We start from the raw sequence: 72,089 nt of genomic DNA, 5'->3' as shown, positions 1-72,089 counted from the left end.
GAAGACATCAATGAACAAGGCCTCGGTGATCAAAAGACTCGCAAAGCTTGAGTACCGAGATGGCACAAGTGTGGTTGATCACTTAAATGTCTTCCAATGCCATATAAATCAACTTTCAGCCATGAAGATCAACTTTGAGGATGAGGTGCAAGCATTGTTGCTGCTGAGTTCCATGCCTGATAGTTGGCACACGCTTGTTGTGTCACTTAGCAATTCAGCTCCGGATGGGAAGCTGACTTTGGAGATGGTGAAGAACAGTATGCTGAATGAAGAAGCCAGAAAGAAGGAAAAGGGTGATGCCTCTTCTTCTGATGCGTATGTGGCTGAAACCCATGGGAAGAATGAGAACCGTGGATGCAGCAATACAAGATTTCAGCAAGGCAAAAGCAAATCCAGGGGGAGATCAAAGTCAAAACAGAGAAAAGATATCACTTGCTTTCATTGTGGAAATCCGGGACACATAAAGAGCGAGTGCAGGAAGTACAAAAGAGAGCTTGCAGAGGGGAAACTCACAAAGAAAACCGAGCAAAAGGCTGAGAGCAGTTCAGCCATGACCGCAACAGATGAGGACTATCTAGTCATTGAAGATGAAGATTGCTATAGTGCTGTTCGTGATGATGCCATGAGTTGGGTTGTGGATTCAGGTGCGTCCTTCCACATCACATCACACAAGGAGTATTTCACATCTTACACTAGTGGTGTTACTGGCCAAGTGAGGATGGGAAATAGTGGTTTGTCAGCAATTGTTGGCAAGGGCTCTATATGCATTGAAACAAACACAGGTTGCAGACTAGTGCTCGATGATGTGAGGCATGTTCCCGACATAAGGCTGAATTTGTTGTCAGTGGGCAAGCTTGATGATATCAAACATCCTAGTTATTTTGGTGAAGGAAAGTGGAAGCTTACCAAAGGCTCTTTGATTGTGGCTCGAGGAAGTAAGCAAGGTAGTCTCTACGTGGCTTAAACCAAGTTGTGCAATGAGGTGTTGAATGTTGCTGAAAAAGACACTTCGGTTGAATTGTGGCACAAGAGGCTTGGACATATGAGTGAGAAGGGCATGCATGCTCTTGCTCACATGGAGTACCTCCCTGAGTTGAAAGGTATATCCTTAAAACCCTGTGCACATTGTTTTGCTGGCAAACAACATAGGGTCGCATTTCGTACACTCCCTCCACATCGTGCAGAAAATGTTCTTGATATTGTGCACACTGATGTTTGCTCCATGATTGAAAAATCTCGGTGGAGCATTATACTTTGTGACTTTTATTGATGACCATTCCAGAAAGGTTTTTGTGTATGTGCTGAAACACAAATACCAGACGTTTGAAGCCTTCAAGGAGTTCCATGCCAAAGTTGAAAGAGAAACTGGCAGGAAATTGAAGTGCGTGAGATCAGACAATGGTGGCGAATACAGAGGTCCTTTTGAAAGGTATTGCAGAAATGTTGGCATCATCAGGCTTGAGAAGAGTCCACCAAAGACACCTCAGCTCAATGGTCTTGCAGAGAGAATGAACAGGACACTCAGAGAGAGCGTCACAGTTATGCTCTCTCATGCTCATTTACCTAATTCATTTTGGGCTGAAGCATTGATGAATGCTATGTATGTTGTTAACCTATCTCCCTCAGTTCCTCTTGCAGGTGATATTCCTCAGAGAGTTTGGTCAGGGAAGGAGGTTGAAGGAAATATGCCCTAGAGGCAATAATAAAGTTATTATTTATTTCCTTATAATCATGATAAATGTTTATTATTCATGCTAGAATTGTATTTTCCGGAAACATAATACATGTGTGAATACATAGACAAACAGAGTGTCACTAGTATGCCTCTACTTGACTAGCTCGTTAATCAAAGATGGTTATGTTTCCTAACCATGAACAATGAGTTGTTATTTGATTAACGAGGTCACATCATTAGTAGAATGATCTGATTGACATGACCCATTCCATTAGCTTAGCACCTGATCGTTTAGTATGTTGCTATTGCTTTCTTCATGACTTATACATGTTCCTATGACTATGAGATTATGCAACTCCCGTTTACCGGAGGAACACTTTGGGTACTACCAAACGTCACAACGTAAATGGGTGATTATAAAGGAGTACTACAGGTGTCTCCAATGGTCGATGTTGGGTTGGCGTATTTCGAGATTAGGATTTGTCACTCCGATTGTCGGAGAGGTATCTCTGGGCCCTCTCGGTAATACACATCACATAAGCCTTGCAAGCATTACAACTAATATGTTAGTTGTGAGATGATGTATTACGGAACGAGTAAAGAGACTTACCGGTAACGAGATTGAACTAGGTATTGGATACCGACGATCGAATCTCGGGCAAGTAACATACCGATGACAAAGGGAACAACGTATGTTGTTATGCGGTCTGACCGATAAAGATCTTCGTAGAATATGTAGGAGCCAATATGGGCATCCAGGTCCCGCTATTGGTTATTGACCAGAGACATGTCTCGGTCATGTCTACATTGTTCTCGAACCCGTAGGGTCCGCACGCTTAAGGTTACGATGACAGTTATATTATGAGTTTATGCATTTGATGTACCGAAGGTTGTTCGGAGTCCCGGATGTGATCACGGACATGACGAGGAGTCTCGAAATGGTCGAGACGTAAAGATTGATATATTGGAAGCCTATGTTTGGACATCGGAAGTGTTCCGGGTGAAATCGGGATTTTACCGGGTTACCGGGAGGTTACCGGCACCCCCCGGGATCCATATGGGCCTTCATGGGCCTTAGTGGAAAGGAGAAAGGGGCAGCCCAAGGTGGCTGCGCCTCTTTCCCTTCTCCTAGTCCTATTAGGACTAGGAGAGGTGGCCGGCCACCCCTCTCCCTCTTTCCCCCTTGGGAATCCTAGTTGGAATAGGATTGGAGGGGAGTCCTACTCCCGGTAGGAGTAGGACTCCTCCTGCGCCTCCTCCTCCTGGCCGGCGCACCCTCCCCCCTTGGCTCCTTTATATACTGAGGCAGGGGCACCTCTAAACACACAAGTTGACACAAGTTGATCCACGTGATCGATTCCTTAGCCGTGTGCGGTGCCCCCTGCCACCATATTCCTCGATAATACTGTAGCGGAGTTTAGGTGAAGCCCTGCTGCTGTAGTTCATCAAGATCGTCACCACGCCGTCGTGCTGACGAAACTCTTCCCCGACACTTTGCTGGATCAGAGTCCGGGGATCGTCATCGAGCTGAACGTGTGCTCGAACTCGGAGGTGCCGTAGTTTCGGTGCTTGATCGGTTGGATCGTGAAGACGTACGACTACTTCCTCTACGTCGTGTCATCGCTTCCGCAGTCGGTCTGCGTTGGGTACGTAGACAACACTCTCCTCTCGTTGCTATGCATCACATGATCCTGTGTGCGCGTAGGAAATTTTTTGAAATTACTACGAAACCCAACAGTGGCATCCGAGCCTAGGTTAATGATGTTGATGTTATATGCACGAGTAGAACACAAGTGAGTTGTGGACGATACAAGTCATACTGCCTACCAGCATGTCATATTTTGGTTCAGCGGTATTGTTGGACGAGACGACCCGGACCAACCTTACGCGTACGCTTACGCGAGACCGGTTCCCTCGACGTGCTTTGCACAGAGATGGCTTGCGGGCGACTGCCTCTCCAACTTTAGTTGAACCAAGTATGGCTACGCCCGGTCCTTGCGAAGGTTAAAACGGAGTCTATTTGACAAACTATCGTTGTGGTTTTGATGCGTAGGTGAGATTGGTTCTTACTTAAGCCCGTAGCAGCCACGTAAAACATGCAACAACAAAGTAGAGGACGTCTAACTTGTTTTTGCAGGGCATGTTGTGATGTGATATGGTCAAGGCATGATGCTGAATTTTATTGTATGAGATGATCATGTTTTGTAACCAAGTTATCGGCAACTGGCAGGAGCCATATGGTTGTCGCTTTATTGTATGCAATGCAATCGCGATGTAATGCTTTACTTTATTACTAAACGGTAGTGATAGTCGTGGAAGCATAAGATTGGCGAGACGACAACGATGCTACGATGGAGATCAAGGTGTCGCGCCGGTGACGATGGTGATCATGACGGTGCTTCGGAGATGGAGATCACAAGCACAAGATGATGATGGCCATATCATATCACTTATATTGATTGCATGTGATGTTTATCTTTTTATGCATCTTATCTTGCTTTGATTGACGGTAGCATTATAAGATGATCTCTCACTAAATTATCAAGAAGTGTTCTCCCTGAGTATGCACCGTTGCAAAAGTTCTTCGTGCTGAGACACCACGTGATGATCGGGTGTGATAGGCTCTACGTTCAAATACAACGGGTGCAAAACAGTTGCGCACGCAGAATACTCAGGTTAAACTTGACGAGCCTAGCATATGCAGATATGGCCTCGGAACACGGAGACCGAAAGGTCGAGCGTGAATCATATAGTAGATATGATCAACATAATGATGTTCACCGATGAAACTACTCCATCTCACGTGATGATCGGATATGGTTTAGTTGATTTGGATCACGTGATCACTTAGAGGATTAGAGGGATGTCTATCTAAGTGGGAGTTCTTTAATAATATGATTAATTGAACTTAAAATTTATCATGAACTTAGTCCCTGATAGTATCTTGCTTGTTTATGTTGATTGTAGATAGATGGCTCGTGCTGTTGTTCCGTTAAATTTTAATGCGTTCCTTGAGAAAGCAAAGTTGAAAGATGATGGTAGCAATTACACGGACTGGGTCAGTAACTTGAGGATTATCCTCATTGCTGCACAGAAGAATTACGTCCTGGAAGCACCGCTGGGTGCCAGGCCTGCTGCTGGAGCAACGCCAGATGTTATGAACGTCTGGCAGAGCAAAGCTGATGACTACTCGATAGTTCAGTGTGCCATGCTTTACGGCTTAGAATCGGGACTTCAACGACGTTTTGAACGTCATGGAGCATATGAGATGTTCCAGGAGTTGAAGTTAATATTTCAAGCAAATGCCCGGATTGAGAGATATGAAGTCTCCAATAAGTTCTATAGCTGCAAGATGGAAGAGAACAGTTCTGTCAGTGAGCATATACTCAAAATGTCTGAGTATAATAATCACTTGATTCAATTGGGAGTTAATCTTCCGGATGATTGCGTCATTGACAGAATTCTCCAATCACTGCCACCAAGCTACAAGAGCTTCGTGATGAACTATAATATGCAAGGGATGAACAAGACTATTCCCGAGCTCTTCGCAATGCTGAAAGCTGCGGAGGTAGAAATCAAGAAGGAGCATCAAGTGTTGATGGTTAACAAGACCACTAGTTTCAAGAAAAAGGGCAAAGGGAAGAAAAAGGGGAACTTCAAAAAGAACGGCAAGCAAGTTGCTGCTCAAGAGAAGAAACCCAAGTCTAAACCTAAGCCTGAAACTGAGTGCTTCTACTGCAAGCAGACTGGTCACTGGAAGCGGAACTGCCCCAAGTATTTGGCGGATAAGAAGGATGGCAAGGTGAACAAAGGTATATGTGATATACATGTTATTGATGTGTACCTTACCAATGCTCGCAGTAGCACCTGGGTATTTGATACTGGTTCTGTTGCTAATATTTGCAAATCGAAACAGGGACTACAGAATAAGCGGGCACTGGCAAAGGACGAGGTGACGATGCGCGTGGGAAACGGTTCCAAAGTCGATGTGATCGCGGTCGGCACGCTACCTCTACATCTACCTTCGGGATTAGTATTAGACCTAAATAATTGTTATTTGGTGCCAGCGTTGAGCATGAACATTATATCTGGATCTTGTTTAATGCGAGACGGTTATTCATTTAAATCAGAGAATAATGGTTGTTCTATTTATATGAATAATATCTTTTATGGTTATGCACCCTTGAAGAGTGGTCTATTCTTACTAAATCTCGATAGTAGTAATACACATATTCATAATGTTGAAACCAAAAGATGCAGAGTTGATAATGAAAGTGCAACTTATTTGTGGCACTGTCGTTTAGGTCATATCGGTGTAAAACGCATGAAGAAACTCCATACTAATGGACTTTTGGAACCACTTGATTATGAATCACTTGGTACTTGCGAACCGTGCCTCATGGGCAAGATGACTAAAACACCGTTCTCCGGTACTATGGAGAGAGCAACAGATTTGTTGGAAATCATACATACCGATGTATGTGGCCCGATGAATATTGAGGCTCGTGGCGGATATCGTTATTTTCTCACCTTCACAGATGATTTGAGCAGATATGGATATATCTACTTAATGAAGCATAAGTCTGAAACATTTGAAAAGTTCAAAGAATTTCAGAGTGAAGTTGAAAAACATCGTAACAAGAAAATAAAGTTTCTACGATCTGATCGTGGAGGAGAATATTTGAGTTACGAGTTTGGTGTACATTTGAAAAACTGTGGAATAGTTTCGCAACTCACGCCACCCGGAACACCACAGCGTAATGGTGTGTCCGAACGTCGTAATCGTACTTTACTAGATATGGTGCGATCTATGATGTCTCTTACTGATTTACCGCTATCATTTTGGGGATATGCTTTAGAGACGGCCGCATTCACGTTAAATAGGGCACCATCAAAATCCGTTGAGACAACGCCTTATGAACTGTGGTTTGGCAAGAAACCAAAGTTGTCGTTTCTTAAAGTTTGGGGCTGCGATGCTTATGTGAAAAAGCTTCAACCTGATAAGCTCGAACCCAAATCGGAGAAATGTGTATTCATAGGATACCCAAAGGAAACTGTTGGGTACACCTTCTATCACAGATCCGAAGGCAAAACATTCGTTGCTAAGAATGGATCATTTCTAGAGAAGGAGTTTCTCTCGAAAGAAGTGAGTGGGAGGAAAGTAGAACTTGACGAGGTAACTGTACCTGCTCCCTTACTGGAGAGTAGTTCATCACAGAAAACTGTTTCAGTGACACCTACACCGGTTAGTGAGGAAGCCAATGATAATGATCATGAAACTTCAGATCAAGATACTACTGAACTTCGTAGATCAACCAGAGTAAGATCCGCACCAGAGTGGTACGGTAATCCTGTTCTGGAGGTCATGCTACTAGATCATGATGAACCTACGAACTATGAAGAAGCGATGGTGAGCCCAGATTCCGCAAAGTGGCTAGAAGCCATGAAATCTGAGATGGGATCCATGTATGAGAACAAAGTATGGACTTTGGTTGACTTGCCCGATGATCGGCAAGCGATTGAGAATAAATGGATCTTTAAAAAGAAGACTGACGATGATGGTAATGTTACTGTCTACAAAGCTCGACTTGTCGCAAAAGGTTTTCGGCAAGTTCAAGAGATTGACTACGATGAGACCTTCTCACCCGTAGCGATGCTTAAGTCCGTCCGAATCATGTTAGCAATTGCCGCATTTTATGATTATGAAATTTGGCAAATGGATGTCAAAACTGCATTCCTGAATGGATTCCTGGAAGAAGAGTTGTATATGATGCAACCAGAAGGTTTTGTCGATCCAAAGGGAGCTAACAAAGTGTGCAAGCTCCAGCGATCCATTTATGGACTGGTGCAAGCCTCTCGGAGTTGGAATAAACGTTTTGATAGTGTGATCAAAGCATTTGGTTTTATACAGACTTTTGGAGAAGCCTGTATTTACAAGAAAGTGAGTGGGAGCTCTGTAGCATTTCTGATATTATATGTGGATGACATATTACTGATTGGAAATGATATAGAATTTCTGGATAGCATAAAGGGATACTTGAATAAAAGTTTTTCAATGAAAGACCTCGGTGAAGCTGCTTACATATTAGGCATTAAGATCTATAGAGACAGATCAAGACGCTTAATTGGATTTTCACAAAGCACATACCTTGACAAAATTTTGAAGAAATTCAAAATGGATCAAGCAAAGAAAGGGTTCTTGCCTGTGTTACAAGGTGTGAAATTGAGTAAGACTCAATGCCCGACCACTGCAGAAGATAGAGAGAATATGAAAGATGTTCCCTATGCATCAGCCATAGGCTCTATCATGTATGCAATGCTGTGTACCAGACCTGATGTGTGCCTTGCTATAAGTTTAGCAGGGAGGTACCAAAGTAATCCAGGAATGGATCACTGGACAGCGGTCAAGAACATCCTGAAATACCTGAAAAGGACTAAGGATATGTTTCTCGTATATGGAATTGACAAAGAGCTCATCGTAAAAGGTTACGTTGATGCAAGCTTTGACACTGATCCGGACGATTCAAAATCGCAAACCGGATACGTGTTTACATTAAACGGTGGAGCTGTCAGTTGGTGCAGTTCTAAACAAAGCGTCGTAGCGGGATCTACATGTGAAGCGGAATACATAGCTGCTTCGGAAGCAGCAAATGAAGGAGTCTGGATGAAGGAGTTCATATCCGATCTAGGTGTCATACCTAGTGCATCGGGTCCAATGAAAATCTTTTGTGACAATACTGGTGCAATTGCCTTGGCAAAGGAATCCAGATTTCACAAAAGGACCAAACACATCAAGAGACGCTTCAACTCCATCCGGGATCTAGTCCAGGTGGGAGACATAGAGATTTGCAAGATACATACGGATCTGAATGTTGCAGACCCGTTGACTAAGCCTCTTCCACGAGCAAAACATGATTAGCACCAAAGCTCCATGGGTGTTAGATTCATTACAGTGTAATCTAGATTATTGACTCTAGTGCAAGTGGGAGACTGAAGGAAATATGCCCTAGAGGCAATAATAAAGTTATTATTTATTTCCTTATAATCATGATAAATGTTTATTATTCATGCTAGAATTGTATTTTCCGGAAACATAATACATGTGTGAATACATAGACAAACAGAGTGTCACTAGTATGCATCTACTTGACTAGCTCGTTAATCAAAGATGGTTATGTTTCCTAACCATGAACAATGAGTTGTTATTTGATTAACGAGGTCACATCATTAGTAGAATGATCTGATTGACATGACCCATTCCATTAGCTTAGCACCTGATCGTTTAGTATGTTGCTATTGCTTTCTTCATGACTTATACATGTTCCTATGACTATGAGATTATGCAACTCCCGTTTACCGGAGGAACACTTTGGGTACTACCAAACGTCACAACGTAAATGGGTGATTATAAAGGAGTACTACAGGTGTCTCCAATGGTCGATGTTGGGTTGGCGTATTTCGAGATTAGGATTTGTCACTCCGATTGTCGGAGAGGTATCTCTGGGCCCTCTCGGTAATACACATCACATAAGCCTTGCAAGCATTACAACTAATATGTTAGTTGTGAGATGATGTATTACGGAACGAGTAAAGAGACTTACCGGTAACGAGATTGAACTAGGTATTGGATACCGACGATCGAATCTCGGGCAAGTAACATACCGATGACAAAGGGAACAACGTATGTTGTTATGCGGTCTGACCGATAAAGATCTTCGTAGAATATGTAGGAGCCAATATGGGCATCCAGGTCCCGCTATTGGTTATTGACCAGAGACATGTCTCGGTCATGTCTACATTGTTCTCGAACCCGTAGGGTCCGCACGCTTAAGGTTACGATGACAGTTATATTATGAGTTTATGCATTTGATGTACCGAAGGTTGTTCGGAGTCCCGGATGTGATCACGGACCTGACGAGGAGTCTCGAAATGGTCGAGACGTAAAGATTGATATATTGGAAGCCTATGTTTGGACATCGGAAGTGTTCCGGGTGAAATCGGGATTTTACCGGGTTACCGGGAGGTTACCGGCACCCCCCGGGATCCATATGGGCCTTCATGGGCCTTAGTGGAAAGGAGAAAGGGGCAGCCCAAGGTGGCTGCGCCTCTTTCCCTTCTCCTAGTCCTATTAGGACTAGGAGAGGTGGCCGGCCACCCCTCTCCCTCTTTCCCCCTTGGGAATCCTAGTTGGAATAGGATTGGAGGGGAGTCCTACTCCCGGTAGGAGTAGGACTCCTCCTGCGCCTCCTCCTCCTGGCCGGCGCACCCTCCCCCCTTGGCTCCTTTATATACTGAGGCAGGGGCACCTCTAAACACACAAGTTGACACAAGTTGATCCACGTGATCGATTCCTTAGCCGTGTGCGGTGCCCCCTGCCACCATATTCCTCGATAATACTGTAGCGGAGTTTAGGCGAAGCCCTGCTGCTGTAGTTCATCAAGATCGTCACCACGCCGTCGTGCTGACGAAACTCTTCCCCGACACTTTGCTGGATCGGAGTCCGGGGATCGTCATCGAGCTGAACGTGTGCTCGAACTCGGAGGTGCCGTAGTTTCGGTGCTTGATCGGTTGGATCGTGAAGACGTACGACTACTTCCTCTACGTCGTGTCATCGCTTCCGCAGTCGGTCTGCGTTGGGTACGTAGACAACACTCTCCTCTCGTTGCTATGCATCACATGATCCTGTGTGCGCGTAGGAAAATTTTTGAAATTACTACGAAACCCAACAGAGGTATCATACAAGCACTTGAAGGTCTTTGGTTGCAGGGCATTTGTACATGTTCCAAGGGACGAGAGATCCAAGCTTGGTAGCAAGGCAAAGCAATGCATCTACCTCAGCCAACCAAGTGAAGAGTTTGGCTACAGGTTGTGGGATCCAGTAAATAGGAAGATTGTGAGAAGCCGAGATGTGGTGCTCATTGAAGAGGAAACAATAAAAGATATTGGAAAACCAGAGAAGCCAATGACCAGCACACCTCATGTTGATATGGATCCAATCCGTCCTCCTCTCGTGCATGACAATCATGGGGGAGATGATGACACTGAAGACAGTGGAGATGCAACTGATCAAGGCAGTACAAGTCAAAGTGGCGAGCGGCCATCAAGTGATGATGATGATGAAGTTGGTAATGATGATGCCAACGAAAATCCACCTGATTCACCACCAGTGCAACAGCAAAGAAGAAGTGAAAGAGGTCGCATTCTTTCTTCTAAGTATCCACCACATCAATATGTGTTGATGACAGATGCAGGTGAGCCCTCATGCTATGAGGAGGCAATGTCTGATGAGAACAAAGAAGAATGGTCAGAAGCCATGCAAGATGAGATGAATTCCTTGTATGAGAATGATACTTTTGAGTTGGTGAAACTACCAAAGGGCAAGAAAGCACTCAAGAACAAGTGGGTGTACAGAGTGAAGACTGAAGAAAACACCTCACATCCAAGGTACAAGGCCAGATTGGTTGTGAAAGGATTCAGTCAGAAAAAGGGCATTGATTATAGTGAGATATTCTCTCCAGTGGTCAAGATGTCTTCGATCCGAGTTGTGCTTGGCATGGCTGCCACCATGGACTTGGAAATTGAACAACTTGATGTGAAGACAACTTTCTTGCATGGTGACCTAGAGGAGGAGATATACATGGAGCAGCCAGAGGGATTCATGGTTGCAGGCAAGGAGCACTTAGTTTGCAAATTGAAGAAGAGCTTGTATGGCTTGAAGCAAGCTCCTCGGCAGTGGTACAAGAAGTTTGAGTCTTTTATGACTGGGCTTGGTTACCATAAAGCACAACCTGACCATTGTGTCTTTATGAAGAGGTACGCCGAGGGTGACTTCATTATTCTCTTGTTGTATGTTGATGATATGCTGATTGTTGGAAATGACACAAAGAGGATTGCTCTCCTCAAGAAGGCATTGAGTAAATCATTTGCCATGAAGGATTTAGGACCAGCTAAGAAAATACTTGGCATGAAGATCTCCCGTGATAGATCAAAGAAGTTGCTTTGGCTCTCACAGGAAAGATACATTGAGAAGGTACTTGAAAGGTTCAATACGAAAGATGCAAAATCTGTTATCTCTCCGCTTGCAGGCCATCACAAACTGAATTCTAAACAATGTCCTACAAGCAAGAAGGAGAAATAAGAAATAAGGAAAGTACCTTACCAATCTGCTGTGGGCAGTTTGATGAATGCCATGGTATGCACTAGGCCTGACATTGCCTATGCAGTTGGAGTTGTTAGCCGGTTCATGACAAATCCAGGTAAAGCTCACTGGGAAGCAGTGAAGTGGATTCTCAGGTATCTCAAGGGTACTCCTACATCTTGTCTATGCTTTGGAAGTGGTGATCCTGTATTGCAGGGCTATACAGATGCAGATTACGCAGGTGACAAGGATCGTAGGAAGTCCACATCCGGATACCTGATGACTTATGCAGGGGGAGCAGTGTCATGGCAATCAAGATTGCAGAAATGTGTTTCTACATCAACTATAGAAGCTGAGTATATTGCAGCAGTTGATGCTGGCAAGGAAGTTTTGTGGATGAAGAACTTCTTGCAACAGCTCGGCATGAAGCAAGAGAAGTATGTTCTGTTTTGTGACAGTCAGAGTGATATTCATCTTGCCAAGAATTCAAGCTATCACTCTCGAACCAAGCACATTGATGTGAGGTACCATTGGATTCGAGATGTTGTGAGTTCCAAGTTGCTGAAACTTGAGAAGCTCCATACCGATGACAATGGTTCGGATATGACGACCAAGATATTACCAAATGAGAAGCTACAAGCATGTTGCAAGGTAGCGGGCATGGCGCTGCCCCCCTCATGAGTCGGAGGGGGAGATTTGTTGGGATATCCTCCTCATGTGGGCTGTGAGGAGATGACCATTTGAGGCCTTTTAGGCAGCCCAAAGAGGTGCAAAAGCCCACTACCCATTAGGGTTATGACCTAGGGTCATTTTGGACTTTGCACATGAGTGGATGGGGATGCTTTTACCCTCCATCCAGCAGCCACCACCAAGAGTGACGAAAATCAGTTCATCCTCCAAGAGAGAAGAAGAGAGAAAACCAAGAGAGCAAGGGAAGAAGAGGAAGATTGAAGGAAGAAGAAAGGGAGCTCCACCCCAAGGTTGTGATGGTCCAGATCCACTACCTTGCCTCCTTCAAGCTTCGGTTCCACCATCCTTGGTGAGATTGTTCCAATCCCTAGTTCTTGAGCTCCAAATCCTGTTGTGTTCATCCAAGATTCAGAAATCTTGATGTATGAGATCCTCTAGTGCTGTCTAGAGAAGAACTTGTTGTATCCCACGTTTGATAATAGTGGAAGAGGATTTGGGTGGCTTCGGCCCGTGGTTTTTCCCCTAAAGTTGGGGGGTTTTCCACGTAAAAATCTGGTGTCTCTTTGTTGATGCTTGATGCTGTCAGGAAAACTTACTCCTACCACAAGACACTAGGCTGAGGAGTGTCTTGCCTGCTGAGTAACATTTTCTGCCTCCATATATGCTGCTGCATATGTTTCCTTCCGTGCTAAGCAACGATCCTTGAATTAGTACATGATGTGGTGCTGAGATTACTTGTTTCCGCTGCAGTTTTCAGTTAACCACAAGTGCATTTGTGTGCTAATTCTCAACACACTTGTCTTTGGTTCAGCAATGTACAAACCTGAATAAACAAAGACCCGCCCATGTTGCTAAAATTGATGGACACAAACGCATGAAATTTACAAATCATAGGCACATATACTGATATACATGGATATTAAGACAATAAGATGAGATACGAGAGTACACGTACAACATGGCTGATAGCCATTGCAAATCATGAGCTAGGAATTAGGAATTCCCCAACCCAACCTACCACTAACATCAGCGGTAATCCTTTTTTATGGCACCTGCATCAATTTGGTAGCACACAAAAAATAGCAATAATAAAAGGAGAGCGGATGCAGAAGGCAACAAAAAATCTGTAGTAAGGAGAAGATAAAGCGGGCAGTCTTGTTGACAGTAAGTCTCAAATATTATGACTGAGGGCAGCTGCACAAAATGCGAGATAGAAAAGCATCATCAGTGAGGAGTCTAAATAGGATAGAGAAGAATTGCAGCCGCTACCGCTGTTTTACGCCAGTACAGAGGGATGCTGCCGCCAACGCTCTTGGTTTTTTCTCGACGACCAAGAGAGGAAGGTGGGGAGCTGAATCCAGCAAATGGTCATGGTGGTGGTCCTCCGCAGCGGCGAGGTCGTGACGTGAGGTAAGAATGAAGGAATATATGGACATGCGTGGAGTAGAAGAACAAGGGGCGCTATGGTAACTGACCTTGCAATTATCAGCCCCAGGCGAGTGGTGCGCATCAACTGCCATTAAAGCCCCGAATTACTCTCTCAACCTTTCTCCTTCGTAGATCGATCACCGCGTCTGCTGGATTGATCCCCTCCTTTCGTATCTCGCATCGATCCCCTTCTTTCTCCGATAACGACCGGTCGATTTATTTGTATCGATCGAGCGCAGTTTTTTTCGGGAGGATTGGCGATCCGAAGGCCTTTTGTGTATGTTGGCCCGAAGCGTGTGGGCTGGAATGGACTGGCCAAAGGCCCAGTTAACCACAGTGCTCCGTTTTGGTCTGTGGAGCAGTAGCCCATACGACAGTTCGACCAGTTTTTACCAGAAGCGCTTTAGACAGGAAATCCAACGACCATGAAAGTCTAGATAGTGAAATCGAACGGCCAGAAACACGAACCGCTGAGAGGGCTCGCTTTAGGCTCGGTTATACTGTCCTTAATATATACGAGTTTATGTCCTCTACAACATTCACTTATTGCTCATTCTTCAAGTTGATTTCTTCTGCTAAGTGAATGTGATCGGACCCTTCCCCCTCTATGTTAAACTCAACCCATTCTGTTCACAAATTCTTCATGTGCGTTCTAGTTGAAACTCGTTCAAAATCTTCACTGTGTCCTTGACAGCTGAAAAAATTGCGAAAAGATCTTTTAACTTATCTTATCTAAATTTTCGGCTTTGCCACTCAAACCGTTCTGCATCCCACGACAATACTTATCTATTCACCCACGATCCTACACGATCGCCACGTCTCAGTACGTGGGTGACACATGTCAAGCGAATGAGAAGGGCCAGGGGCACGTTCGTCCTATTTCCTCGGGCGTATAGTTTTTCACTCCCACTATAAATACCCCCGCCTCTTCCTCACTTCGTTTTTTACTCCGCTCGTTATCACTCCCGCTCGAGCTTCTCAAACCATAGCGCCGCCGCTACTTCATCGCTGCCGGTGAGGAAGAGCTTCACTGCCTCAACCTCGTCGTCATCGTACTCGCGCCGGTTGCGGATTTCTTCACTCGCCGCCGCCGTAGCCGTCTTCCTCTGCCGAGTTAGGGCGTGGAAGATCTGAACTGATGAACTTCACATCTACAGTTCCCAGTTCGTCGTGTTCTTCATCAATGGTAATTAAAAGTTACTTTTATTGCCCTCTTTGATTCATATGTTTTCTTAAAAATCTTCAAAGGTGTTTATTCTTCAAATCTTCACACACTAAATACCTCACATGTCATCTGCTCTTGATTCGTTTCTCTAAGCAATGATTTTCTTCAAGATTCCTCAATTGTGTGGATTTTCAATCTATACAACTGATATGGAACCTAAAACAAAGAACGTTTAGTGAAATTCTTCAAGACTCATCTGGTCAAATTCCTCAAACCTTTTCTTTTTGAAAAACCTTCTGAGAACTCATATGACCTCTCCAAATTCCTCGCAACTATACTCCGTTCACAGGTACGAATGTCCGCTGCTGAATCACTAGGTTCTCATCAACTTAACTCATTTGCAGCGTTCCTCGAAAAAAAGTTGCACACCTCCTCAAAAACTTCAGTTGTTCATATTCCTCAGCTAAAGAAAATGCCTAATGAAAAGAAGCCACAGAAGGGAGGAAAGAGGCCTGAGGTCAATACTGCTTTCGAAATCCCTGAGGACATATACAATGATTACTGCACTCCTAATGAGGCCAAATTTGGCAAGGAGGACAAAAATCAGCGCAAGGTGCGCATATAAAGGATAGAGAGGAGATGGGCACGGGAATGGAGGGAGTATAGATATGTTACTCCCAAGTATATGAAGAAATTCGCACTCAACCATCCAGCCCAAGACCTCCATTGGCACCAGGCCAATTGGCATATCACACCAGCCTCAAGCGCGGTAAGGATTATCCTGATGAATGGGCAAAGCGCCAGGCCAAACTGGCCAAACAAGCTAAGGAAGCAGTGAGGAAATTTAATGAAGACTCTGCTGCTGCTGCTACCGCTGCTGAGGCCCCTGCTAGCAAGCCGAAGAAGGCGATGCCCAAGAAGCCTGCTCACAAGCCAAATGCTTCAACCTCAATGCCCTCACGGCCAAGTTCCTCAACAATGCCCTCACGGCCAGATTCTTCCAACCCCTCACGGCCAATTCCTCAATCTGCTCCTCCTTCAAAGTCCTCAGCTCCTCTGACAAAGTCTTCAGCTGCTCCGACTAAATCCTCTGCACCTGTGCATCTCGCCACGTGCCAAAGGACTACTGGCATCTCGATTGCCTCAGGAGCGTCTGCAAGTTCCTCAGCTGCACCAAATTCCTCAGCTGGCCCCTCTCTGCTGAAGAAAAAGGCCACTGCTGGACGAGGCCTTCGGCCAAGTCCTCACAAGAAGCAGGTCGCTTTTCAAGTACCCTCTGATGATGATGCGGCTGATGATGAAGAACTTCCCAAAATCATGAGAGACAGGCAGGCCAGGGCCGCTAGAGCCAAAGGCAGCAATGTGCCACTGCTATTGGATCCAAAGTTGATCCTCGACTTCATTGATCTATGGCACAAGGACCCAAACACGCCTTTGCCGGAGATGAACCTCACTCCTAGTCAAAGTCATGTATTGACTGCCTTCATTGAAGAAGAGAAGTGGAAATTTGAAGAAGGAAGAAGACTGAAGAAAGCGCAGTACAAGAAGCAGCGCTACCTAAAGGACAATGTCCTCGCTCTTACCCCCGATCAACTCATTGCCTTGCAAGCTGAGATCAAGCAACTAAGTGATGAATTCAATCGCTACTATGCTAATTGGAAGGGCGCCAAAGTCCGGTTCGTCAAACTGACGAAGTCATTCACCTCAAGTGCTGCTGCTCCTGAGCACATTGAAGTCACTCCGGCTGAAGCATCTGCTCAGCCTACTGAAGAACATGCCAGCACCGCTGATGACAATTAGGATGCTGAAGAAAATGAAAATACCAGGGCTGATGACTGCATTCCAGCCGCTGAAGAAACTGCCATGGCATCCACTAGTGGTGCGCGTGAAGAAAGTGAAGAAGTCAGGGCAACTGCATCAGTTGCGCCTGAAGAAACTGAACCAAGGTCCTCTACTCCCCCAGCGCCTACACCAACTCCGACACTTCCATCTGCATCAGATGCGAAGAAGACCAAGGCTGCAGAGTGTGCAGCTATGAAGAAAAGGAAGGCATCAACTTCATCAGATTCTTCAGTTCCGAAGAAGATGAAGCCTTTGACAAGCTCAGTTGACAATCCAATTGATGTCGTTCCTGTCTCTTTCATGCCATCAAAGGACCTTGTTCCTTTTGGTGAAGTTTATGTGATTCCAAGTGAATCCGATGAAGAGAATCCTTCTGCTGCTTTGTCAGAGCAGTTGGATGAAGAAATTGAAGTGGATCCAATCCCTTCAACTCCAGTTGTCTCCTCGCCTATGCCTCAGTTCACTGCTGAAGAGGCCGGCGTTGAAGAAATGGAAGATGAGGGTGTGAACAATCGCTGTACCACACCTGTGCTGAATGATGACTTTTGGGAAAGTCAGCACCTTAACTCTCCAATGTTCACTTCGCTTCAAGCAATTCCTCAGTTCCCTGCTGCTACTGAAGTACAAGTGGGAACTGAAGAACCTCATGCAACCCCATCTATCTATGAAGAAATTCCAGCCACTAGTTCTGAAGAAAATGTAAATGAAGAATTGAAGACCCATGCTGCAGCTGAAGAAGAACCTCCAATTTCTCAGTCTGTGGATCCTGAGATTGTGATTCCTGAGGTGGTGATGCAATTGACTGACACTCCTGAGCCCAAGCCAAAGGATCCCTTTTCAAAGAAGCAGAAATTCAAGGCTGATGCACTACTAGAAAAAGGGCTATAGATGGGATTGGCACTAATGGCGCACCAGACAAGTGGTGCGCCATTAGTATATACTAATGGCGCACCACCTTCTGATGCGCCATTAGTGTTGAAACTACTAATGGCGCACCTGGCCCATGGTGCGCCATTAGTATCAATTTTTTTTGAACTAGTGCGCATGTCCAAACATACTAATGGCGCATCTATAGGAAGTGCGCCATTACTAGTTGTAACTAGTAATGGCGCACCTGTCAAAAAGTGCGCCACTAATGTTGTTTTTTTATTATTTATTTATTCCTTTTTCTGCAAAACTACTAATGGCGCACTCACCCGCGGTGCGCCATTACTAGTTTAAACTAGTAATGGCGCACCGTGTGGGAGTGCGCCATTAGTATCTTTTTTTTTGCAAAACTACTAATGGCGCACCACCAGGGGGTGCGCCATTAGTAACCTGGATTACTAATGGCGCATTTGTGGTTGGTGCGCCATTAGTAAGGGGGCAGCAACAAGATATTTTGGACAGCCTCTCCTCCCACACTCACTTTCTCCCCACTTTATTTTCTCCACCGCCTCCTCCTTGTCTCGGGTGCCTCCTCTTTTTCACCTCATTTCCACCATAGATTCATTCAAATTAAGTGGTTAAGTTACCTTGTTTTGATAGGTAAGTAAGGGGGAAGCTATATTTATGTTGTTCTCCCTACAACAATGTGCACATGCACTTTTTATGGCCTAGCTAGATCTATGTATGTTCGTGGTGTTGCATATGTTTGTGGTGTTGCATATGTGTTTGTGTTTGGAGGTGTACCGGTATTTGAAATGCGATAGTTGCCAATATTTTGCCGGAATGTTGATTCATTTCCGTTTTGGCGAGAATTTTGGCATTAAGCATTCTTTTTGGTCCTATTTTTAGGGAAAGTCATGCCAAATTTTTTCTTGGTTCTAAAATATCGTTTTGCTCTACCCCGCAGGCGACCATGGTCCGCATGATGACCAAAGGCATCGTGAATAGGTTTTTGAGGTCCGCGAAGGCCGAGATGCTTCAAAAGAACGAGACGGAGATAAGATGTCCGTGTCGAAGATGCAAGCTGAAGAGCCTTATTGCGGACCCGGATTCCGGGCAGGTGCGGGACCACCTGCTCTTGCGTGGTTTCATGGATGGCTATCGGTGGCAAGGTGATGAAGATGACTACGAAGTCGTCCATGGGGGCCGGGCAAGAAATGAGGAAGGGCAGCAAGACAACCACCGCGGCTCGGGCGGGCGAGAAGACAAAGAATCCCCAGGAGATGATCACGACGGTGATGCTGTACACAGTCATCATGTAGAAGATGTAGGACATGATGATGATGCCGGCGGAGCAGACGACGCTGCACCATCGATGGGCTGGGTGCAGGACCCTCATATTCAAGAGCTGCTTCTCAAGCAGACGGATAACGCAAGAGCTGCCGCCCGAGAGAAAGCCAAGATGGATCAACTTGAGTTAGACGCGGTTACTCCATTGTATGAAGGATGCAGGCCCGAGGATACCCGCCTGAAAGTAACGCTCATGGCTCTGGAGATGAAGGTAAAACACAAAATGACCGACGCATGCTTCGACGAGAACATGTCATTCTGGCACGAACGTCTTCCCAAGGGGAACAAGTGCCCGACCAGTTTGGAGGAGGCGAAGAAAATCGTGTGTCCTCTGGATTTACCGCACGTGAAATACCATGTGTGCATGAACAATTGCATCATTTATCGGGACGAGCACGCGGAGTCTACCATATGTCCGGTGTGCGGTGTCACTCGATACAAGAAGAGGAAGAAATCTCCTCGAGAAGTGGTGTGGTACTTTCCGATCACTCCTCGTCTGCAGCGGTATTTCGCGGACCCTAAGGTAGCAAAGCTCTTGCGTTGGCACACGGATAGGGAGGAGAAGAAGCGAGAAGATGACTCAAATGATCCGGAGATAGATAAAAAAGACAAGATGCTGAGTCACCCTAAGGATGCGAGCCAGTGGCAAGCGTTGAACTTCGAATACCCAGAATTTGGGAATGATCCAAGGAACATCGTGCTGGGCGCGAGCACCGATGGAGTCAATCCGTTTGGCAGCCAGAGAAGCACACATAGCACCTGGCCTGTGTTTGTGTGGATGTACAACCTTCCCCCCTGGTTGTGCATGAAGAGGAAGTACATTCACATGAGTATGCTAATAGAAGGGCCGAAACAACCAGGGAACGACATCAATCTGTATCTGGGGCTGCTGAAAGAGGAGCTTGACACGCTGTGGAAAACGCCAGCCAATACGTGGGACGCCGCAGAGAAAGAATATTTCCCTATGAGAGCCGCACTGCTCACGACGGTGCACGACTATCTCGGTTACGGATATCTTGCGGGGCAGGTAGTCCACGGATTTTCTGGATGCGTAAGGTGCATGGATGACACAACGTATCGCCAGCTAGATAGAGATCCCGGGTCTTCGAAAACCGTGTTCATGGGACATCGAAGGTGGCTTCGCGATGATGACCCGTGGAGGAAACGCAAGGATCTGTTCGATGGTGAAACCGAACCCCGAAAACGCCCGTGTACGAGGAGCAGCGAGGAAATAGACAAGTTGTTGAAAAATTGGAAAGACTGCCCACTGCCGGGAAAGAAGCAAAAGGCGCCAGAGCCGGGAAAGAAGCGAAAGGCGCCAGAGCCGCTGCTGAAGGTATGGAAAACGAGGTCTGTTTTCTGGGACTTGCCGTACTGGCAGATCCACCGTGTGCCTCACAGCCTTGATGTCATGCATATCACGAAGAACGTGTGCGAGAGTCTGCTTGGTACCCTGCTCAACATGCTAGAGAGGACCAAAGATGGGCCGAAAGCAAGGGCAGACTTGAAATCAATGGGCATCAGGCAGGAGCTTCACGCTATATATGATGATGATGATGATGATGATGATGATGATGATGATGATGATGATGAGGCGAAGCAGGACACAGAAAGTCGTCGCAAAGGCAAAAAGGCCAAGAAGACCGGAAATGACTACCCTCCCGCATGCTTCAGTCTAAGTCAGGAGGAGATCGAGCAGTTTTTCACCTGCCTCCTAGGAGTAAAACTTCCTTACGGTTATGCGGGGAAGATAAGCAGATACCTAGACCCAGCGAAGCAGAAGTTCAACGGGATGAAGTCTCACGACTGTCACGTGCTGATGACGCAGATACTTCCAGTTGCAATCCGTGGGATCATGGACGCGCACGTCCGTGAAACGCTATTTGGCCTATGCAACTTCTTTGACGTCATCTCTCGGAAGTCGATTGGCGTGAGGCAACTCAGAAGGCTACAGGAAGAGATCGTGGTGATACTATGCGAGCTTGAGATGTACTTCCCGCCCGCATTCTTCGACGTTATGGTGCATCTGCTGGTCCATATAGTGGAGGATATCATCCAACTCGGGCCGACGTTCCTGCACAGCATGATGCCGTTTGAAAGGATGAATGGTGTCATCAAAGGATACGTTCACAACATGTCACGTCCAGAGGGAAGCATAGCCTGGGGCTTTCTGACCGAAGAGTGCATCTCCTACTGCATGAATTATCTAGGCATCGAGAACCCCGTTGGTCTGCCCGTCAACAGGCACCTCGGCAGGCTCGCTGGATGGGGTCACTGTGAAGGTCGCCGCGAAATGCATGTCGACTTCGAGGGTCGACTCGCCGACTTTGAAAGAGCAAACCTAGTCGCGCTACAACACATAGACGTGGTCGATCCTTGGGTGGTAGAGTACAAAACCTTTATTAAGAAGACGTACAATGACCGAGGCCAACAGAGGACGGACGGAGATATACTCAAAGAGCACAACTCATGTTTCACGCGTTGGTTCAAGCAGAAGCTTCTGTCGTACCCTTTACATGAGGATTCTTCCGCGGAAGAACAACTCATATTCGCCTTGTCACAGGGCGCCGAGCACAACCTGATGACCTATGAGGCGTACGATATCAACGGCTACACATTCTACACCGAGGCCAAGGACATGAAGAGCGATGGTTATCAGAACTCCGGGGTAACGATGGAATCCTACACCGGTAACGACAAGGACAGATACTACGGAAGGATCGAGGAGATCTGGGAGCTGAGCTACGCTGGAGAGAAGGTCCCGATGTTCTGTGTCAGATGGGCCAAGAACGTCATAAAAGAAGACCGGTATTTCACCACCATGGTTATACCCGAAGCCAAATCCAAGACCGCGGGCGCAAACGTCACCGTGAAAAATGAGCATGGGTACTGGCTTCCCAAGTGGACCAATGCTTCTTCATTACCGACCCGCCAAAGCCCAGTCGTGTTGTCGTGAGGAGAGGCAAAAGGAAGATCATCGAAATGGATGGAGTAGCCAATGAGCAAGACTTCGACAAGTACAGCGACCCGAGGATCGAACATGACGACGATGATGAAGTAGCAGCATACACCACAAGAAAAAGCAGGACCACCCTACCTAAAGGACGTCCGTTCCATAGAAGAACTCCATTTGCGAAAAAGAAGGGCAAGAAGATTGTGAACAGATAGCTAGCTAAGATCGATTGTATTTAAATCGTAGACTTCATTTCTCGATTGTATTTCATGGGCACTTTTTGAACTATCATGAATATTTTTTAATTTCATGGACACTCGATCTCGATCCCCCTCCATCTCGATCGCTATCCCACCTCGCCAGATCCGGTCCACCGGCCGCCGCCGCCGACCGCCCGCACCCTCTCGATTCCCCTACTCAACCGCCGCCGCCGACCCCCCGCACCCCTCCCCTACTCAACCGCCGCCGCCGACCACCCGCACCCCTCCCCTACTCAACCGCCGCCGCCGACCCCCCGCACCCCCGCACCCTCCCCCGCTCCACCGGCATTACTGTTTGATGATATTTTTTAAAAAATTATTACTGTGTTATAAAAAAATATTACTGTTATGATTTAAACAAGTTTGAACATATTTAAACACAAATAAGTATCAAACAGCATTTTAAATGCATAAAAAAATTGTGGAGAGCCTGGGAATCGAACCCAAGACCTCCTGGTGTGAGAACTAGCTGCTGACCAGTCGAGCTAGTAGAGAAGACTTGACGTGTATCAGGTCAGGTGGTAGATAACTGTTGGCTCGAGCAGAAAAAAAAAAAATACTAATGGCGCACCAGGGTGAGGTGCGCCATTAGCATGTATGTACTTATGGCGCACCGAGGGGTGGTGCGCCATTAGTATTGTGCCGCCCCTACTTCGTACCGATCCCCTCTCTCTCCCTCGCCCTCGCCCGCGATCCCCTTCCCCGATCTCCTCTCCCGACGCCACCGTCGCCCCGCCCCGACACCACCGTCGCCCCGCCGCCCTCGACGCCACCGTCGCCCCGCTGCCCTCGACGCCACCGTCGCCCCGCCGCCCCAGCGCCGCCCCGACACCACCGTCACCCCGCCGCCCTCGACGCCGCCCCGACGCCACCGTCGCCCTCGACGCCGCCCCGACACCACCATCGCCCCGCCGCCCTCGACGCCGCCCCGACACCACCATCGCCCCGCCGCCCCGACACCACCGTCCGTCGCCCCGCCGCCCAGAACCAGGGAGCGGAAGCGCGGCCGGCGTGCGAACGAGCGGAGAAGGCGGCCATCCTCGTCCTCAACCTGTCGTCGACATCGTCGATTCCAGCTCTCGCAGCAAGGTATGCGGCTGGTTCGTCCCCTGTCATGGCCAGATTGATTTTTTTTCGGTAAACTAGGCTAGGGTTCGATGGATTATGAAGATTCATGGTGATTCATCAGTGAATAAATTCGTTCCAAGAAAAAGATCATGGCCATTTCCTGTGTTAGCTAGAGCCGTTGTAGATATCGCCATTTCTATCTACCGGGCTATGCGGTACAGTGTTCTGCCCTTACAGATATCGGCATAGTCGAAAGCTTGGCTGCCAACTGTGCGCTGTGCCGCTGTGCTGACATGTCCCCTGGTAGTAGTGCCCTCCGATGACGGCTGCGTTTTTCCATTGTTTGTTTAGCATAGTTAAGCACTTAACAAAGTTAACAAAATACTAGTTATAGTGAACTTTGTTAAACGTTTGTAGTGCATATATAGCACCTTGAAATAAATTGCATATATACCATTAAGAATAAATCTGTTTTCTACTGAACTTTTGTGTATTTGATATCAAATCTCTCGGTTAATAAAGTTTTGTCAACTGCATAAACTATATAGTACATATCTCTAAATCATATGGTCTAGCTGATATGTTTGTCGAAGTTGTTAGTGTATAGCTAGGTAATATTATTTCTAGAGAGTTCTAGCATGTAAATAGAACAATTATTTCAATTCTTTACCAAATTTTTGTACTCAAATGTGTCTTGCAAGGTTCAGAACAAGTTGTCAGCGTCTTTGTGCTCTATACTTTGTATGAAAATAGCAGCGCTAATAGTAATCACCGAGGGATAAAAAATACGAATGATATTATAGTTTTTCTATACTTCAAGTTTCTATTTTGTATATGCTCACCTGCATCTGCTCCGGTATAATGTCTTTGACGTGATAATGCTATTTTTTGTTAAACATAACATTCTTTTTGAGTGGTGCAGCAGAGTACTAGAAACATGGGAATAAGGTGCAACAACTAGTCACACATGGTGCAATCTCCATAACGTTGTAGACATGGCACTAAAAATAATGATAACAAGCTGAATTCAGTACAAGTGCCTCTATTTTCTATCCAGAGGAGTTGTAATTGCTAGTTCCTGCTAAGTAATCATAAACATGCTTGTGTTATTACTAAAGGATGCCAGACACTATTTGCGGTTCAGATAATATGTTAAATGCAGAATTATTGGTCTACCTAGTAGATGCCCATGGTTTGATTTTATGTTTGTTCCTATCAATACAAATGCTGAGCTATGTTCCATTTTTACTGTTCTTTGTTAGCAGAGCTGCTTGTTTCTAAGAACTTTGATACTATTTGGATCAAAGTTAAATGAGCACATAGATGACAAAAAAAAGTTCAGATTGTAAAATGTTCATTTTGCAGCTAGTGCCCATTTTGAGTAATTGCTTAGAGGGATGATCCTGTGTGAGCTGGTGGAGTGATTTGTTTTCTACATAAAGCTCTTTAGTCAGGCTGGTTTTCGTGAAATACACATGAAGCTTCACCAGCTCCTGTGGGTGTGAGATCCATGTGACATGTGACATTGCATCCATGTCCACCTGGGATAATGATTTTGCAGGTACCCCGAGAGGCCCTTGAGTTTGCCGGAATGTCGATTAACTTCCGTTCCGGCAAATTCGGGTACTCCATATGTCCTATTTTCAGCAAAGGTCATGCTGAAATTTTCCGTGAATTTTAGCATGACTTTGCTAAAAATAGGACATATGGGGTACTTGTGACTAATGCATGGGCCGGGGTATCGTAGTAGTAAATTAAGTAGGATCAAGTGCCCCGGCGTACTTGTGACTAATGCATGGCTTTTAGGGTGCCTCTGTGTCGATAAAAACCGAAATGATGAAAGCTAGGCTTTTAGGGTGCCTCGGCGTCGAAAAACCCTCAATGATAAAAGCTTAGATTTTAGGATGCCTCGGTGTCGACAAACCCTAAATGATGAGACCATCATCTTGTTCGTTGACAATAACCAACTTTTTGACCAAACTTTGTTTCTATTTAGAGAGAAACATGGCCCACAACGATGAGGCCGGGGGTTCGGGCGGCAAGGCATTCTGGGAGCTGTCCCAGGAGATGGAGGAACAACCTCACTTGTACGAGGCCGCCGCCTTCCCCATCGATCCTGAGACCACTGATGGTGCCGCCGAGGATGACCACACTGATGCCACCACTGATGGTGCCGCCGAGGATGCCACCACTGATGATGGCGGCGCACGCACAGATGGCAGCCAACCGAAGAGGCAACGGAAGGACCGGCGCCCGACCGTGCTCCGCACCCTCAAGGAGGAAGTTACTGAAGTGGACTCCAACGGGAATCCAACGGCGCCCGAACGAATAGTCATGGGGTACTCGCTTCAGCTCGGGTGCATTGTCCGGAGCACCGTCTCGATCAACACCGAGAACCTGAGGCATCCTGACAGAGGGAATTTGCACAACCTCCTCTTCACGAAGCTGCACGAACGATACAAGTTCCCCGCTGAATTTGCAAACACAAGCCTCAAAGGGAATAAAGTGAACAATGCTGCCCTCACGAAGATGAGCAAGGCCCTGTCTACTTGGAAAAGCAATGTGAAGAGAATGATCGAGAAAGGTGAGAGTTATCAGAAGATCAAGGAGAAAAATCCTTCGACCACCGAAGGTGACTACAAGGACTTCAAGATCAATTGCTCGAGCACCGCAAACTCCCAATCAAGTGAGTGGGGGAAACAAATGCGGGAGCTGAACATAGGGGAACACACACTCGGTCCCGGCGGTTACAGAGTGGCGGAGCCTATATGGGACAAGGAGGAGGCGGACCGTGCCGAGCAAGGCCTACCGCCCCTCTTCGATAAATACGGTGACAAGCAGACCAGGGACTTTGTCAGGGCCCGGTACAAGAAGGACCCGAAAACAAAGGAGCTTACCACGGATTCGAAGACCAGGCAGCTTGAGCTTGTTCTGGTAAGGAATACACCCCTGCGTAATTAGATCCATATGGTTGCATTCTAATTAATGAAGCCAAATTTCTAAATGGTTCACATTCCTTCCGCAGGCACTGAAAGCAGTAGCGCGGGGTCGACTAAGAGCAACCCTTGGGACACCACTCTAAATAGGGGGTTGAATGTAATGAAGAATAAGGATAAGCTCAGTAAGCCGATGTCAGCTGGTCGTGTGGCCGGCAAAGGCTTGTCGACAAAATGGGGGTCATACTATATCGCTGGTGTGCGGAAGGAGAAAAAGACCAGCTCGGAAAGCCAGGCGCGAGAGGTTCAAGAACTCAAGGCACAGGTGGCGCGGATTCTGGAGATTGTCCAAGAGCAAGTGGAACAACGACTCGGAGCGACGATCACCGCCATTGTGCCTACCTTGATCTCGGGGTTGAGTGCGTGGATTGCGAGCGGCCAACAGGGGCCGCCCCCGATTCCTAGCTTCACGGCCAGCAACTCGCATAATGCGATGGCGGGGCCATTGGTGCCTCCGGCGGAGGCGGCATTGGTGTCTTCGACGCTGGCACGGGAGCTTAATGCACCCGGGTGTACGCCGGCCGGCACCTCTGCAGCAAGCAGCCCCACCGTCAACTGCACGCCCGCCGTTGGCGGTGCCTCTACATTAGCCGAGCTCGACGCCATCATCACGGTAACTAATTAAGCCTCTCTCGGCCGAGGACTTCATCTCCTTGCCTTTGACTGGGCATCCCTGACGCCCTACATGTTTTCGCAGGGCGCCGCCGATGTTCCGTGCACTGTCCTCCACTTCGTGAACAACTAGTTGGTCGATGTCGCCAAGGGCAAAATAGTTCAACCGGGCAACCCCTTGTTCCACGGTACCCAGATGCCACCCAACTTGTTTAGGGTTCAATTGGTTCGGGTGCTGCCAGGCTGCGACGAGTTGTTACCTCCGATTCGACCCGTCGGGGCCGACGATGATGACATGATGACCCTCAGCGCATGCCTGAGCTGGCCCCTGCTTTGGCCGAAGAGCCAGATTCGTTTGGGGGCGGGGGACACCACCCCAAAGACAACACCGCCAGTCGTGCCGGCGCCAAGTCGGCCCCATGGCAAGACCGCCGCAACGGTGCCGGACATCCCTATGCCACTGGATCCAAACATGCATATGGCACAGGATCAGAACAACGACGACGACGACGATGATACATTTGGCAACGTCGATCAGTACTTTGCCGATCATGGGTACGATGGCGACTTCATGGGGCCTCCTTCTCAAGAACCAAACCCAACAAAAGACGTGTGCGATCTAGCTGGTACCACGGAGAAGCCAAGTTGCAACAGGCGCCGTCTGGTGTTCAGCTCTCAGGAGACGCCTCCAGCTGCCGACTTCACCGAGCCTCAGATAGGCGAGGTGCGAAATATTATCAGCCCCAACACACTCAAGAAGGCGGTCTGTGAGCAGAACTCGGTCCCATTACAGGAGAAGAAGAAGGCACGCAAAAGAAAGACTAAGAAGGGTGCGAGCCAGCCGGCACCGAGTACGATCCGTGCTCAGGACGGGCCACCTTCACCGCAGGATATCTCGAGGAGGGTGCATGTGGCGGGTAGGGCGATGCTACCGACAAATATGCTCAATGCTGCAACCGGTGCTATGCGGAGTCTGCATGACAGTGTTCTTTCTTTGGAGAAGTGGCGTCTCAGGGATAAGGATGTGGCATACCCAGTTTTCGCGGCCAAGGTGCCAGAGGGCAAGGGCTTTGTGGATAACTCCATCGGGCGTACGATCGTCCTGCGTTTTGATGACATCCACGCTATGTTGAACCTTCATCCGCTGCACTACACCTTCGTTCGGCTATTTTCGCTGAGTATGGAGATGCGGATCATTCGCGACAAGACCCCGGACATCGTGATAGTCGACCCCTTCTACATGCGTGCCAAGATCTTGGGCAGCGCTGGGGACCGGCAAGTCGCGAGTTCTTACCTCGAAGGCGTCATTCTGGCAAACCAAGATAAGGATAACTTCCTCGTGCCTTACTTTCCCGAGTAAGTCCTCCCCTCAACCGGCCCGTAACATATGAATTCTTACATTTCGATCATTTTATTTTAACATTCCGTGTTTTCTGCAGTGACACACGTTGCACGCTCATCCTACTAAGCCCCAAATATTCCATGGCCACGTATTTCGACCCGGACCGTCAGTCGAACGTAGACTACACAAATGTCAAGAAGGTTCTTGATGATGTTCTCCCCGGCTATGCCAAATCTGGAGGCACCTTCACCAAGCCTATTCGTAAGTACGGCAAGCATGTGTTCTCCCACAATACAACGTTCTGCTGCGTCAAGCAGCCGCCTGGCGGTCAGAAGGGTGCCTACTACGCCATCCATCACATGCGGGCGATCGTACGGGACCATCATCAACTTCTGCTACCGAGTAAACTCAAAGATTGGGCAAAGAGCGTGTCGGCAATCCAGGACGCGGACCGCCGACAAGAATTCTTTCGCATCCAGTTGGAGTTTGCGGAAATCATCCATCAAGATGTCCTTCGTACCTCGGGGCAGTTCTACCTCAACAATCAACCGTCCAACAGTGACATCGACACAATGCTACAAATGCAGGCTGACAACGACCGTTATTTCATGACTCCCACGATAGACGGCGGCTTCATCCACGCTCCTGTCCCTTGAGTCGAGTCAAAAGCAGTGATGCTGTGTCTAGTTCTGAAACATCGATTGGCTCATGTTGTAATTAAACTTTAATGAACTTGTAGTATGTCTCTTTGGTTTCGAGAGTCGTTCAACTTAGATGTAATCGATGCTATTAATGTCTTGCTTTTCTCTTCCGATCGTTCTGTTGCATACTTATATATTGCTTATGTATTGTCTGTGAATTGGTACTAACGTTTCGTTTGGCTAGTGCATAGTGATGCCGACGTATGTCGTGTACAAGGGTAAGGTTCCCGGAGTCTACGATGACTGGGAGGAGTGTCGGAGACAGGTTCACCGATTCAGCGGTAACAGTTACAAAGGGTACACCACTAGGGCCGAGGCCGAATCTAGATACGCCCGCTATCTAGCGGGAGAGGGGAGGGAGCGTTGGAGGAACCGGATGAAGACGAGTTTCATCGTGATGATGCTCATCATGATGACCGCAGCTCTCTTCTATGTGATGGTAGTTTAGATGATCGATATCGACTTATAATGTGAAGACAAACTCGCTACTCGCGGTCTCGAGACTTGTAATATAATGTTCTATCTTTGTTCGGTCTTTTCAATTCGGAGACTAATATGATGAATTGTATTCGGAGACTAATATGATGAATTGTATTCAAAGACTAATCTTCTATTGTATTCGATGAATCTGTTGTTGATGTGTGCTGTCTATATTTTGTCAAATTATACATTTTGTAACCTGTGCAAAAAACAGAAAATAAAAAATAAAAAAAAACCTAATATTCATACTAATGGCGCATCACATGACAGTGTGCCATTAGTATGACAAAGCATACTAATGGCGCATCACTGGACAGTGCGCCATTAGTATGCCGCGGTTACTAATGGCGCATCCCGTGGTCGTGCGCCATTAGTATGCCAAAGCACCTGGGTATACATGGCCCCTGGGAGGCATACTAATAGCGCACCAGTGGTGCGCCATTAGTATACCAGATACTAATGCCGCACCACTGGTGCGCCATTAGTAAATAATAGCGCACCAGTGGTGCGCCATTAGTATACCAGATACTAATGCCGCACCACTGGTGCGCCATTAGTAAAAATTACTAATGGCGCGCTAGTAATGGCGCACCAGTGATGCGCCATTAATGGCCAAATTAGGTGCACCATTAGTAGCGGTTTTTCTAGTAGTGATGACTTCTTCGGGGAGCATGTGTTCTTCACTGATTTCAACCCTTATGACAATGCTCGTCTTAGAAGGAAGCGCTTCTGGACTGCCAGCCAGGCCAACTTCTATTCTTCACTGCTCTTCAACAAGGACAAAGTCTTCAACCACGAGCATATTCCTCATGTGGACATGGAATCAATGCCTTGTTTCTCTCAATTCCTCAGTATGCTTCATGATGCAGGCATGCTCAACTTTTGCTCAGACATAGTTGATTGGAATGAAGAGTTTATTCTTCAGTTCTACGCAACGCTGCACATCACAGGTGATGCTGATGATATCAACTCTTGGGTGTTGGACTGGATGACCGAAAACACTCACTACAAGGCACCGGCCTCTGAATTACTTCATGCCCTGCCAATCAGTCCTCCACCTGAAGGTGCTCGTTGTCTGTACCAAGAGCCTGAACTCACTGCTCATTACATGCAAGTGCTCATGAAGCCTCTAAAGCTTGGTCAAGCCCCAAGGACCAAATTCCTCGTGAAGGAATTGCTGTATGTGCCAAGGAACTTCTATCACATTCTAACAAAGACTATGAGTCCTATCAAAGGCCATGACTCATCTGATGAGGAAATTGTTGGCATCATGAAGAATATGCTATTCAACATCATGCATGGCATCCCTGTCAATTATCATGATTTCTTCATGCGGACTCTGGCGAATGTTGCACTTTCTCCGTTTGAGCTGAAGCCTTATGCTCCTTGGATCACGAGATTCCCCAGAACAAGGTCTTCACTCAACTACAAAACTGACTTTTAGAATCACCTCAGCTACTTGCCCCCGATTGAAGTCCTCAAGCGGACATATTCCTCAGCTGATGAGAAGGGCAAGGCACCAGCTGTTATCGATGAAGGTATTCATCCATTGGATGGTCAGTTCCGCAAAGCTGCATCTTATTCCACCAATGACGACTCTGCCACTCATGATTCTGCTGCCAATGCATCCAAGCCAAATCCTCAAGCCACTGCTCCTCGTGTGATGAATGATCGTGAGCTGCTTCTTAGTCTTCACCAGAAGGTGATCGAAACCACAAATGGGTTAAGTGTCAGTTTGGCTCTATTCTTCACGACATGACTTCCACACATAATGCAGTGAAGAAAAATCATTACTACCTCGATAAAGTTTTTGATCGCACCTGGGCTATTCTGTCACATCTATATGGTGAAGAAGATCTGAAGCAAATGGGCTTAAAGGAAGCTTTTGACTGGTCTGCTCCTCCATCGAAGAAATTCAAGAAGGTCAGGTTCCTTCTTTGGTGGCCAGTTCATTTTCTTCATCACGCGACACGGACGAGTATGAAGACTTGGACGACACTGCAGCAGGCCCTACAACAACTCAAGACCCCAACAACGTTGGCGCTCCTCCGTCATCATGATATTCTTTAGGGGCGTTAGTACTCATTTTCAACCCTTTTGGTCATTCGATGACAAAGGGGGAGAAATTTGAGTTAGTCTTCAAGCGGGTCTATCTTGTATGGGCGTTTTTTTTCTAAGTTACAACTCTCGTTCTTTTGATGACTTTGCTGGATCGAGTTTTAATCTTAAACTCTATGGTGGCCAGATACTTTGGCTGAGTTCTTCTGCATGCTTATTCCTCATTAATGTTAATGCACGCATGCTGAATTACATCAGTCACCATATTTCATCATGCATTTCAAATTCTTCATACTATATGTCAAATGCGTGTATGAATTACAAGATATAGGGGGAGATCTCCATGATTATACTCTTCAAGTGTGCATTGCTTCAAAAGCAAATTCCTCACTATGCATATCTTCAGGGGGAGTTCTTCTATATCTTGCAATCAAATTCCTCAATATCAGTATTTACACTTCATATGTTTATCCCCATTGAAAACTTAACCTATATTGTCATCATTCACCAAAAAGGGGAGATTGTAAGTGCATCTAGTGCCCCTTAGTGATTTTGGTGTATTGAAGACTTATAGGTTAAGGGACTCATGTGTTTGTGAGTGTACACAGGTCTATAAGTCTATGAGGAGTTTGATATTTATAGAGAAAGTCGACCCCTAAAAATGAAGTTCTTCGACTGAAGACTTTGGATTTCTGAAGACTTTCTGAAGACGTTGAACTGAAGAAATTGGTGTGACCTTGAAGACTTGGCAATCATTCAAGGAACATGAAGCGTGAAGATTTTTGTTTTCGTAGTTTCATTTTCTCTTTCTTGAGTCATAGGAAACACCGTACTGTTAAAGGGGGTCGAGGAAATACTAAGGAAAAATTTCCATGTGATGCTCAACTCAAAATCTTACACCTACCAATCCCTTCGAGTGAAGCCATTGGAAATCTCATACAGTTCAGTCATATTCTTCAGTGACAGAGATGAAGTTATTCTAGTCTCCGAGGAATTTGTTCTGAGTGAGGAGTTAGGAATTCGCCAGTGCAGATTACCTACACAGTGAGGAACATGATAGCCCTAAGGAATTTGGGAGTCAAAATTCCGACTGTTGCTATGCTATGCGCCAACTGTCCCAAAATATCAACCCACCTAACGGTCATATCATTGAAGAGCATTTATGTCTTATCATGTCCGGCTGCTCCCTAGGCTATAAATAGCCGCTCCCTACAACCACTAGCTGGTTGGCTGCTCCGAGAGAAACTGACACTTGTCATTTGAGAGCATCCCATCCTCCGAGGACTTTGAGCGAAAATCATCAAGTGAGGAAAACCCAAACCCAACACCTACAACCCAAAGTGATTGAGCATCACTGAAGAGATTGATCCTGCGTGGATCCGACGCTTGTTACCTTTGAAGACTGTGCTTCTTCGAGACGGTTAGGCATCATGGTCTAGAGCATCCAAGAGGAATTGTGGATCGCCAAGTGACCTAGTCTGTGAAGGTTTGGAAGTCACCTGAAGACTTACCACGAGTGATTGGGCGAGGTCTGTGTGACCTTAGCTCAAGGAGAATACGGTGAGGACTGTGTGTCCGGGAGTGTGTGTCCTCGAGTTTAAATACTCAGCCACTCCAACCAGACGTACAACTGAGACAACAGTTGGAACTGGTCTACCAAATCACTGTCTTCCCCAAGCTTACTGGTTCTATTTCCTCAACTCTTTCATTTCCTCATTTCTATTGTTGTGTGCTTGTTCATATCTATTTGAAGACTTTGACTAAAGACTTTCTCAATTTTCTCAGTTCAATTTCTTCAGTCTGTCCATCTTCATCCTGTGTTATCCTGTGCTTACGTTTTCTGTACTTTGTGCTTGTCTTCATTTCATCATGATGACTATGTTTGTGTTCTGCTATGTTTACTTTTGAGTACTTATTTCGCTGCAAGTAGTTCTTCGCTTAGGAATTTCCTCACCGGCAAATTCCTCATTGAAGAATTCATAAAAATCGCCTATTCACCCCCCCCCCTCTAGTCGATCTAATGCACTTTCAGGATGACAATACACAATTCTTCCATATGATCGCAAATGGTAAAGATAAGAAGAAGAGAAGAATACAGCTTGAACAGGACGAGGGGGCAATTGTGGGACATGAGATCCTGAAAGCTTATATATCTAATTATTTTAAACAACTTTCTGGGCCTCCGGAAGCAAGCACGGTGTCCCTAAATGAATCTGTTATTGGTGATATTCCTCGGCTCTGGGTAGAGGAGAATGATATTCCATTTGCACCGTTTACTGAAAAAGAGGTTCTCGATGCACAAATGAAACCAATTAAAGCACCGGGACCAGATGGGTTTCCAGCTGAATTCTATAGGAAATGTTGGCATATTATTAAAGATGATCTTATGCCTATGTTTCATGATTTTTTAACGGTCATTTAGAGTTGTTTTATCTTAACTTTGGTATGATTCCGCTGTTGCCAAAGAAAGAAGAGGCAGTTCGGATCAAACAATTTAGACCAATATGTCTTCTTAACGTGAGTTTCAAAATATTCACGAAAGTGGGTACCAATAGATTGACACAGATTGCTCACTTAGTGGTACAACCAAGTCAGACATCGTTCATGCCAGGACGAGACATACTTGAAGGGGTGGTCGTTCTACATGAAACATTGTCTGAAATTCATTCGCATAAGCTAGATGGGGTTATCTTCAAAGTGGATTTTGAGAAGGTATATGATAAAGTTAAGTGGTCTTTCCTTCAGCAGGCAATGCGCATGAAAGGATTTAGTGAGGTCTGGCAGATCCAAGTGGGTTCTCCGGTCCAAAAGGGTAGTGTCGGCATCAAAGTTAACGATGATACCGGTTATTACTTTCAGACACACAAGGGATTGAGACAAGGGGATTCCATGTCTCCCCTCCTATTTAATATAGTGGCAGATATGTTGACCATTCTTATAGGCAGAGCCAAGCAAAACAGTCAAGTGGAGGGTTTAGTCCCTCATCTGGTCGATGGGGCCGTCTCCATTTTACAGTACACTGACGACACTATTTTATTCATGGAACATGACATTGCAAAAGCGCGAAATATGAAACTCATATTATGTCTCATCGAACAGTTGTCTGGCCTAATGATCAACTTTCACAAGAGCAAGTTGTTTTGCTTTGGAAGAGCCAAAGAAGAGCAAGACACTTATAGACAACTGTTCGGGTGTGAATTAGGTTCTTTGCCATTCAGATATTTGGGCATAGCGACTCATCACCGTAAGTTATCTAATAAAGAATGAAAGTGCATCAAAGATCGAATTGAAAAAAAGCTTAGTTGCTGGAAGAGCAAGCTTATGTCGTATGGACGTCGGTTAGTGCTGATTAACTCGGTACTTACTAGTATGCCAATGTTCCTGCTATCGTTCTTCGAGATTCCGAAAGGGGTGCAGAAGAGACTTGATTTCTTTAGATATCGATTCTTCTGGCAGTCAGATGAGGCCAAGAGGAAATACCGTCTAGCGCGATGGGATATCCTTTGACGTCCCAAGGACCAGGGGGCCTCAGTATTGCGAACTTGGAAATCAAGAATAAATGCCTTATGAGTAAATGGCTCTACGGGTTAGAGACAGAGCCGGAGGGTTTGTGTGCATAGATTCTATGCAATAAGTATTTACAGTCGAAAACGCTCGCCCAGGTTACCATGAGACCAACCGACTCACCATTCTGGAAGGGACTCATGAGAACGAAGGACTTGTTCTTTCGTAGGGTCAAATTCTTGGTTGGCAATGGAATGTCAACAAGATTTTGGGAGGATACATGGATAGGAGAGATGCCCCTAGCTATACAATATCACACCCTTTATAACATTGTGCAACGTAAGGAGGATTACATAGGCACGGTATTTCAAATGATTCCCTTGAATATTCAGTTCAGACGTGCGTTAGTTGGTGAGCGATGGGATGCCTGGATGCACTTGGTTCGGAGATTGATAGACGTTCAGTTATTCGACCAACTGGATTCGACGCACTGGTAGTTAGCTAGAAATGGGGTATTTACGGTGAAATCTTTCTACATGTATCTGATTAATTCTGGCTCAATCTCGAGATCGTTACATATTTGGAAGGTTAAGGTGCCCTTGCGTATTAAAATATTTATGTGGTTCGTTCACAAGCAAGTAATCCTCACCAAGGATAACTTAATAAAGAGGCGATGGGTAGATAGTTCACATTGTTGTTTTTGTGATCATGATGAAACAATACAACATCTATTCCTTGAGTGCCCACTTGCCAAATTGCTTTGGAGAACGATCCATATAGCCTTTAACATTAATCCTCCAGTTAACATTGAATCGTTGTTTGGAACGTGGTTAGCTGGGGTTGAGCATATTACTGCGGCTCGTATTCGGATTGGAATATGTGCGCTTATTTGGGCTATATGGAATTGTAGAAATGATATGAGTTTTAACAGACAAAACCCTTTATCTTTCTAGCAGGTCATCTTCAGAGCTACCACATGAATTCGTACGTGGTCCTTACTCACTCCTATGGACTCCAGGGAGCCTTTGGTTACTGGGTGCAACCAGTGGGGGAGATGATAGCACGGGTTATATTCAACCGGTTCGGATGGCGGTTGCATAACAGGATAGGAGTCTAGGGAGCTTATCCTTTGCATTGCCTTACCGGTTGCGATTTTGAGCATGTACTTTTCATTTATTTGTTTCGCTTCACTTCCGAGCCGTAATACTTTTATGACTATGTGCTACTTCAAGACTTTTTTAATAAGATGGATGCATGCATTATTATGATGCAGAGGCCGGGGGTACGCCTCCATTTCCAAAAAAAAGATATCGCGTCACTGAAACAACCCCCACGTCGTCTACGCTCGAGGCGGCTCGGGGGCGACTCATCCAAACCCTAGCGCGCCGCCGCCAGATCAAATCCACCGCGCCGCCGCCGAAAGACGTCGCAAGGCGAAGCCCGTGTGGCCAACGGTGGCGGCAGGGCTTCTCCTTGCAGCTCCCCTGGGTCCGTGGGCGACGTTCTCAGCGGGATCCGGCGGTGCTCCGGGCGCGTGTGTGCCTCGTGTCAGCTGCGCGGCGGCGGAGCTCGGCAAGGGGTGGTGGGGCGCGGCTATTGTGCTCCGTGTGTGGCCATGCCGAACGTGGCCGGCGGGACGGGCGTTGGCCAGGGTGACTGCGTGTGGCATGCCTGATGGGCGCGTACTCTGTCCTTTGGCGGTGCTATGGAATGGCAGATGGGTCATCGAGCATTGCTCTGATGGCCTCACGTATTCTCGCCGGCGCACTGGACAAGACACCTTAGTTCATGGTGGTTGATGCGAAGGGGAGGGTGTGAGGGGAGTTGGGGAAACCCTATCTTGGCTTGGTGCCAGGAGTGGTGACGACGACGCTTCAGGGCGTCGTAATCCTTGTTAAAGGCATCGCTACATTGCTCCCTTCCTCCCCTCGTGGTCTTTACTCCGGGGAAATCCTTGCTCCCTTCGTGGGACGGACGATGACGGTGATTTCTTCGTCATTGACCTTCTTAGAGGCATTGTCTAGGAGCTGACTTGATCGCCAGGGCCGAGGAAGATTGTTCAGCATTGCTCCGGAGTGAGATCTATGGACGGCGACTTGATACAGAGGACATGGATGTGCAACAGTGGCGGTGGATTTATGGCTAGGGCGGCAGTCTCTGGTTGTGAGACATCGGTGGCCATGATCCCATCTGTAGACGACAACGTCTGCCTGCTGCATCATGGTATGCCGGTTCTCCGCTCGGGCGCATAGGCGAAGGCGTGGTTCTGCGCTGCTTGGTGCTTGCTGTGACGGGGCCGAAATCTTGGATCTTCAAATCTGACGGCAATGACAATTTTGTTTTGCTGCCTGGTTCTGCCGCCATGGACAAGAACGGTGAAGCATAAGGACGGTGTGAGATTGTTGGAACGTCCCCATTTGGGATTTGACGGTATCGGTGACTATCCTCCCTTGATCTCCGTTGCAAAGTGCGACGGCGACCTTCGTTGTTCGGAGTTTGTTGGCGGCGAGTGGCTCTCGTTGCGGCTTGACTGTCTACTTGTGCGGGCATAGTTTTCACTTGCGTGGCACCTCACGTCAAGACCGTGCTATGCATGTAGTTGCTTGGGTCGTGGAAAGTGGTGGCGACATCACAACTGATGTCAATTGATGGTTGATGCGAATATGGTAGCTGTTGTAGATTGTTGATCATTATTTTGATCACTTTGGAGTTTTTTCTTTTGCAGCACTAAGGCATAGCTTCGGTCATGTTTGACTTTGCAATTTGCCGGTGTGATTCTTGTGTGTGTTGGTGTTGGTTGTGTGCATCCTAACTATGCAGAGGCCGGGTGTGTACTCATTATGTTTGTATCACTTGATGCTCCATTTTAAGCAAATAAAATCCACCCTTTTTCGAAAATTTTCCAAAAAAAAGATAGATGGTAGAACAGAGAAAATGTACAGCTCAATTCCTGATGCAAGTCAACACCGTCGGGAGCGAGCCTATGGGATATGGCCACGCAGAGAGTGCTACGATGCAAACAGCACAGCTGCAGAATGCATGTCTGGTTGACAATTCTTAAAGAGAAAAATGAGCTGGCCTGTGAACAGACTGTTTGAAGTGTGCGCCCACCGTGTTTGGTGGGAGTGGGGGATGCTCTGACCGCGTTACTACTGTATACTAATCCTATGCAGTTGATTTGATGTGATGGGTTGGCACTATTAGTGCTAATAAAACTGTAGGTCTCCTCTCCTTGATCCTTCCATGGCTTCTCAGATGAGCTGCTGAACTTCATTGTGTCCACGAAATTCCTTGCAGGCGAGAGAGAGAGGAAAGGCAAGAACCACTGAATCAGTGCCCGTAATGGTCTGATCAATCAAGAGAAGGTGCTGTGGAGATGGGGGAAGTAGCCGCGTTTGCCACCGTGGCCGGCACCATGGTCGGTAGGATGGGGCCTAAGCTTGCAGATTTTTTGCTGAAAAATCAGAAGCTGCGGGCAGATCTTGTGCATGACATCGAGCACATCAAAAGAGAGTCCAACATAATTTCTGCCACCATCAAGCAAGACAGCATCGACCGTCCCCCGTGGAGCGGCAACGAGCCTCATAAGCAATGGATCACGATGGTGCGTGACTTGGCGTGCGCCATTGACGACTGCATCGACAGCTTCATACACCGCCTGCCGCTCAAGACCGGCGCGTCGTGGCCCCGTCGGAAATACCACAGGGTGAAGACGAGGAAGGTCCGTAACAAGTTTGCCAAGGCGATCCGTGATCTAAGGAAGACATCAAATGATATATTCGAGCTGAGAAGAAAATACACAGACAAGAAGTTGTATGGGGGCGGAGGCGGCGAAGGTGGATCCAACACCTTGGATCCAGATGCACCTGGTGAGGAGACGGAGACAGACGAGGAGATGGAGGCGGACACCGCCCTTTCAACTGGTAGCGTACATGTGGGCTTGAAGGCTGCCGGGGATGAGCTCATGGAGCTGATAAGTGAAACGGCGCAAGGCCAACAAGCTAAGGAGCTCAAGGTGAAGGTGATCTCCATAGTTGGATTCGGTGGTATAGGGAAGACTCTCCTTGCTAGGCAAGCATACGACACGATCAAGAACCAATATGAAGCATGCGCTTGGGTTTGTGCTTCAGACAAGCGCGCAAAGGCTGTTCTCACAAAGATACTCTGGAAACTTGAGAAGCATCCCGCCATTGGCAATAGAGGTGGAACTGCAGGCAGCTCCTGCACCATGAACAAGCTCCGTGCAACCATAAGAAGGTGCCTTGAGACAAAGAGGTATACATTGCGTTCACACCCTTCACGTTTCGGTTGATTTTGTCAACTCATGTTTCTCCCTAATTGCACATCACATAGCCCATTACCGCCACACTTCACATATAGCTAAAAATTTGCATCTTTTGTTTAGAGAAAAGTATATTTTTCGTCCCTCGACTATTGGCATAGTTTAGATTTGGTCCTTCAACTTCAAAACCGGACAATTTGCACCCTCCCCCCCAACTACTGAAACCGAACAAGGTTCGTCCTTGGACTCGATTTTAACCGGTTTTGGTGCTGACTCACCCCGGTTTTGACCGTGCTGACACAAATTCATGTACTTTTTTAGATCCGCAACTTTGTTTTATTCATCACATTGCATGCCTTAGATTATATGCGCACAGTTTGATCCAGGCACACAATTAGGCCATTACCTAATGCCTTACATTACAGGAAGCTCGCAAGTAAATGTAACAGTACTAAGCATCAATATGCTTAAGAGTACCAACGCATCCCTTTCTTATTCTCTTCTACGCCCTGTGTGTTCAAGCACAGTTTAGAAAAATCAGCAATCACGCATCATGCTGAACAAGTGGACCCTAATCCTAATCCTATTAGAACTCGAGCACTGTACTACCAGGAAAAAAGAAGTCTCCCCACAGGAATCGAATCAAGTGAACAAGCTCGCTTTTTCAGGGTGTTGGCAGCGCGTTTTCAGGGTGCCTTCACATGCAGATCAGACGACTTTTTGCAGGCCCCGCAATCACTTATTTTAAATCTGTCATGTAATCTAAAGATGATAATGAATCTTATCTCTAGCAATTAGATGTACCTAAATATGTGGCGAGAGATATCTTTGCTAAATTAAAATCATCTCTTAATTAAGAGAATACAAGCTTTTTTTTTTCTACTTTTGTCTCCCGTTCACCTCAACATTTTTCCTATATAACACTCTTAAGATAACACCATTGTACAAGTGCTATGGTGCTAACTAGTTTAACCCCAAAGTAAGGTGCGAGCAAAAGAGGGGAATATGTGCCTGAGCACAAATGTTGTCATTATCTCGTCGCTCCCTTTGCCTCGAGATAATGCCCTCACGTGGTATTTTTCTCTTGTATAATTTTAAACATCAGTCATAGCTGCGCATTTACAACGGTAGTATGCCGTCATGTTCCTCCCGGTCCAGATCTCCACGGAGCAGGCTGCTTCATGGGCCATAATGGACCGGTGCTCCTGTGTTGTCATCAACGCGTTGGGCATGCGACATCTCGTAATGGAGCTCCTATTGAGTGCCTTTAGTGACAAACTGCTACTAAAATGCATGTTGGGCGACGACACAACCCGCGAAGTCTCTCACTCTATCAGCTCACCATGGTCGGCACACTAGCTTCGCCTGGCTTTTTTACTTGCTCCTCTGCTACTCGTTCAGGGGGGGGGGGGGGGGGGGGGGGAGCAACTACCGGTTTTCAATGTGTTTGAATAAGTTGGTGAAATAAAAAAATCATGGATTTTCAAAATGTTCATGAAATTTATGAACTATTCATGAATTTAAAAATATTCAAGAATCTGAGAAATATTAAAAATATATAAAATATTCACGAATTTGAAAAGTATCCCCAACTTAAAAACTGTTCATAAATTTTAATGAAAAATGAAAATTTAAAATGAACCAAATAAATAAAAACCAGTAAAAAACCACAGAAAAGAAAAAATGGCCAGAACCTTCTCAAAGCCGAACGATGCAGAAAAGGCTCCCCCACATGGGCTGGCCCGTTAGAGAAACAAAAGGTATGCTTCAACAATTCTTAATGTTGTCATTTTGTGCAAGGGCTATGTCGCACTTACTGTGAGACCTACACTCCTCTCACGCTCCCTCTAATGGCCAACCAATTATGTGTGTTACTGTAACTTCGTTAGTTGTTTTGGGAAGCATTTATGCACTGGTTCAGACTGGTTTTAGAAGCTTTCACCCGGGTTTTTCTTCTTCTGTGTTGAGCTTTTTGTATCAGTTTTCACCAGTTTTTTCAGGGGTTTTCTTCTTTCTTCTTTTTTTCCAGTACATGTCGACTTTTTAAATATATGTTGAACATTTTTTGGTATATACACTGAACATGTTTTCGATACACGTTGAACATTTTCAAATACATGTTGAACATATACAGGAATACATGTTGAACATATACAGGAATACATGTTGAACATTTGTCAATTGCACATTGAACATTTTTCACACACGCGTTGAACATTTTCCCAATACCTATTGGCCATATGTCCTAAATATAAGTCTTTTTAGAGATTTCAATATGGACTACATAGGGATGTATATAGATGTAGTTTGGAGTGTAGATTCACTTATTTTGCTCCGTATGTAGTCCATATTTGAATCTCTAAAAACACTTATATTTAGGAACGAATGGAGTACACAATATTCATGATTTTTTTAATGTGATGAAGACACTTTTTGAATGATATGAACATTTTTATATATTACCTTGACATTTTTTTACATTAATGAACAAATTTAATGTGTCGTGAACTATTTTCAAGTTTAAGTAAAATAATCATTGAAATAAAAGCAAAATTACAAAGTATAAAACAAAAATAAAAAAACAATGAATGAAATGTGCATAACAAACTAACAAACTAAAAAAAGGGCAGCCCGGTGCATGTAGCTCCCGCTTGCGCAGGGTCGGGGAAGGGTCCGACCACTTTGGTTCTATAGTAACACAAGAAGAATTTTCTACTGGGCTGGCCCACTAGCAACTCATTTGAGGCGATGCAGCGATCCATGTCTCTACACCTTCTTTTCGTATGATTGTTTGTTTTGAGTTTTGATTAATCTGATTCAGGACCTAGCCCAAGCCTAACTGCCCCAGATAGGCTTATTTTTTGAGATGGTCAGGCTAAACTGCCTGCCTCAAATGGCTGCCCTCAAAAAGAGCATTTTGTGTGTAGTAGTGTATCTTTTACTAGATATCTAGGTAGAGCAAATATATGTGTTCTTATCTAACTCATTCCATCGTTTATAGGTTCATCATTGTGATAGATGACATGCGGGAAGATTTTTGGGAAGATATAAAAGATGCGTTCCCTGTGGTTCCCGGGGATAGTAACAGAGTTATCATTACGACGGCCACTCAGACCATTGCAAATGAATGCAGCTCTGCAAATGGTCATGTTTACGTAATGAGAACTCTTGACGAGGACCATTCTGAACAATTGTTAATGAAGATAGCCTCCTCGGATCAGTACCCACCACTAGCGAGTGAAACCGAGCTCTGTTCAGAAGCACTGAAGAAATGTGATGGTCTACCCCTTGCTCTTGTAACAACTGGCAAGCTGTTGCATGGTGATCGCACACGGGACCGATGGGCAATTCTATGTAAAACCCTTGGCGTACATCTGGAGAATAATAAGAAGTTAGCAAGTATGAAGCGTGTGCTCATCCGTAGCTACACCAGCCTTGGTAGCCAAGATGTAAAGAATTGCTTGCTATATCTGGGTATTTTTCCCATTGGTCGTCCAGTCAGGAGAGGAAGCCTGATAAGGAGATGGTCAGCTGAAGGGTTCATCCCACCAGAGAGTGTCGCTATAGGCAATTTTGATGAGCTGGTCGACCGGAGTATCATTCAGCCTATTGATGCCAGCAGCAGCAACATCGCAAAGGTGAAGACATGCCAAACCCACGGCATGATGCTCGAGTTCATCATGCACAAGTCCATGTGTCAGAACTTTGTTACTGTGTTGTACGATAACGCTACACTATCCAGTGATGTCCGCTGGCTTTCTCTGCATGGTGCAAGCTCCAAAATGGATCGAGAGAATTTGCATCTTGTCCGGTCTCTGACAATCTTCGGTAAAGCGCACAAATCTGTCTTGGACTTCTCCAAGTATAGACTGATGCGAGTTTTGGATTTGGAAGGGTGCAATGAACACTTGGAGGACGAGCACCTAAAGGTGATATGCAGCAACTTGTTTCTGCTCAGGTACCTAAGCCTCAGGGGCGCAGCTAAAGTTCAGGTTCTTCCCAAAGAGATCAGGAAGCTTCAGGTTTTGGAGACGCTCGATTTAAGAGGAACGAATATAGAGATCATGCCCACACAAGTCATGCATCTGCCATCTTTACTTCATCTGTTTGGAAAGTTCAAGCTCCCACAAGGTGTAGGAGGTCGGAAAATACATAAGCTTCATGCTTGGTTGGAAGAGAACAGTAAACTGCAAACTCTAGCAGGGTTTGTTGTTGACAACAAGAGCCAACGATTTGCACAGCTGATGAATCATATGAAGGTGCTGACAAAAGTGAAAATATGGTGCGAGTCTAATGCCACTGCCAGCAGCTCAAGTCATGTCTCAAAGGCCATCAATCGGTTCATGGGGAAAAGCACTGATTCTTCTGATTTCAGTCATCTCTCAGAGGCCATCAAGGACTTCATCGAGAGAGGCGCAGATCCGAACACTTCACTTTCGCTCTCAGTGAACTTCAACCACGAATGGCCTCAAGACTTGCTGAATTTCTCCCTGAAGAAGGACAAAACCTACTATGTAAGATCGCTCAAGCTGCAAGGGAACAACATATGCAGCCAGCTGCCTCAGTTTGTTACCATGCTACGTGGTGTCACTAAGTTGTGCCTTCAATTCCCTCGTCATCAGCTGAATGCTGACATTCTTGTTTCCCTGGGCAGTGTGAGAGGCCTGAAGTACCTGAAGCTCATTGCAACTCAACTGGACATGCTCGTCATTGGACATGATATACTCCGAAACATGCGGCACCTGTGCGTTGTGGTGGAAGTTATGACTGGGATGGTAATCGAAGAGGGAGCTCTACCATACCTCGAGTCTCTCCAGCTACTATGTAAGGATCTCAACTGCTTTAGTGGCACGAAGATCCAGTCCCTACCATGTCTCAAGGAGGTAGCCCTCCATGATGGAGTGTGCAAGGAAACAAAACAGGAGTGGGAAGGAGCAACGAAGAACCATCCCAGACGTCCCAAGCTCTTGTTTTCACAAAAAAAATGGTTGATGATCATTTCATGGGAAGCGAGGCTGCTGTGGAAATTAGCCTTCCGGCAACAACTACGCATACAATGGCTGTGGAAAGTGAGCCTGCGCAGAATTCTGAGAGCCATGATGCACCACCTACTGATACCACGTTATTGGTGACAACACCACCACATGTCATTTCTACTCAAGAGCCTGGTAATAAGTGGTGTGCCTCTTATTTAGTTTAATTGCTGCTTTTGTTAGTTCGTCGGTTGTGTTGATTTGTATGCACTCTCTCTTCATGCATGTATGTGCCATTTTTTCTGTGCAGTACAAGTTGTTACTACTTCTGAGATCGTTGATGCTCAGGACCTGATGGGAACTGAGTCTTCTACAGAAAGTAGTTCTGTGGCAACAAGTACTGATAGGACCAAAAAGATTGATGTGGAAAGTGAGCCTGCAGAAAATTCCGAGAGCCCAGTAGCATCACCTATTGATATGATGTTATCAATCACAACGGCACCCAATGTCATTTCTACCGGAGAGTCTGGTAATTAAGTGATGTGCATCTTATTTTACTTAATTACTCGTACTTTGGTTGATTACTAGTGTCGTCGTGTTGAGTCGTATATACTCTCTCTTCATGCACGCATGTTATATATATTTTTTGTGCAGTCCGTCTTAATGGTGGCTGTCAACATGGTGATGATTGGAAAGATGTGGATAACATTGAGGACCCTAAAGATTTGTCTACAAAAAATGGTCGGATCACTCAGGTGATAGTTAAAGAGGAGATGGTAGGAGTGGCAGATTTAGAGGATCTGCAGATGGACGATGGCACCCAGGTAACATACACATTCCCACTGTTTTAAATTCTTCCAGTGCTTCTCTTAGTGATGTACTCTCTCTATGCAGATATATAGGGCCTAATTCGTATTTGGAGATTTACTTTGACCACCGATAAGATCAATAATATATTGGATGTATGTTATAAAAAAATATCATTGGAAATTCTTTCAAATATGTGTTTTTATAGCTAACAAGGAGAAGTCTGAAAGTGATTAGAGATATTGTGGTTGTTCCTGTTTCCTTTCATGATTACGTAGTTGGATTTCTGAAGTTTACTAGAGATGTTAGAAAGTTGAAGTTGTTGGAGCAGTTGTTTTAGTTTTGACTTTCGGCCATATGTTTCCTACTACTATTATGGGATTTCAATTGTCAAATTGGTTATTGCCACCACTGGTTTGCAGAAACGAGGCCTACAAAACAAACAGCGCATGCGTGCAAGGTTGTTGTCGCTGGTGAAAATTGGCGTCTTCCGTCAGAGAAGTCGACAGGGGCGGTTGCTGCATCGGCTGGGTTAATCTTGCTCGGGACATGGCTAGGATGTATTTCGAGTATCAGGTTGGTGTTTTAAGTAACTGTATCTTCTGTTGCTTCGACAGCTGGACTGTCCTTTTGAGTTTTCAGGCATTGTGCTATCAATTTCTGTTGCGATAATGGTGGATTCTCAGGTGCAGGGTGTACCAGACAGACTGTTACGGCTATGGGGACTGTTCAGCTGAAGATGATGAAGTGCTACAATCTTGCTCGCGATATTACAGCTATGGATTTATGTTGTCCTGTGACAGTCCGCCATGTATGTTGTCGGCCATATATTTTGCCCCATTCGAGTTTGGCGTCTACATCACAGAAGTTAATCATAGTCCTTCATACAGTCACAAGATCAGATTCCTCTTTTATAATTTATAATTGCACATTCTAGTATGCGGCCGTTAGCATGAACTATCTCGTTACATGCCTATTATCCTTGTTTTGATTCTGGTGCTTTCATGAATGTAATCAGGAATGTAACCTTTTCTTCACACACACACACACACACACACACACACACAGAAAAAAAAAACTTTATGAATGATTGATTGTGTTCAATTTATGTGTGCTAGTCTTAGCAAGAAAATAATAATAAGAATTGAATGTTGCATTTTACTCCTAATACTTCGTTTGGTATAAAAATGGGGATTGCACGTTTGGTATACTTCAGATAGAATGTTGAATTTGGGATGTGGGCTTCCTCCTCTGTTTAGCAAACTCATGGTGGTGAAGAACTGGTTTAGAGGTGAAAATATAGAGCTACAAGATGTTCAGTAGTAGAAAGCGGTGGTTATCCCCCAATCTCCTCCCATGAATTTGATTTGCTGCTCAGGAATCATGAGCAGCGGGACGACCGAGGGAGGTGCCGCCCGTCAAGCCGTGTTAATGGCGGCTGCTACCCTATAATACACGTGACTATCCTCGCTGGTCCGATTCAGACAGCATCAGAAAGAAACACTAGCTGGGTACATACTAGAGAGCACTTACAAATCAAGCCGCCATGAGCCCTTACAATAGAACGATGACGCCGGGTTTGAGGGCAGACTCCCGCCGGCAGAATGATCCGCCACTCCCGCCCGCACCATTTGGCGGTGGCCTCTGCTCCCCTCCTCCTATGCTCTGCTCTGTTCTGTTCCGCGGCCCAGCCATGGCATGTTGGCACTTATTCGCAAAAAAAAGGGTATGTTGGCACCAATCGCGGCGTAGATCGGACGACCACCAAAATTCGGTTGAATTCTTTTACAATTTTTCCAGGTGACTCTGCTCAAGTTTTTTTTTTTGAGGGGTGACTCTGCTCAAGTAAATCTCCTTTTTCAAGCGATAATGGGCCTCGTAAGCATACACTTTACCCCTTTTCATGTTTCTTGCTTTAAAAAATGTATTATGTGAGTTTCAGAAATTTCTCTTAAAAAGTGTAAACAGCTTTAAACAAATTCTAGATAAAAAGTGAATCATATGCCAGTATGCCACCTTGCGCGTAGCACCGCTCCCCACCCGGACGGTCCCAGCACACAACACGCGCTCCCCATGTACCACCGTCGCCTGTCCGCAGCACCGCTCCCCATGCCGGTTGCAGTACAAAACCCACGCCATCCCAGCCAGCGAGGTCTGGCACAACACACTCCGACTACACCAGGTGCGCAGGCAGTCGAGGTCGAGGCAGCTCGCCGCCAATAAGGCAGGGTTGCGGCCAGGGCATGCGCGAGAAGCGGAGATTGATCCCTCATGGCAACTATTTTTAACTTAGTATACATTTTTCTTCAAAGGCCAAAAAAAAAACAAGTATACATGATCAATTCTACTATGCGCCTTGCCTGCGGACTACGGTATCAGTACTTCACAAAGTGGTTGGGAAAGAAGTATTTCAGAAGTGTATATGCTGTGCACTGCTGCTGAAGCTGAGGTTCAGTCGTGCACTCGTGCTTCCTGTGCTCTGTTTCTTAAAGCTTGGCTAAAAAAAGTGCTGCACACCGATGGCCTATATACGTAGTTGAGCTGCTGCTGCTTTTAATTCATCCTTTCTGTCTCTTTTGCCCAGGGCCTGGATTGCAAACTCGATGCTCCATCGACTTCATCTTTGTCAGGACCTCGACTCGACTCGCCGGGGTTATCATTGAGCCGTGGAGGCAGTGGCTGGACAAAGATGGACCACAGCTGATACATACACATAGTTGATACATACTGCAATTGTGCTTGCCTGTAGCTAGCTTCCTCTTGCTTTGCTCTGTTTTCTCAACTCTGAATAATTGGCTGTAGCTTGAGGTTTCAGGCGTCAGGTCAACTAAACTTGAGTAAATTGCTGAACGCCACCACATTTGTGGCAAGGGTACTGCAAAACTACCGCTTTTGCCAAAAATAAAAAAAACCCACCACTTTTATCATGTGCTCCTGTTTTTTCCTCACTTACTTTTTTCGAACATGCTGGAACCCTGTGTAGCCCAATTCTATCTTCTTCTTCGGATAAGTAAGGGTCTGAAAAGAGCTTCTCGATGTGCAACTTAATCCTAATTCTGAAATTCATATACAACCATCTGACAAGTTTGGTACGTAAGAGCTCATGAAAACTTTTCATTTTTCACAAAACTTTTCATTTTTATTTGCACTACGCATGCATTGCATTTGATTCTGCATATCTTAGATAGCAAAATCATTGTATTTTCTTACATCCGCTACGTAGCCTATTGGATAATCTTGCTGCAGCCATACAAACTATGTTAAACATTGGTTTTAAATTTCTGCAAAAAATTATCGGGTTAATTATTTTCCTTTTGTGAGAAAGAAACACATAGATAAATTGACTTCACAAAGTAACATATTTTCACTCTTTCTATTGTAGGAATCATATGCACAGGTTGGGTCCTCTGACACTCAGGTGATTTCTTTTGTTGGGGATAAAGAAACATCTGATAAGTTAATGGTTGTACCAATACAACATATGTATCAAGTTAATATTTTTATTTTTTTGAGCGGTATATCAGGTTAATATTAGGCGCATACAATAGCTAATTCATGGTATGCTTCCACCCATTAGTTTGTAAACACTTTACCGCATCGCCTGGGATGGCTTATGAGAATGTCACTTCGTTTTATAGTGGATTGTTGAGGAGAATTACTAAATTGCTTCATGTATCTATATTACAAGTTTTGTAAACCTTTTTTCCTTGAAAAGATAGTTCTACAAGCCAAATTTTCCGATTGGTTTTACAATGGTTCCAGCAGCAACGCGCGAGGTATCTTCTAGTATATAGAAACAGGGTGCAAAAGAAAAACGTGGTCTACAGTTTCTGTAGCACTACAAAACATAGTTTGGGTCTACTTCTACGAGGCGGCTAAGATCACCGTATCTACTTAAAGTAGCTAAACATCACAGCTCAACTACATAGTCAATCATTAAAAGAAATAGGACCGTATCACTTATCACAAATATTCAGTGTGCAACTTAACCACACTCCACAAATATTATCACAAATATTCAGTGTGCAACTTAGCCACACTCCACACATATTCAGCTTCCGTGTCGCTTATCACTTGAATAGATTTATTTAACTCGAGGAATTTTACCATGTGCTAGAACAAAAATTACATCTGTGCGCATACACAGTAAAAAAAAGGATTTGCTAGAGCAGAGTCAGCCGCTTGAAAAAAAAATGACTCTAATCGCAACCGAATTTTGGTGGCTGTCCGATCAGTGCGGCGATGTGGCACTGGGCCGTGGGCGTCTCTCCGGAGCAGAGGAGGCGTGAGAGAAAGATGTGCCGGAGAGGCGGCGAGCCAATGTTTCTGCCGTTGGCCGGTGGTGCGGTGGTCACCCAACGCCGGCGTCGTCGTCCTTGGGCTCGAGTGGAGTCGTCGCAGCTTGTTCTCTGTAAGTTTTGGATCTGTAGCTAGAAACTAGGGTTCCTGATGCCTTGGAGATTCAGTTGGCGGTCGTCTTGGTTCTCGCAATATTTAGTCCACTTCGGAGCACTCTTTGCTGCAAAAAAGAAAAAGGATGGAATCCGCCATTAGCGCGAGGGGGCAGCGTCTTCATTTTCTGTTTCTGATATCCAATTGCGCTGCTAATTTTTAGTTCAGGCATAGGAAGACAAAGGCTTTTGGTTTCATTAATATAATGGGACCGGGGAAAAGATTCCCTGTTCTTCTAAAAAAAATAGGAAGACAAAGGCCTGCCTATCTCCCTGTGCACACAGTCACAGTCACTTTGATGGACCAGGAGCAAATATATATCATGTCAGACAACATACATTACAATTGGAAGCCAAAGCACAGAGAGGAGGAACTTGTTGGAACCACTTCATCATCATATTTACAAGACAGAGTCCATAGCCGTAGAAATTGAATAGCTAAATGTATTACTAGGATAGCATCAATATCTTCATCCTCATTTCTAAACCCACCCTATTCACACCCAATAGTCTCAGAATCGAAATTCCCATCTTTGATTCTACACCTCTAGTCTAGCTATAAAAAACACTATATCCATCGGCTTCCTATCACCACCTCATCAAATAGATTTATTAACTCGAGAATATTACTACTTCCTAACTTCACCTCAGCTCTACTAGCTACATCACTAAGATAGCATCGGAAGAATCCAAGACAGCTGGAATTTGCTACTACCTGTGCGCCATCTTCTCAAGTAATTCAGTTGTGAAGCTTACTTACGGCCTACGGGAGATCCCTTGATGATAATACTGTTGATTTTGTATGTCTTTTGAGAAAAGGGCCTGGATTGCGAACCCAAATGCGGCAGCCTGCAATCATCACCGAGCCCTGAAGCACCTAGGGACAATCAGAACTGATACATATAGATACAGGCAGCAATTGTGCTTGCCTGTAGCTAGCTTTCCTCTGCTTTTGCTCTGTTTTCTCAACTCTGAATACTTGTTTGTAGCTTCAGGTTTCAGGCGTAAGGTCGACTCTTCTTGGGGATAGACAGAGATGCTGCTATTTATCCTCTCTCTCCTTTTTTTGGCAAGGAGAATAAATGGTAGACTGCTTTCTTTTCTTCGTTCGGTTGAAGGTTGTACAAACTCTGAAGAAAAATAAACAGACGGAAAGAAACACATTCATTTTAGACTATTATAGTGCACGTTAATGTAGTACCCTACCCACCCTTTCAAAATAGTTTACTGAATATCATCTTATACACAATCGCAATGTGTCAAGTGTCACACCTCACAAGAAATGCCGTTAACTGAGTACAGACCACAAAACAGATAATGACTCTATCACAGCTATCCTGAAGCTTGGCAATGAAGACCGAACAGAAAGGCAGTGGCAGGTCTTGTCTGAGATCTTTTTAGAAGTCGAAGATTAATACTAAGGGAACAGCTAATTACCTAATCCGAACTTTCTTACCGAAAAAGGCTTTCGCCCCGCTTTATAGATAAAGCAAACCGCCAAACGGTCCAACAAACAGGCACAGCCAAGTTCACACACGCACACACACAACACAACGAACACCAAGTGCAGGGTACAGCTGAGGGCACAACTCAACAAGCCCTAGAAAATAAAACACAACAAGGCGAGCACCAAGGAGGCGACACGACTAATCTAATCCGAACTTTCTTATGGCAACCAAAATGCAAAGCATGTAAATGCAGCGGGAAAGAAACACGTCATGACTGACGACAGTACAGAAATACCTTGCGATATCTTTGGTTGTTTTCTCCTCGATACAGAAGACATGACTAAAACGTATTACGAGATTCAGACTTCAGAAGGACCCTCGGAGGGATGTCGCAGGTGTGGTGTTTGGCGGTACGGTGGAGATGTTAGTGAAGATATGCAATCCATCACTAAAGGCATGAGATGGAAGAGCCAAAATAATGAATCATCAATCTGGGACATTCAACCCTGAGAAGATCCTTGTTGCTGTCAAGACTTACTGGACTGACGAACCTGCTCAAAAACAGTAGTGATATCTATGTCTGCTAAACTGTCTATTCTCCATCGTCAGTTCTCTGTTAGCTTCAGGATATCTGAACATGGGAGGCATTTCGAACTATTTAGTTCGGTTAGTAATGTCAACACCGATTTGTGGCCAGGACTCGCTAGGTGCAAAACACTCGCCGGTCTACAGTAGGTAAAGCAGCGGCCGCGTCTCGCATCTCATCTCAGGCCGCCGCCACCTCACCCCGACGACTCACCTCCCCCTCACGTCGCCTCCCCTCGGACGGCGCCAGGGGCCCCCGATCCCACGTCGCCAGCCCCTCCCCGCTCCTTCATCCCTAGCCGCCGCTGCCGCCGGCAAGGGCCGCGGTGGCGGCGGGCCCTGTATGATCCAGGGCGGGTGGTCGCCGCGGCAGCCGGTGAGACGGAGGCGGTGTCTCATGCAGGGAGGCCGGGGGCAGCAGTCAGGGCGGCGTCCCTGCTATGTACGCGGATGGCGATGGGAACCTACATGGCTGGCGGTGTGGCGGCCGCGGGCACATGGGTGACTCCGATGGCTGCGGATCTGGCGTCCTGTCCAGATCCGTCTCGGCACGGCCTTGGCCGGACGGTGGCGCAAGGAGGACCGGTGAGGGGCAGCTGGAGGCTCCCTGCCGGCGTGCCGACGGCGGCCCTCGTCTCCACGGCGAGGCTGCGTTCGGTTCCAGCCAGCTGCGAGGTTGGGGGGATGCGACTTCCGGTGAAAATCGCGCCGACTTCGGTCATGGCGGACGATGACGGCGTCTATGGCGTCGTTCCCTTCTCGAGGCATCGTTGTTGCAGGTCCTGGCACCCCACTCGTGATGCTTCGGGGCAAACCCTAGATCTGGATCTACCGGATCGGACGATGGTGGTACCTTTGATGCCATTGTCCCTCCTGAGGGCATCGTTTTGGAGAAAGTGCTAGTTGGACGGGACAAGCGGCAGAGCGGTGTCTCATCCACCGCAAGGCCGACGGCGGATCCCGGTGGCATGGTGCTACGGAGGTTCGGCGATGGGGGCATGTGGACAGATTCGTGAAGGATGGTGGAGTTGTCTGGCGTGGTGGTGGTGTCGACGGCAGGCCAGGCAAGGTCGATGGGTTAGTTGCTGCTCTGAAGATGGACCGGTGGAAGATGGTGGCGGCAACCTCTGAGAGTGCGTCGGTCCGGTGTGGGACCCAGTCACGGTATGTGGCTGGGCTGGGGCATCTGGCTTTAGATATTAGGATTTGGTGAGATGTCGTTTGGTATTAGGCCCGGATATTCGGCACACCTTCATCAATTAATGGGATAGGAGTAGCAACTAGTGTTGCCTAGATGGTGGCTTGAGACTCACTGATATATTACTTTGTATGGTCTCTGTGAATAATTAATAAGATGGTCGCATGCATTGTCGAAATGCAGAGGCCGGGGGTTTATCTTTCTTTTCGGCAAAAAAGGACTCGCTAGGTGCATTGCATGATTGTGAGTCTTGTGACACATTGCAACTGTGCGTGTAAGATGAAATCTACGCAACCATCTCGAGAAGGTACTCGATCATATTCATCTGAGTCAATAGCCAATGATACACATGTGCTTCTTTCCGAATTGTTTTCTTTATTCAGAGTTTAAAAAGTCATGAATGGAAAAGAGGGCAAGCTAGAGACTGAATTTGATGTTCGAAAATAACTGATAGTAACACGGTACGGTACAGATAAAGTTGGTACATAGTAACTGATAGTAACATTTCTGGAATCCAAATTGCAATAAGAAATCACGGCTAGCTAGCAACTGAAAAAACCAAACTGGCACTTTCTCCAAACTCATTCATGTCTTCTCTTTTTGTAGCCTTGGTCCTCATAGGACATTTAGACTTGAGAATGAGGCCCGGGTGGACGTTCTAGCAGCCACTGCATGGAAATATGAACAGAAACACAACGTCAGTCAAAGAAACCAACAAATCGACAATCACAAGTTCACAACAAAAACTAAAATAATACAATGTACCAAGGTTAATCCAGTTGCACATCATAAATAGCAATTATTCACAACCAGCAAAACAGCATATCAATACCATTCAGAAGCATATCAATAACAGAACTGAACAAAAGCATATCATAGAGCAAAGTGGATAAAGAGAAATAGACTAGCAGTGAATAACTGAATATGAGGTACCCACCTTATCGATAATAGAGAAGACATGCCTTTATTGAAGCCAAAGATGAAGCATCAACAGTGAAAAGCCATGTGGAGAACACGAGCTGTTGATCCAAATGCAAATGAGGAAAACACGTCAAATCTCAGCAGATAGATGTCCTGTCCAGTTAATATAAACTAATGTCTGGAACTCGTCAGAAATCTTCATTCATTCATAAATACCCACTGCATTCAGTATTTATTCTGTGGATTCAGCAACCCATCACGGCGCATATAATCTCGTAGTCCTTGTATGGCCGTGTTGCAATCAAATTCCACACAGGCGGTTGCTCATTCGGGATCCATGAATGAATCTCAACCACCTTTTCATCAGTAGAATTGTTTGGAGGTCCAATAACAATCAGCCAGTCACCACACGCTCGGAAACCCATGTCCCTGCCATCTTTGTCCTTAGACTGTACAGGCAATTTTCCAAGAGTGATCCACTTGTTGTCCAGCTTATCATACTGCTTCAAATCATTCTCGCAGTAATCAGCAGCATAAAGCTCATTTTTCACAACTGCAAGGAGCAGAGGAGCTCCACAGCTTGTCTCGTTGAGCCCCTGAGACATGTCGTTGATGACCCTCCATGACCGCCGGTTCAAGTCATACTTCTCACCGCATGTCAATAGCTCGCGGCTACTGCTATTACCACCGATGACATAGAACTTGCCATCCATGAACACGCCAGAGCATTTGTACCTAGCCCTATTCATGCTGGGAAGGGGTGTCCAAGTATGTATCTCCGAGTCATACATCTCAGCGGAGCTCAATATCCTTTCAGAAGAATCAACGCCTCCCGTGACATATGCCTTTTCACCGACACTTGCTGACCCAAACCAGCGCCGCCGGATGTTCATCACATCAGCCAGCCATGTCCATGAATTGGTAAGGATGCTATATCTCAAGGCAACCCTTCCGTCCCAAAACAACAGCAGCTCGGTCCCTACAGCAAATGACTCCCAGTAAGAGCATTCAGCCGGTGGCATCTTGGGCACTTGGATCCAGCGCCCAGTGGACGGGTCATAAGACTCCCACTCGTGGCGATTATTACCGCAAGAGAGGTAGATCCAGTGCTCTGCGACCCCATTCTTGCGACGCAGACGGTAGATGTCCCCGTTGCGAACCACAGAATTGAAATCACGGTTGAGGGAGGCGATGGCGCCATATTCCCACCTGGAGAGGCGGTGGAGGCAATACATGAAGAGGTCATGACCTATCACACCAATGATATTGCTCCACGAGACCTCTCCACCATCTGCACCTGACAAAAGTCAACAGTTCATCAAACGTTTTGCTAATTTTTACGAGTAATTTAATTTCTACTGCAACTCCTGTTGACTACTCCCTCCGTTCCTAAATATAAGTCTTTGTAGACATTTCAAATGGAATACAATATACGGATGCATGTAGACATATTTTAGTGTGTAGATTCACTCATTTTGCTCCGTATGTAGTCACCTGTTGAAATCTCTAGAAAGACTTATATTTGGGAACGGAGGGAGTAAAAAGCATACCTGGAGCTGGAGGATGCAGGCGCGACGAGGACTCTGGTGACCTCCATGATATCCTGCAGATTACAACAACCATTTAGACTGAAGAGTTACAATCATTTAGCTTGGACTAGTACTGTACTACCTTTTATCACCATGGAAACCAGAATCCACTAGTTGCACGTCGATTATAGGATTGCCCGGATGATTGCTAATTACACCGATCCTGGAGACATACTCCATATCAGCAGCTGCACCACCAAATTTAGCGGATACCTCTCCAAGGCCTGTCATATGCTCCATGATGATTAATGCAGTACCATGTCGATATTGTTTCCACTGCTCAGACTCTGAAAAAAGTTCAAGTCGTTGGTCCATTTGGGGGATGGCGTCGAAAACGAGCCTGAGTTTCCAGAGATTAGGCATTGCGTCCGCCTCAAATTTTAGCCAAGCTATTCCACTCATGAACCTCAGCTTCAAGTACTTGAGAGCGGTGAATCCAGCAGCCGTGCCAAAGATTATCTTAATACCAGGTGACTTCTCCACATACAACGACAGAGCAGTGAGGGCAGGCAACCCTCTAAGAATATCAACATTATCTATCGACAGTTCAGCCACTGCAATCTTCATAACGCATAGGTTGCCAAGTTGTTTCATCCACACATCCAGATGAGAAAATATGACGGTTTTGTGCGGTGAGAACTGAAATCTCTTGAGATGGTTGGGTCGTTTGACGAAATACCAGGAATCATACCCAACCAAGGATCCGTGAGCCACCACTTTTATAGTTTTCAGGCTGCCATCTTCACATATTAAAGAATCCAGAGCTTCCATGCTTCGGTTCAGATGGTAGGAATCGGAAGAAGGCGGCGTAGAAATATAAATATCTTGCAGGTGGTTCAACAAGTGGGCAGGAAGACTGAGGTGCAACAAGTGTGGGAGATATATAATGTCCCATGGAACATAAGTGCCTCTTGGTGTATCCATAACATCCAGTGTCTCCAAACATTGCAGCCCTCTCAAACGGCCTGGCAATTTTATGCTGACATCACAAGCAATCTTCAGATATATAAGATGGAACAGTTCGGATATCCCAGTGAGATCTATGGTTAGGTCTTGGTCGCCATTATAGTGGTCAGACAGTTGAAGGTTCAGAACCCGGACAAGCTTGAACTCTGCAATGCAAGGCATGCACTCTGATAATCCAAAAACTCCAAGTGAACGTACTTCTGACTTTCTGATGTTTGCTGGTATCCTGGCATATTTTGCATCATCAAGTTGGAGAAACAGTCGATGGACCTTATGAGAAAGTGCCAAATTCTTTCGATTGTAATCTACTACCACAAGGAAATTCTCTTCAGCTGACTTGTGTGCAATAAGATTATGAACCATGAGCTGAACTGTGCAGGACACCACCTCATTGTAGAAGTTGATAGACACGGGTTGGATGAACCTTCTATCAACAAGTTCATCAAAATACATTCTGGCAACTTGTTCCATATTTTGTCCTTCACTTGCAGCAAGAAACCCTTCAGCAACCCATTGCCTGACCAGGTCATATTTGAAGATTATGGAGCCCTCTGGATACATACCAAGTTGGAGCAAGCATGTCTTGAGATAATGAGGAAGGCTGTGGTAGCTGAGGTTCATTACTTGACTCGTTCTTTCTGAAGTTGAATTTGATGACAAACAAGACACTAACGAATCATGTATGTGTGTCAATAAATCTACTGATACAGAAGGCTGGTTTGCTAAAAGACTAGCAATGCTGATGGTGGCTAGCGGCAAACCACCACATATTTCTACAATTTGGCTTGAAACTTGTTTCAGAACCAAAAAGCCTGTCAAAGAATAGCTTCCTTGAGTGATCATCATCCAAAGGATTCATCTCAAAAACTTGTTCTGGGTCATCGCTGCAACATGCTAATGCAACGTCTTCAATCTGTGTAGTTGTTATTATTCTGCTTCCTTGACTACACTTGGGAAAAAGCTGATTAATAACATCCCATGCTGAGGTATCCCATAAATCATCAACAACAAGTAGATACCTGCATGTCAAGAATGCACGCATGTAACAACACTTAGATATGCTAGAAAAGAAAGAATTTTTAGTCCATACATGTGCAGGACTTATATGGTATTAATCTGAAGTTAAATGTTACTGCCAGCATCAAGTTAGTGATCATCAAGATTAAAACTAATGTCCGTTCACTCGACAGACATGTACTAAAGCTTTTCTAGCTCACTGTAAAGCTTACTATCAAGCTTGTCTGAAAAACATCGTTTCAGAAATTGACTATATATCATCATGTTTTTTTTTTGTCAAAAACAAAAGAGCAACCTGTAGGGATTTAGTGTAGTACATGCGATTCTGGACCATGTCGAAAATAAGTACATACTTTGCAATACAACTAGTACATACGATTTGCATGTGGAAAATAAGTACCTCTTGCCATGTAGATAATTCCTGATATTTTCAGCAGTAACACGAAATTCATCGGAAGCGTCTTGGCTTGCTTGGGGCTGCTTCCGCTGGAATTGTGATAGCATGTCACAGAAAAGCTTCTTCATATCAGGCTTTTTGGACACCCGGACGAAAGCCCGACAATGGAATTTCCTCCCAATTTTATTGTACAACACTTTGGCAAGCATTGTTTTCCCAAGACATCCAGATCCATGAATAGACACCACCTTCAGCTGCCGATCCGTGTTGTTAGACAAAAAGTTGATAAAGTTGCTCATCCGAGCATCAATTACTAGGCCGGAACAAGTTTTCTCACAAGGCAGTGGCAGCATTGGCATCATAGGCCCAATGGCTGAAAATCTACGTGCCGCCGAGGTGCTACAACAATGGAGCTGGTACCTCTCTATTAGACGTAGGATTTGTGGGAACTGGCTCAACCCTCTAGGGGTGGCCTATCACATATATTTATAATGATACATGATATACATGTTACACAGGTGGGCTACGTTACAAAGTCTAACACCCTCCCTCAATCTCAACTCACTCCTGATGCATCTAGGAGGTTGAGATTGCGCCTACAGACCTCAAACATGGGAGAAGGTAGAGGCTTGGTGAAGATGTCGGCAAGTTGATCCTTTGAGGAGATAAACTTGATCTGTAGTAGCTTCTGTGCAACACGTTCCCTCACAAAATGATAGTCAATCTCAATGTGCTTGGTTCGTGCATGGAACACCGGATTTGTCGAAAGAAACGTAGCACCGATGTTGTCACACCAGAGAACCGAAGGATGTGACTGGGAGATCCCCAGCTCTCGAAGCAAAGACTCAATCCAAATAAGCTCAGCAGTCGCATTGGCAACCGCTTTGTACTCAGCCTCGGTGCTGCTGCGAGAAATAGTGGCTTGCTTGCGCGCACTCCAGGCGATCAAATTAGGACACAGAAATACAGCATGTCCCCCCGTGGATCGCCTGCCATCTGGACACCCAGCTCAATCAGCATCTGAGAATGCAGAGAGAACAGTAGAGGAACTAGGTCGCATATGAAGACCATAGGAGACAGTGAGACGCACATAACGAAGAATGCGCTTCACAGCAGACCAGTGCACATCTGTAGGAGCATGAAGATACTGACATACTCTGTTAACTGCAAATGAAAGATCAGGACGGGTGATAGTCAGATACTGCAAGCCACCAACAATACTCCCATACTCCGTAGCATCCTGAGAGGAAAGAGGAGAACCAACAGTGGCCGAGAGCTTATCCATAGAGGACATGGGCGTGGGTGGCGGCTTGCACTTGAGCATACCAGCACGGCGCAAGAGATCAAGGGAGTAATTTTTCTAAGTGAGAGCCAAGCTGCCACGAGACTGATGTGCAACCTCAATGCCCAGAAAGAAGTGTAGTTGTCCCAAGTCTTTAACCGCAAAATCTCTGCCAAGAGCAGTCACAAGAGCATCAGCAGCCGTGGTAGAAGAACTGGCCAGAATAATATCATCCACGTACACAAGCAAATACACCGTCAGACTGGGGCGCTGAAATAAGAACAGCGAACTGTCAGCTGTCGACGGAACGAATCCATGAGTACGAAGGACCGAAGCAAGACGAGCATGCCAGGCGCGTGGTGCCTGTTTCAGTCCGTAGAGCGCCTTCGTCAGATGACAAAGATGATGAGGCTGATCTGGATCAACAAACCCTGGAGGCTGCCGCATATAAACCTCCTCTTCAAGCAACCCATGGAGAAAAGCATTCTGCACATCAAGCTGTCGAAGAGACCAACCACGAGAGACTGCAAGAGACAAAAGAAGCCGGATGGTAGTAGGTTTAACAACCGGGCTGAATGTGTCCTCGTAGTCCAGGCCCTGTCGCTTCTTAAACCCTCTAGCCACGAGACGCGCCTTGTAGCGCTCAATAGACCCGTCCGCATGTCTCTTGACTTTGAAAACCCACTTCGAATCAATGACGTTGACACGAGGCGGAGGAGGAACCAACGTCCATGTCTCGTTATGCAGAAGAGCGGTGTACTCTTGCTCCATAGCTTCCCGCCAGTGAGGAATACTCATAGCAACCTCATAGTGGCGTGGCTCATCAGTGGGATCTGCAACAGAATGAGCAAGACAGGTAGCCAAATATGTGACAGTACCATCATGACGCTGCTTGGGTTTGACAATACCGCTGCGTCTATGAGTATGCGGGCGTTGCGGTGCAACGGGAACAGGAGCCGGCGACGCCAACTCGGGAGAGGATGACGGCAGACCGGGCGACGGGAGCCCAGGCGAAGGCTCAGGTGAGGCGACAGCAGGCCCAGCCGACCCAGGCAAAAGGGGCGGTAGGGACATACGAGCTGTCGAGGGAGGAGGCGAGTCCAGGCGTGGAGGCGGGGACGTAGACCGCTCGAGCCACCGAGGGGAAGGCGGCGGGGTCGTGGGCCGTGCCTCAACCGTCGTGGGCCGCGCCTCGACTGTCGGGGATCGGGCCTCGGATGACACCAGCCCAGTATCGGAGACCAGCACCTGTCCAGTTGCATGGACGGGCACGACGCCAGAAGCGGGGTTGACGACGGGTGCATGCTCATGCACTGACTGGTCAACATGCGCGATAGGTGTATCCGGAATAAGTTCCAAGAGAGCACCACGTCCAACACCTGCACCATGGTTAGGTAACAACACAGGCGAATATGCAACATCTTCAAATTGGCCAAGCATAAGAGGAGATGAATGCATAGATGGTGGTGTGGAAGGTTGCTGCGGCATGGAGGAAAAGGGGAAGACGTTCTCATCAAAGACAACATCACGAGATATATAGACACGATTTGTTGGCACATGAAGACACTTGTAGCCCTTATGAAGAGAACTATAACCTAGAAACACACATTTCTTAGACCGAAATTCAAGTTTTCTAGAATTATATGGACGAAGATGGGGCCAACAAGCACACCCGAACACCTTAAAGAAGGTATAATCAGGAATGTCATGTAAAAGGAGCTCAATAGGAGTTTTCATATTAATGACACGCGTAGGTAGACGATTAATAAGAAAACATGCTGTAGCAAAAGCATCACTCCAAAAATGAAAGGGTACAGACGCATGAGCCAGGAGTGTGAGTCCGGTCTCAACTATATGTCGATGCTTGCGCTCAACAGCGCCGTTCTGCTGATGTGTATGAGGACATGATAAACGATGAGAGATCCCAAGCTTATTAAAGAAAGCATTGAGGTTGCGATATTCGCCCCCCAATCAGACTGAACATGAATAATCTTATGCTTGAGGAGACGATCTACATGCACTTGAAACTGAATGAATATATCAAACACATCAGACTTGCGCTTAAGAAGATAAAGCCAGGTAAAGCCACTATAGGCATCAATAAAGCTAACATAATAGTTGTGACCACTCACAGAAGTTTGAGCGGGACCCCACACATCAGAGAACACAAGTTCAAGAGGACTCGTTACTTGACGAGTAGAAGAAACAAATGGTAACTGATGACTTTTGCCTTGTTGACAGGCATCACACACGGACATCTCCTTATTACTAGACTCAATAGGCAGCTCATGATGGTGAAGTATATGACGAACTATGGGAGTGGCAGGGTGACCAAGGCGAGAGTGCCAGTGGGACGGCGACACACGAACACCACTGAAGACGCGCGGGGCGGATGGATCCTCCAAGCGGTATAAGCCATGGCTGAGACAACCACTAAGCAGAATTTCCCGGGTGGCTCGGTCCTTAACAAAAAGATCAAACGGGTGAAATTCACATAGGACATTGTTATCAAGAGTGAGTTTTGGAACAGATAACAAATTAAGAGTCACCGAGGGGACCCGTAAAATATTACGAAGATGAAACTCCCTAGATGGATGACTAGTTAAGAGAGATGCTTGACCAACGTGAGAGATGGGCATACCTACACCGTTGGCGGTGTGAACCTTGTCAGGACCGTAATATGGCTCATGGGTGGACAACTTAGCGAGCTCGTTCGTCATATGATTCGTGGCGCCAGTGTCCATATACCACGCAGGATCAACCGGATAGGAAGGTGTATAGCCGGGGTCGACGCGTGTATCCTTGCTCTTGGCAGCAACATGAGCAGTAGGAGGGCCAAAGTCTGCCATGGCGAACTGTCGCTCATTACCTTTTCCATCGTTGCCAATACCCAGGAAGCTCCGCTGAAACGTCTTATGGCACCTGGAGGCGACATGCCTCTCACACCCGCAAAGCTGACAGCGTACAGGGCCTCCGCCCGAGGTCGGCGCTGGCGGGTTGGTGACTCGGGCAGGCCGCGAAGGTGCAGGCGGGCGCTGGCCACGCGAGGCCCAGAAGGCCGCGGAGCGCCGAGCTTCGATGCGCTGCTCAGTGAAGAGCAGCCGGGAGAAGAGCTCGTGCGGCGGAAGTGGCGGTTTGGCATTGTGGACGGCCTCGGCAAGGTTGTCGTAGTCAGCATCAAGGCCCTTAATCACATAGCCGGCAAACTCCTCATCACTCAATGGGCGACTGATAGAGGTCAGTGTATCCGCCAAGACCTTGAGTTTGTTGAAGTATGTTGTGGCCGAGGAGTCCAGTTTCTTGACATCATCAAGCTTGCCACGAAGAGCCATCGTGTGAGCAGTGGAGGTCTGGGCGAACGCATGTTCCAGAGTCGTCCACGCATCCAAAGAGGAGGCAGCGAAGAGACAAAGGCCAGCGACCCCGTCTCCAAGTGAACCCTGGATGGCGGAGAGGATCGCTTGGTCCTGTTGCACCCACAGACGATGCACCGGGTTGATGCCGGACCGTGGACGGTGTGAAGGACCTGCGGCGGGCACGGTAGAGAGCCATCGACATAGCCAAGGAGGGAGTGGCTGTGGAGCATCGGTAGAACCTTGGCGCGCCAAAACATGTTCGGCGTGAGACGAGTCGTGATGAGGTTGTCGAAGTGGAATGGCCCGGAGAGCAGGGCTGCGTCAGGGGCAGCTACCACGGAGACCGCCGGGGCTGGGGGTGTCACACCCGCGCACTGATCGTCGGAGCCCCCCGAGGCCGCCGGCATGATGGCGAGTGTCGGGGACGAGCCAGCGGTAGCCGGCGGTGGCGCGAACGTTGCGGCGGTGGAGGCCGCCACGGCCGACGGCACAGGAGACGGCGGGATCGGGGCAGAAAACAGCGAGCCCACCACCGTGGTGCCGAAGAAGTGCGGCGTCGGCGAGGCACCGGTGCGGGCAGGGAGATTCAGCAGGGCGGCCAGCGTTGCGGGTATGGTCCCGGAGCTGGCAGAGCTAGAGGCGGAAGCAGACATTGCAGCGGCGACGGCGGCGGCCCTAGGGTTTGGGGCACGGCGGCGGCGGCGGCTGAGTCGGAGGTGGAATAGGTCCTAGAGTTTTAGGCTGATACCATATTAGACGTAGGATTTGTGAGAACTGGCTCAACCCTCTAGGGGTGGCCTATCACATATATTTATAATGATACATGATATACATATTACACAGGTAGGCTACGTTACAAAGTCTAACACTCTCGTACCGTTGGATTGCCTCCCGGGCATAGATCCCGAATTCTGATACCTTTTCAACCATGTGCTGGTACCACTTGAGCTTCCTGGGAGCACGAATGACATCAGCACAAATGGTTTTTGAGATAAAATGTCTTGACACATCAGGAGCTGCATATTCAATCTGTTTTTTTCAATATCATCTTTGAGGAGTTGCGACCTATCATTGACCCTCTTGGTTAGCTTGCATCCATCAGGACCTAGCATCATGTCAAGCTTCTTAAGAAGGGGTCTCATGGCACCCAAAGAAACACTAATACTGGCATCCATCTCTCTGCCTCTACCTCCTACTGAAACATCTGGAAAAAAAACATAGACGAGAAAGAATGATTTAATTTACACAACGGATGTTGCATGTAATAAATAACTAACAGTACATGTCACACTCACATCTATTTCTATTCACATAACTGACATTCAGAAAAGCTAAATTATATCGATTTTCTACTTTGTACTTCACTCGTCATATCCACCAACACATTTAAATTGTGGAACAAACTAATTGCTTATAGACATTTCTTTGATAAAGACTAGACTTTATTGACTCAAAATGAAGCATCGTAGATACAAGCATAATGAGCACACACCCGTTGTCTGCATGACTAGGACGCTCACAACTAACACTAACACATATAAAAAATAAACAGGCAGAGAGAAAGTTCATAAAAGACAAAAGCTCAACCTTGTTTATTCAACCAGTTTGGCAGACGACCATTCGTAGAACTTGTGGATGAGCTATGTAATCTTGTGTCCGGCTGGTTGTGGTCGTGTTTTATTTTTAGTTTGTTTGGGTATTCAATGACTTGAACTTGTTTTCATGTTTCTGATGCACAGAGGCCGGGGTACTCCCCTTTCCGGAAACAACAATTGCTCTGTAATATAAGGGCAGCAAGTTTGGGATTACCTAATTAGCTTGCGCGCATTCCTATGTCATTGTGATGTGCAGTCAGGTCTCATCTAGTGTTATTATGGTTTTGCTAACCTATGCTTGCACTAGTGCGAAAATTGTGCTGTTAAGCCTCTCTCGAATCGCACTTGCTAGTAATGAACAATGCACGGTGACACACACATGGTTTGCACATCGCGCACCGTCACTAGTAAACAATTGTGTGCAATGCCTTGCCGACAGTTTACATGGATGAATCTTTGTGATGTTGGCGGGCACCTCACGACATTTGATAAATAAACCATGTGTGAGATAAATTGAACATGATTTTATGAGCTCAACTGTGGGCAATATGTTTGACATTTCACACAGAAAAATTATTGTCGAAACTGTGTTGAACAAAGTTCACACGATTTCACACAGTTGAATGTGTGTACTATACTCGCGAATGACATTGTATGCCTAACCATGCAAAAGCTACCTGACGACACTACCTAATACGTACTATGGCCACTCCAGCCCAGCGCCCTCACTGTTAGGCAAGACAGGGATCCCCGCCACGAGGCCCGCCCAGCCCAGTTTCGGAAGAGAACACATGGTGGTTGGCGATGGAGCGCGCCATGAACAAGGTGGGCGAATGCACAAGCTTAGCTGCCGAGTTGGTCGCCTGGACGGCTTGAGAGTTCGTTCTAGTCATTCTGAATGGGAGGCCGACCTGTGCTGCCTTCCATGACAGCTAGGCATCCACCCGCACCGACAAGTATGGCGCAGGCACCTCCCCCAGCAACTTAGTGTATCTATATCACCTAGTATGCAGAGGCTGGTGGTAATCTTCCTTTTAGAACAAATCTATATCATCTAGTTAGTTGAATGCAATGTCGACAAGCGACAAATCTTTGCACTATGTTTATAATCGATATAGATCATTTATTCTAGAGTGTTTGCTGTCTTCATAGCCACAATTTGAAGTGCACTCTTCACTTTGGAGACAATGTGATCGATCAAGGCAGGAGTTACAACCGTTTACATATACTGGAGGGAAGGTGATTACAAGCGTTTATACACTACATTCATTCGAATTAGAACATCAAAACTAGAAATTTAAATGCAGTTCAAAATCACAGAAGCTGCTTCTCCATTTAATATGCTATCACTATTGGATTTTCTTTTTCCTTGTGTGGCCTCTGTTTTAGGTCAATAGAGCTATTTCGGTTTTCATGTCACCACCTTCTTAAGGCGGCTATGCATATCTACCCCCTCCGTTCACAAATATAAGATGTTCTAACTTTTTTCTAAATTAGATATACATAGAAACGATTTAGTGTGTTTGTTGACTCATTTCAGTCTATGTGTAGTAAATATTAAAAGTAACAGAAACATTTAATATTTATGAATGGATGGACATTTAAAACACAAGCCACCACCACAAATCTACTAAATGTTTTATCCAAGCGATTTGTTCATCCGGAAGGCGGGTGGCGCGCGGCTGGTTCGGTCGTATCCTAGGTATTTTGTTAACTATTGGTTTGATACTTTTTTAAAGGTAGATCAATCCCTGCCCTCAAGACCGGTTGATGTGCACAAACATATATGATTGATTATTCAGTGATGGCAAGAAAAGTTAAGCATTGATGCTCAACAAATTGGCCTACATAAAGATGAGGAAAATATAGGAGAAAACGCTGGAAGCATGTTGAGGGCTGCCTCCTCGTCGCTTCTAGACATTGCCTCGTCACCATCTGGGAGTTTCCTACTGTATTAGTCGATCCGGCCTAGCTGGATGTGGGGGCCAACGACGCCGTTGCACCTCGCCACAAGGAGGCCGATATCGCTATCTATAGGGCATGCGTCATTGACGACACACTTGTATATATGAAGCCCTAGCCGATCTTCATGTGCTCCACATGCTAGATTGACATGAAGCCGTCACCTGCATGGCTCTGATGACAATCATCATTGAACGATGTCGTAGATGCGTCAGACATCGAATACCAAAGCCAGCACCATGTTGCCATGAGTCCACACTCACTATCACAGAAAACAATGGTCGAAGTAGCCTGGATGCCAATTGAATTCAGGCTTCATCCGGTTGCTTCAAAAGTCCGAATTGATGGAGACAGACGGGTAATATATTTCAACACTCCCCTCATGTCTAGGCTTATTTAGTCCTTCGACGTGGGATCAATGTAGGTTGCAGAAACTTTTTTTGCTTTAATACTGCGTTGGCAGGGTTTTAAACTCAAGAGCTCTTGGCTCTGATAACATATTGAATTCATGCTTCAGCCAGTTGCTACAAAAGTCCCAACTAACGGAGAGAGATGGGCAATATATTTAACAATGCCATCGCGAAAACGCCCACTGATGTCGCCATTTGTTGCTATGGTGCGCTAGTCAGAAACCTATCAAGGGCCACTGCCCTCTACATCTCCGCCTTGCTTGGAACCCACAGCACTAAAGCCCCGCAACCACCCACGATGGAGGTTATGCCCGGTACCACATTGACAATGGGCAAGAGGAGGAGATGCGGAAAAGGAGCCTCTAGCGTTGACAGCCTGGATGTGTCGACGACGCAAGGTGCTACTTTTTTTATGGGCAAACAATAGCAGTCACCAGTTTTTAGTGGAAGCAGTCACCCGTTTGATGTAATTCATACGCATTAGCATCAAGAATTGTGTTGATGAGAGATCGGCACGGGAGGTGGAGGCCTCTGCTGCGACCATTGTTTTGGATTTCATTTATTATTTTTATGACTAGTTTCAGGATTTTCAAAATATTCTTTTGTGAATTTTGGATAAATTGATAAACCATAAATTTAAAATTCAAAAAAGGTACATGAAAGAATATCGCTACATTCTAGATTCAACCCCGCAGCATCACTAAGGCATCGTATGTTCTTTACCACTAGTATGTAGGAGTAGATGGTAATTGAAATACTTTAGATTTCCATGTCTTTTTATACAACTATATATAGTTAGAGCGACCAAAACCAGAATTATTTTCTTTCAAACCCCACTAAAACCATGGCCCAGGGACGGTGGCTATGACAATGCGGATGGCCTAAGCCCACCACTGTAGCAGAGATGATGGTACAACGACAGCTTTGATGGCTGCCACAGATTTCTTCCAGCACTAGAGCCCCAGTACATTATCTTCATCCAATCCATAAATCATACAAGATAAGAAAGTTAATTTGCATCCTGTGATTTCGTTTCCTAGCGCTAGAGTTCCTACAGATGAACTATTATTGCTTGCAAGAAATGGACATCATGCACCAAGACAGCAAGCCACCCTGGTTTATTCAACTGATTCGGGTGGCGACCTACTAGTAGGATAGGCGATGTATGAAGCTTCATTTGCACTGTCGTCGTTATAGAAGGAAGTTTCCTGCCTAAGCCGAGCCTACCTGTCGTGCCATCCCACGATGCTTGACGTGAGCTAGGTGTGCGCACTTGCCACGATCACCATGGCATGCCATCCCATGACCAGATCGAAGCTGCGCCTATTCAGCTAACTCGAGCTATAGTAGTAGAGGGATAGGAAGGAGAGAAAGGAAGTGTTGTCACCTTGGGTTGGATGAAAAAGGACAACCCTCTCCTCCTCCTCCTCAACAATGCCGTGATCCAGCATCTTGTTGCGGGACTCGCTGCACTTTGGGCACGGCTCGGAGCCGACCCTCTTACAGGCTTGGCAGACCAAGGCCGGGCTTGGCCTTGGGGCGGCGTCCAGGAGTGGCCGCAGCCCGCCGGCCCGGTGCAGCTGCCTAACATCCTCAGGGCCGCCGACAAGCCGGCCGCCCACGAGGAGCTGCGGGAGGGAGAAGGCGCAGCCCGGAGCCGCAAGCAACGACTTGAGCTCGCAGCGGTGCGCTTTGCTCCTGGACACGTCGCGCACGTCCACGGCCAGGCCGTAGCCGCGCAGCAGGGCGCACAAGGCGTAGCGGTCGGCGGAGGTGCGCGCTCTGCGGCGCGACGCTGAAGCTGACGCCGTGTAGAGAACCACCTCCGGCTGCAGCTCCTGCTTGCCGTGCGGCCGGGACAAGGAGCTGCCGCCAGGGTCATACATGTCCGGCGGCCGCATCCGAACTCCGAGGAAGAGTGTGGCTAGTAGCGTTGTGGCGAGAGGAAAGCGGAAGCAGATGGAGACGGGACAAGTGATGCCTCCTCATGTGGGTCCACTTTGCATTGACGCGAAACATACACTTTTAGTTTTACCGTCGTATACCGCGTGAAACACGTGGTTAGCAAAGTAATAAATTCATATAGTTTTAGGCCAACTCCAGCGTGCGACCCCACCCGGACGTCGGGTTTGTCCGGATTCTGTGGTGTCGTGTCCGGGCCTGTTCTTGAATGCGGTGGCCGTGCGCCCAACGCACGGACGCATTTCGGCCGCATCCTGTCCGCATGCATTTTATCTTTTAAGCATAAATTTTCATTGATTTTTGATACATCAAAGTACATCACCAAATTTTGACTATAATAGCAAGCTCAAATAAAACAAGAACCATAAGAAGACATTTTAGAAGATATCCAACTTCCATAACTGCTCCCTTGAGTTGGGTTAGTGCCTTCTCGATGCACTCATTGTTGATCTGCGGAGGCTCGATCTTGCATGCTTCTTTCTTCTTCCAGTCTGAAGAAGTAGATGTTGCTTCCTCGAATCTAGTCTCATCTCGAGCCTCTATTCTACCAACATATGCACTAGTCTCATCTCTAGCATCTATTCTTGGTAAAAATGCATGAACATCTATTAAATTGCGCGCTATCAATAGATCAATGTATTCTTCTTTCCAATACCAAAAATTGCATCCGGTCTACACAATAAAAACTTCAGTTAGTACAACTAGTCGAATCCGAGAGCACAACCGAAGCTAAAGTAGCACATACCCCATCGTTCGAGCACTTGACGAAAACCCATCCGGGGTGTTTCGGCGTTGTAGACACGCGGCACAAGACCTTATTCGGGCAGTCATCGCAGTTTATGAGTGGCAGCGGAGAGCCGACGAGTCTTTGGGCCAGCACCGAGCCCGGCCGACGGCCATTCGCGTATCTGTCGGCGAACCACCGACGGTGTAGATCCGAGCGGCTAGAGGCGGACTCCGTACCTACATGCGGCCTTGCGGTGTGGTCGTGGCCCTCTGGCCCGGTGCCCGGCCAGTCCATGGCACGACGCGACCTCCCGCAGCCGGGCGAGCTCACGCCCGACCGGATCCGCTCCAAATCTGGCCGCCGGGAGGGCAAGGTGGCCGTGATAGGGTAGCTCGGGGGCTGCGAGAACGCTTGGGGCGACCGCGCGTCCGAGCGGCGCAGTGGCAGGGGCAGCGGTGGCGGCGGCGGCGAGGGAGGAAGGGAGGCTGTGGTTTGGGGCGCTCAGTGGTGGGAGTGGGGTGGGGTAGAAAAAGGGTGGCCTCTGCCACTGACGGACCGGCTAGGCTAGGACAGGCGCGCGCGTCCAGGCCGTCCGCGCGTTGCCCGTTTTACCCCAAAGACGACCCAAACTTGGACAAGGGATGGGTAAAAAACGGACAGAAAACGTACGAAAATCCGTTTGCGCCCCCGCGCTGGGCATTTTGATACGTGCGTTTTACCCCAAACGGACTCGCCCGAACAGGATGGGGTCGTGCGTTGGAGTTGGCCTTACCGTCGTATGGACGGACCCATAAGTTTTTCACGCCACAACCCAAACAACAGTTTCACAAATTCAAAGCTTCGTGCTCCACAGCAACCGGCCGGCCACTAGCGAAGCCTTGTCGATCGTGGACCCGTAAATTTTCTCTCACATCCATCCACGGACTGGTCTTTCCGTCCACGAAAACAGGAGGCCCTCGTTCAACCATAGCCGCGTATATTTCAACCCGCATTTAAATCAACCGGACGAGTTTCATGCAAACACGACGGATTTCATTAAAATTCAGAGATAATTTACATAAAATGATCGATATTTCAACCGCTTAACTATATATATATATATAATAAACCCTATATCGGACGACCACCTCGTACACGTGGCCGCCCTGCCCTGCTGCACCAATGTCGCCGTCCGTTGTTGTCGTTGTCATCCCTCTAGCTTCGGTACGTCGCCGGAGGGCCGCGACATCCTTGTCCGTCGGCTGCTTGCCGCTCGCGTAGGAGCCTCTCTGCCTCCTGCTACGCTATGCGGAGGGCTGCTGCAACCACTGTTGACGTGGCCTTCGAAGCCCTGGTGGCGGCCTTGCCGCGACCGACGTTCGCGGAGCAGTCGCTAAGCGACCACTCCTCGCCGATCATGGCGAGCTCGCTGTCAAGACGGCGACGGCGCCTGGCGGCCGTCTCCATGGTGGTCACGGAGCGGTCGAGCGCCCACGCGGTGGCGAGGTCCAGGTCATTCCAGACCCAATTCGGCGCCACGTCGCTCTTGGCGAACGTGGAGAGGCCTCGGACACCATGGCCCGAGAGCCGGAGGCGCGAGCGTAACCGCCTCCTCCGGGGTAGGGGAGGATGCGGCCCCGCGCCTTCGTGATCACCGGCGGAAGCTCCACCTTGACGTCGCGGTGTTGGAGGTGTGGCGATGAGGCGTACAGTGGTGGGGACGCAGGTTCGTCCTTGACACGGCGTCCGATCTAGATGCCGTGGTTGCGCGGGGGTGAGACGGGCTCGTCCTTCATCGGATGGAGCGGCTAGTTGCATGGTGGGGACGTTGGCTCCACCCTCATGCGCACCGGCGATGGTGGCGACAACCTCATCCAATGGAGCGAACGCTCCATCGACAGCTCAATCTGACGGAAGAAGAACACCGGGGCTGTTGCTGCGGCGGCTGCTTCAGCTACTGCTCCGGTTACTGCTGCAGGGTCTGGTCCTCCTCCTAGCCATAGGAGATGAGGATAACCTCCTGGGCGGAGGAGCCAACTGCCGTGGACGGCGGTGACGCCAAGAACCACCGGAGGAAGAGCTTCTGTCGATGCCGCCTGCCGGCACGGAGCACCATGACTTCGGCACACTTCTGGGATCAAAGAGGAGAAACGGCTCGGCGAGGTGGGTGACAGGGAGGCGGAGGAGTCCAGCGGTGCTGGGGGAGGGGTTTGCGGCTTTGTGCTTCGTCGGAGCACGACTCATAAAGCCGCAGCCAGACCATGCAAGGGAGCGGTCAGCCTGCTTCAAGCTGGTGTAGCGGCCGGTGTCTGTTCGTCTGGAAGCTCCATCCGCATGGAAGCGGCAGCTCCCGAGAGGTCGCGTCGGTCAGCGCCGCCCTCTGTTCCTCCGGCCCTCCGGTCACATCGCAACATCAATGTCTACCTATCATTGCTCTGGACCGGCATCAATATGGCGCGTTAAGCGGCACGTGTATCAGAAGAAAAGTGTGGGCGGGGCGTGTCGGGTTTTTTGGTGGGCCACGGCGGTCAGAAGCGGTCTTGGGAGCGGTCCAGAGTACCGCAAAGCCCCCCCCCCCCCCACACACACACACACACAAACACGTTTGTCTCCGGTTTATGGGAGAAATCGCATCCAGACCGCAGCACAGACCGTTTCAGGCCCTCGTTGGATGGCTTCCGCTGTCCGGACTGCGCGATCCGAATGCATGCGGGGGCTTGCGAGTCCGCCTTGAAGATGCCCATACCGATATCATGCAGACATGAGTGATGCCAATAAAATATGAAGACTTAATATTTTCTAAATTACAAAAAAATATTAATACTATCTAAGTTGGTGACTGTTCCTTCACCCTCAAAATTAGTGGTTACCTCTTAGAGGAAGTACAATAGCAGGCTTATAACACTCTTTACATGACACTTTTGGCTATGTGAAGGAAAGAATTATGTAAAAGTAAAGGAAGTCGACTCTCATGCAAGATTCTTGCTATATAATTACTTCTAAACAAATGCAATAAATGTGAACAAAGGGAAAGCGAGAAGGTGTAAAAAATA

General features: G+C 46.8%; 2 pseudogenes; one reads left to right on the top strand and one right to left on the bottom strand.

The window, feature by feature from the left end:
• Positions 1-38,438: 38,438 nt before the first annotated feature.
• Positions 38,439-45,727, top strand: LOC123083627 (disease resistance protein RGA4-like; annotated as a pseudogene).
• An 8,312-nt stretch (positions 45,728-54,039) lies between these two features.
• On the bottom strand, positions 54,040-68,269 carry LOC123088622 (disease resistance protein RGA5-like; annotated as a pseudogene).
• Positions 68,270-72,089: the final 3,820 nt, after the last annotated feature.

This window comes from Triticum aestivum, chromosome 4A (assembly GCF_018294505.1).
Source record: "Triticum aestivum cultivar Chinese Spring chromosome 4A, IWGSC CS RefSeq v2.1, whole genome shotgun sequence".
In the NCBI taxonomy this organism is placed as follows: domain Eukaryota; kingdom Viridiplantae; phylum Streptophyta; class Magnoliopsida; order Poales; family Poaceae; genus Triticum; species Triticum aestivum.
The sequence above is the reverse complement of the archived record's forward strand: the minus strand, read 5'-3'. Positions and strand labels throughout refer to the sequence as shown.